At 44.5% G+C, this 72,089-nt stretch overlaps 1 protein-coding gene across 1 annotated transcript; it reads left to right on the forward strand.

Moving 5' to 3' along the window:
- Positions 1-13,892: 13,892 nt before the first annotated feature.
- On the forward strand, positions 13,893-36,543 carry GPR20 (G protein-coupled receptor 20). Its single transcript, XM_042840098.1, has 2 exons — positions 13,893-13,966; positions 35,196-36,543. Exon 2 carries the CDS (start codon positions 35,211-35,213, stop codon positions 36,276-36,278), a length of 1,068 nt encoding a protein of 355 aa, XP_042696032.1. The 5' UTR covers positions 13,893-13,966; positions 35,196-35,210; the 3' UTR covers positions 36,279-36,543.
- The last annotated feature ends 35,546 nt before the right edge of the window (positions 36,544-72,089 follow it).

Here is a 72,089-nt window from a genome sequence, read left to right on the forward strand (position 1 = left end):
CATCCAGCTTAATAACTGTCTTTTTGCAGCCAGGGAAACTGAGAGATAGCAGAGGGAATGGTGTTATTAGGAAGGCAATGCCTAGAAAAATTCATCTGGCTGGTGAAAAGAGCACAGAGAGTAAAATTCTCATGGGACAGAAAAGCATGTGGAAGAGAGAAGAGGTGTTGCAGAGCTTCAGACACACTCCAGTTCTGCCCAAGCAACCGATTCTCCTGAATATAAAGACTTAAATAAAGGAACACAAAGTGATAAACAAGTGTGGGGTAGGACAGAGCTGGACAGAAATTCAGGAGGAGCAAAAAAGGAAAACAGATAGGAGATGAGAAGAGCATCCAAGCAAGCATGAACAGAAGCCCAGCAGGATGATAGTCAGTTGAACAGTTGCCCTTTAGCTCCCTGTGCAAGGCTAAGCACCCCCTTCCCTTCCCTTCCCTTCCCTTCCCTTCCCTTCCCTTCCCTTCCCTCAGAACTACAGGATCACAGAATGGCTGAGGTTTGGCAGGGGTCCATCTGGTCCAACCCCTGCTCAAGCAGGGACACGCAGAGCATGGTGCTCAGTACCACATCCAGGAAGCTCCTCTCCAAGGAGGAGATTTGTGGGCAAAAAAGTGTCGGGGAGTCATTGTAAATATTGCAAAGGGAAGAAAAGACTGAGCAAAGTTAAAATGGATCCTGCAACTTTCTGATCCAAAGGGTGAAATAAGCTGTTTGTTATTATTTATTCTTCATCCCTTTCTGTTTTACTGTCTCCAGCATTTTCCTCTGCTTTGTCTAAGTGTAGCTTTGGGTTGTTCTCAGCCCAACCGCTATCCCTTGGATGAGCCTTCCTCCCTCTCTATACAAAGCCAGCTTGTCCAGACCTCTGGGGACTGCCAAGGGCTGGAAGAGGCTGCAGAAATCCCCATGGTCCTTGTTGCAGAGTTGAGTTCCTGGAAGGAAGGGGCAGGGGTTAATAGGGGTGATTCAGAGATTTATCTGTGAAACCCTAGCTGTCATTTCAGATCCAACATTCCATGCTGCCACCCTGCATTGCTTCTCCTTTTCCATGTCCCTGGCTGGTGAACAGAGAGAAGGTAATACATACTCTCCAGGGGCTTGGGTGATCATTCCTTTTGCTGCTTACATTTAACAGCCACATGTTCCCATTGATGACTTCTGTTCCTTCCCAGTATGATCGCATCTCTCTGCATAGGAAGTTCAGCTGCTCTAAGTAACAAGCTATGCTGCTTCTTCCATATGGGAAGGATCGGAAGCAGCTTAAGTGGAGGTTTCAAAATGCAGTTTGAAAGAATGGGCTGAAACTAGATCTCAGTTTGGAACCACCATGAAAACATCAGCTCTGGTTCCGACAAGCTGAAAGTTTTTGAATTGAGTTGCCTTCCAGGATTTTTCAGGCTGTAAAAAAAAAAAAAAAAAAAGATGAGCAATAGGAGAGATGACAAGAGATTTATATAACCACAAAAAGCAGAGAAATGGTAAGCACAGTCTGACTTTTCATGGCCTATTTAATGCAGGAACAAGGCCTTTAATCAAACCAACACAAGGAAGCTGCAAAGCAAACACAAGACTGTTCCTCATGTAATGTGTGGTCAAACTGTAAAATTCCTTGCCACAGGATTCTGTGGGTGCTAAAAGCTGCAGAAGCCAACAGGACAGCAGGTCATGGAGAGAAATCCACTGGGATTCACTAAATATGTGAAACACATTTAGCTCCAAAAAACCTTCAGTGCACAAGTATTGGAGGCAGGGAGAGTACCTGAACAAAAAGCATCATGAGTATATGGCATGTATATGTAGAGACTATAAAGCTTTAACTCCTCTCTCAATTCCCAGTTCAGACAGACCCTATCCTGTAATACAAATGTAAGTGAAGGGAAAATCCCCATTCACCACCACCACTGTTTCCCTGAAATGGTCAAGTCCTAATTTCTAGTCATACATGATCTATAGAATTATGGAATCATTAAGGTTGTATAAGACCTCTAAGATCATCTAGCCCAACTATTGACCCAGCATCACCATGTCCACTAAACCATGTCCCTCAGTACCACATTTTCCAGGGACAGTGATTCCACCTCTTCCCTTGGCACATGAAGATCCTACATGTGATAAGACATCTTTTTGGTGTTTCACCACCAGACTCCCAGCACCTTTGGCTGTCCTTAATGTTGCCTTGATCATGGCAAATGGTCTGCAAAGGGACTGCAAAGTTCCCTTCTGACCTGAATTATCTAATCACCCTGTGATCCTTGGTGTTTATTTGTAGCCATTGTTGGATCCCTCCATCACTTCCTTGGCTGTAGATTGGTCTAGCCCCACAGGGCTGAACACACAACAGTGCAACACAAGTGTTTTCGTGTAATCAAATTACAACCATGATCTGTAAGTCTGTCCTTACATCAGCTGTATAGACCACATTCATAGAATTATAAAATTGTTGGAATTGGAAAGGACCTTTAAAGGTTGTCTAGTCCCACTGCCCTGTAACAAATAGGGACATCTACAGCTAGGTCACTGAGCCCCATTCAGCCTGATTCAGCCTGATCTGAACGTCTCCAGGACGGGGTATCCACCATATCTTTGGGCAATCTGTCCGTCCCCTTCTTTTTATAGACTCCCTTTAGATATTGAAAGGCTGCTGTCAGGTCTCCCCAGAGCCTTCCTTCTTCAGACTGAAGAGCCACAGATCTCTTAGCCTGTCCTCGGAGGGGAGATGTTCCATTTCTTGGATCATTTCTGTGGCCCTCTTCTGGACGTGCTCTAACAGGTCTCCTGTACTGAGGACTCCACATCTGGACACAGTACTCCAGTTGAGATTTCATCAGAATAGAGGGGCAGGGTCACCTCCCCTGATATGCTGGCTTCTTTTGATGCAGCCCAAGATACACCTGGCTTTCTGGGCTACAAGGGCACATTCATGTCCCTGAGATGCCACTCTTTAAAGTAAATAAATAAAATATGATCAAAACAGGCTCAAGACATTGGTGACATCAGGGTCCTCTGCAAGGTGTGTTGAAATGGTGACTTAAGGAACTCCCCACTTTTCGTCATTGCCCATAGCTGTCTGGACACACAGGAAAACAATAACATTTTCCAACTGATCCAACCCAGCTGCTGATGCTCCCAAGCCTCACAATCATTCAACTTCAATAAAATACTCCATTCCCTTGAATGTGTCTTGCAAGCTCAGTCTTGCCTTGAGGGAATTGCAGCACAACTCAGCTTTAACCAAAATAAACTGTTCTGGCACGAGTTCCTGTTTTTCAAGATACGGCTTTAAAATATACTCAGGAGCAATTTTTCCCCTTCCTTGCTCTTACAGACAGCATGGGCTCAGCTGTATAAGATTCAAAGATTGTCACCTCCAACACCATAGTGTCCCCAGAGCACCCATCTATTTATTTTCTCATGAGAGACACTTCCGTAGCCAATGGAGATTTATAAGTTGAAAACAGACAAGATTTTCCATGGCCTGTAAACTTGTGGAAAAATCAGAGGAACGAAGACAGCTCGGGGCTTCGGAGCTGTAAAACAACACTCAGCTCATGTGATTTTAAATGCTTCGGACTTTATATCAATATTGTTCTTCCATCAGGGAGTGTAGGAAGAGGGACTCATCAGCAAGAGAAGTCTTTCAGAAACAACAGAACCACAGGCCTGGGTAATCTCTGTGAATACAAACAAAGCTGGATCATAGGCTGTATGTACCAAATGAAATGGGGCAAACTTTGTTCCCAAGGGGATATCAGAGTGGTCACAGATGTATTTTGGAAATTCCCCAAGTGCATCCTTTCATCGTCTTCTCTTTTCTCTTTCTCGGAGGAACAGAGCTCTGAGTACTACAACCCAAATTGCACCTCCCACTCCACTCCTCCTGTTATTTTAACTTTAGGCACAGCAATCCTTTGAAAAAGTGCCCTGTTCCCACTGCCTGGGAGCTATGGGAAAAAGCTATCTTGGTCCTATCAGGAATGTGCCTCGCCTCTGCCCTGTGGTTGTGCTGCCTTCAGAGAAATTGGTGTCACAAAGCAGCACAGAAGGACAGGCCACGACTTTCCCTCGGAAAAGGTGGGAATGACTGGGGATAAGTGGATCATGTTGTTCTGTCCCTTTGCTTTTCAGAGCTGGAGAACAGTTTGAGAGGGCTGGGTGTTATTTTTTTTCCTGTTTCTATGGTATGGGAATGTTTTACAGATGCAGAAAATTTAGAACAACGGGACACAGGACTTCAGAAAACCCATGACGTGTGGAGCAGATGGAGATCAGCTGAGATGCTGGACAGCTGGAAACCTTCATCACCAACTGAATCAAGACCTCTCTTACTTGTCTCTTCTGCCTTGCTCTCCAGAGGCTACAAGGGAGCTCAGACACCTGGTACACAAGGAGATGTGGATATGGAGACTTCTTCATGCCTGGGTTTCCATCCATCATCAAATCCCATTCTGGAGCCAGTGAGATGAATTCCCACCAACACAGACAAAGGTTTTGAAGAGAATCAGGACTATGGGTATTACACAGTAAGACCTGAGTGAGGATTAGCAGGTTTTGTAACTTAAGTTTGCTGTGGAACCTAGCTGACACAGCTTCTGTAAAGTTCATCTCTATATCCACAGACCCTTCAAAAGTGAAAGAACTTAAGCCAAAAAAGAGGAATCCAGTGAGCAAATATTGACCCCATGATGTGACATCTAGTACTTGCCTTTCAGGCAGGAGGGATTTTAAACTAGAGGATATTACATATTGAAAGAATATATCTGGCATGTTCAAAATAGGTCCCCTACCCACGGAAAATGAGAATATCCTGCACTAAACAGAGCTACAGGGAGTGACCAGGAAGGATGTGGTGAGTCATCAGGACATCAGTTCTCAGAGGAAGATTCTTCACAAAATGGACCCAAATTTAATTTCAGTTTCTAAGCCACTGTTTTGCTCTACCTGTGCTAATGCTGTCTGTCCTACAGCATCTACCATCTCCAGCCATTTAACTATTCAGTAGGTCTCATGCCATTCGATTTAATCCAGTGTAACTAACTGGGGATGGCAGATTTAATATCCCCTGTCAGAAGCTACAGGAGATCTATGGGATTAAGAATCAGTCAGCCAAGCAATATTCCCGAAGGCATCTCAAATGCTACTAAATGCATATTTAGCACCCTGACAGTGCTTGACCAGCCAAACCGTGTCTGACTGGCTTCTCATAGCCTCAAATACAACTACTCCATTTGATCTGGAGTCCACAGCAAAATTTTCATTGATCTCAAAGGAGAGGGCAATAAGTCATCGACTTTGGTGGTAGAGAAGGCACAGTCAGGTGATGAGGAGGGGAATCACAAAAAACAATTTACCCAAAATTCTCCTGAGCCATCGCCATGACCTGCTTCACATCAGCCTCCTCCTCAAGCATATGGGCTCCTATCTGTGAGTGAAACTGCCATGGTCATTGCTTTTGGCACCTAGCGTACAACCCCCAAATACCACCAGCTGTGCAAAACACATTTGGCTCCAGTCCAGTAACATGAGGCCCCATAAGAAGAGTTCTTTCTTTTTGTTCACTTTAGTACTCTGGAAAATGTTATCAGTCTTCTTGCTTCAGGCCAGAGCAAACTGATGGATAGGGAAAGAAGGCAGCATGCTCTGCTCTGGGCAGAGAAGATGAATTTATCATTGTAAGGCAGAAGAGATGTGTGATTCAGGACTGGATAGTCACTTGCCCTCTGCAGAAATCCACTTTCTATGTGTGATATGAAAGGTTTCACACTTTTCTACAGTGTCTGGCCACTCTGGGAGATGCCTTCAGGCTTCCATCAGCCCAACTCCACAACACAAGGACACCATAGAAAGCAAAGCAAGCAGTGAGTCAGGCACGTGGTATGCTGCAGTAAATACACTGGCCACAGCTCAAAACCTGGCCAAAAAATGGTCTCAGTTCCTCCCACCTTTTGCCCGTTTGAGGGACAATCCCACTTCTGCACAGGTTCTGTGCATCCACCACATGGCTTTTCACACCTGGTTTCAGGATGAAGATTTCCAGGGATCTTCCTTTTTCTGAGAATCTCCAGCTTTGTGCTGCCGTGTCCACATCCTCCTGCCTAGGGCAAGCAGAAAATTCTTCATAATTCCCATTGGTTCTGTTACCTGTTGCGTGCTAGCTGACTCTTTGGAAACACAAAAGAAACTGCACAAAGGATGGTCTCTTGGTCTCCTATGGTCTCTGCCTTTCCAAAGGGAAGATGCATTTAGGTACAGCCCAAATTGATATGATTTTACCTACTTATGATTCTACCAACCACATCCCCCATAGATGCTCATCTCTTGGGCAGTAGATTCATCTCTTCACATGGTCATGCCTCCAGGAGTTGCCAAGGAGTAACTTGTTGATTCACCTAACAGATTCACTTATTAAACTGCCATAGGCAAGGATCGTGGGTGTGGTCATAGCACTTTTAAGATCAAGAATATCTTAGAAGGAGATTTAGGAGTTCTGAATGGGTAATTAACTGAAACTAAGAACAAAACTGAGCTGAATGTCTCTTCAAATAACCTTTTCCAAATACTGTGGTGTCAGAGGAGCCCTAATTAGAAGAGAGAAGACACAAAACCCAGTTCATGGCAAATATAGTCTAAATGAGAGGACAAGTTTGTCATTTGAACCCACACAAAGTGACCTCAAGTAACCTAGGAAGACCCCAGAACCACATGCCAGTTCTGAGAGCAGCACAGAGCATACACACAACTCACATTTGTTCATCAATACTTGACATGGTTTTGCCTCAGAGCTGTGCTGGCAGCCAAGGATAATTAACAACATAATTTTCCCATTAATCTGTGACCCTCACAGCCCCTGGGTGCATGAAAGCAAAACAATGTGTTGCTGAGATCTACCCATATCCCTCCTTTTTGCAGTCACTTGTTATTTGCCAAAATCTCCAAAAGCCACCAATAAGAACAAATCAATAACAAGCCTGTAGTCACTTCCAGGAATGAAATGTGTGCCAACTCATAGGAAACTCTTAAAGGAAAGATATTGGCCTCATTGCTCAAACACACAGAAAGGCTTTATAGAGTGTGGATTGACATGCTGTAAAGTATATCAATAAACTAGCAGTTCCTTAAACATTTTACTGCTTCATTCTGTGTCAATACATCTTTTTTATGGGCCTGAGGCTGAAGGTAGACTTGATGAGTACCACCAGCTATGTAAGTAGGTGGAGGGGGCTTAGCACTTTCTATTTAGAGGACACCAACCAGGCTTACACAACACAGCCTTATAATAAGCCAGTACAACAGGGCAGCTGGGGATGTTAGAGGTCATGTACACACCAGAAAATAAACATTTTTCTGAGCTAAGGAGAGTAAATCAAGGGACTACATCCTTACCAACAACTGAGTGTAGTTCTGTGGTCATATTCAGCCATTGTGAGCTCATGTTGCAGCAAGGACCAATTCTGTTTCACTCACTGGGGTGAAATTCCAACATAGGATTAAGAAATGAAACATGGGATTAAGAAATTTGTCAAAGACCCTTGCATATCACTTCTTTGAGTCATTTCCCAGGCAGCCATTCCAGTTTTTGTGCACTGTAAACACGGTAGGAGAAATATGCAGCTGGTCAAGAGGGCAGGATGCATTTACTATAGAACTGTGACCAACACAGATGAAAACAACTGGACCTCCTTCACAGGTGAACCGCTCATCCAGAGACAGCAGAAGCTATTTCAGAGAGGCCACAGCCCTCTGTTCCCACCCAGCTCTTGTAGCTCAGCTCAAAAGCCAGTGAAAATGGGTTCTGCCAAATTTTCTCTGGGGTATGTGGCCTCCAGTCTGGAGAATGGTCAGCTGGAATAGATGACTTACAAAATCATAGAATCATAGAATAACCAAGGTTAGAAAAGACCTCCAAGATCATCCAGTCCAACTGTTCATCTATCACCAATATTTTCTCACTAAACCCTGTTCCTCAGTACAACATATAAGTGTTTCTTGAACAGCTCCAGGGATGGTGACTCAACCACCTCCCTGGGCAGCCCATTCCAGTGTTTTTGATACTACCATCAGAACTTCTTGAGCTTCTCTGTTCATATCTTTATTTGCCCCATGCCAGAGCAGACATGAACAAAAAGCACATTTGCATCCACTTTTAGGCTGTTCTGCATCTTCAGAGGAAACTTTGTGTAATTCAGTATCAGGTTTAAAAGTAAATTTATCTCTACAAGCTCATCACTTGCACCTGAATCATAGCACATGAATAGTTTGGCCTATTTACACAAAAGCTTGACAGACCATTTTAAATTGTATTCAGAGCTAGACTAGAAAGATTATTTTGCAAGGCAGATTTCTGGAACCCTTATCTGGATATAGACAAGGTCTCTCTTTAGACAGACCTCGAGTTGGACTTGATCATTCTTTTGGGTCTCTTCCTACTTGATATATTCTTTCATTTAGGCCTTGACTTTTTTTTTAACAAATAGTTTGGGGAAATTTTTTTATTCAAAATTCTTCAGGAGGCAAAGAAAAGCTACTAAAAGTCATGTAAATACACATAAAGTTTCATAACAGCTCATATATTCATGTCACAGTACATGATACATAGACTGTAGATCCATATTATCTGGATATCTGGTCCTACATAAAAGTTGAGGTACAGAAGTGCAGAACTTCCATCAGTCTCATCAGGAGTAGAATTATCCCCAAAAGATTAACTCCTTTGATTGCATCAGTAAAGTTCAAATTGTTTACATTTTTATTCCTCAAAAAGTTGAGATTTACACTGCCTGGGAGTCTACCTAATACTAACAGGCTGACTTAGAACCAATAACATCCAAACTTTTCTTACATTAGCTCCACTACTTTACATAAAACAACTGTTATTTTCTTTCCAAACATCCCAGCTCATTCCAGCCACAAATCTTTTAGTTCACTTCACCCATAGAGCACGCTTGCCAAGGGACAGCAAGGACCCTTTCAGTGAGGGCAGGACTGGTAGGGCTTGAGTCAGTGATGCTGGAAATTAAAAGCAATAGCTATTTTTTCCCTTTTTTCTGTTCTGGGATAAACAAATACCCCTAATGTCAAAGGTCAGCATTTATTACATAGCTATATAGTAAATGCTTTTCACTTGTCAAACTCGCTCTAACTAGCCAAGATGCAAGTGCATAAATAGCCAGCTTTGCAAGAAAGTGGCATTCCCATAGTGGACAGCTTATGCTCACTCTTCATCTGAACACCCGACCAGCTGATGCTGGCATTGCTGCTTTGCTGCAGGGCACCTATTCCATGGCATTGCAAGGGTGGGAGCCTGTAGTTCCCTCAAGAACCCAACATTCTCAGTTAAAGATTAAACCATGGAAAATTCCAAAGAACCAGATCATCTGCTGTTTGCAAATCAGGCTGTTAGTTATAAGTTTACTTCTCTGTCCACTTGAACTAGGACCTATATGAGTTGTCCTGTTGACTAATGGAAAGTTATATGTCTTAAGGGCTCTGAAGGTTGACCACTGAGCCTTAAAACTGTTGTGCTGTGCCAGTTTATGTGAAACACTTTGGGCAGTACAGAATGTTGTTGTTGTTGTTTTATTTTTAATCTTAACTTTAACAAGAATAGAAGAGCAAGATGATGGAAGAAATGTAGCAATGATATTTGAAATGAGCATGGAATTATACACAGGACAGAGCTACCAGAAATAGCTCTGCTTAAATATATATATATTAAATAACAGATTTTATTGGTGTTGGAAGGGTGATTTCTCAGAGCACTGTTTACAGAGACAAGCAAAGCTACAGAGGAAACATGTATTCCTACATGGGAGACCAGGCTGTCCATGATATATGTGTTTAGAAAGTGGCACTCATATGTTCAATTATCAAAAATCTTTTGTAGATCTAAATGAAAAACTCCTGAAGATCTGCTCAGATTGCATGCACAGTACGTGACTTTTGTTATTTTGGGTCATGGAAGGTAAATATGCAGATCAGATGCAATCTGATACTTCATTTGGGCACTGAGAAAGAGAAAAAATCCAGGTACAAACTGCTGCGTGTTCATTTTGTAAGTACAATCCTTGATATGGTTTCACCTTTTTCCTAGGTCCAGGATGCCATCTAAATTTCCACAAAATGTGAAAGGAGGGAAAGAAAAAGCACGTAGGGTAGTGAGCACGGCCTGAGTTCCCTCCATGGTTGCATTAAACTTCCTTTCACAGAGATCTGATAAATGTAAAGCAAAGTAAGCGGAGCCTCTGAGCACAACCTTCAGATCTGGTGAAAATGCACTGAGACAAATAATCACAAACCAGCCATTATGTCTTTATGAGCCACTGTTTTCCTTACTGATACACATCAGCTCTGATACACCAAAAGCTGCTTTTGCAAAGCAAGAGGAAAAAGAATACCTCTGGAAATCACAGTGAGGCATGGCGTAGGTTAGAGTACCATGGGTGCACTGTGAGAGCTCAAGTGTCATTTGAGCAGCTTTACGGACAGCATCCAAACGTTTTTACATACAAGTTTGTTCACTGTCTGATTCAGCTCACCCAGCTTGGGAGAGGGCTGAGATCCTTCTCATCCAGCACCAGGACTCAGTTCAGTTGCTCACTCAAGACACTGAGTTGGTAACTTGAGACATTGAAGTAGCTTAAAGCCCAACTACACTGGCTAGATCTGAAGTGACTGGAGCCAGTCTTTTTCTTTGATAACCTGAAGACAACTGGTTATGCCTTGAATCTACTGTGTTCTCACATCCAGTCTGTTCATCAGATCTACCTCAAAAAGCCTATCAAAAGCCTATGGGTGAGAGTCAGATATCAGGGCAACAAAGGGAGCTCAGGTGTTACCATTACCCAATTATCTAGGACTGGCTTGGCTTTTCATTTAATTTCAGAGTTGAATATATATGGCTTTTAAGTCCCTTCAGCCAGGCATACTCTGTGTACTGGCTGATAGACCATACTCACCAGATATCTCTGAGAGCTCTGGCCAGGATGACACAATTCTCTTTCAACTCAACACCTTCAGGATTAGAAGGTCTTCCTGAAGAACCCTTCACAGCCTTCAAAAGCTGTAGAAGACTGAAAAACTATAAAAATCCCTGCCAGGTAGGTAAATGGAGGGTTAATATTCTATCCATCTTGGAGGTTATCACCAAATTGGGACTCCTGCCCAGGAGTGATGGTTTATGGGCATAGCTCCACTATGGGGATCTCTTCAGAGTTAGTTTGTCTACCTTCTTTTGTTCAGGAAGTCCATGTGTAGTAAAAATCTATAAATAAGCTGATAGGTCTGGAGACAGAATGGAAAACAGCCACTGCAGGATTATTTAATGTATAGACAAACACATGTTCACTTGATCTGCCACGTAAACCTCAACTGTTCAAGTTTATCATTCACTGCCAAAAATGCCATTACAGCAGCTTGAGATTTCAAAGACAGTTTTATTCCTGTTTCTGACTGACCTTTGGATGGATTTTTTAACTCGGGAAAAAAAAAGAAAAAAAATTTATGTGCTCTGAAATGGAGCTTAGAAGGTTTAACACATTTCTAAGTATAGACATGGTGATTTATGAGGACCACTTTTTCTGGTTTTTATAAGACTCTGTCTTTCTTCAGCAATGAACAATGTATTGGTTGTGACAAGAACACCGGGATTCTTTAAGACTTTAATATTATTTATGCTGTACAGTGTGTGATCCAATGGCCAAGAAACAGGACATATTATTCAACTCTGCCATAGATGTGCTGAACAACTCACAAGCTTTCCCTTTATATGTCTCTTATTCTCTGTAGTCATGATACACCGTGGCACAAATTTATTTTCTCACTGTTTTCAAAGAGACCTGTACAACTTAGTCATTCTGGTGGTACCAGCTGATACTTACTTTTCAAAAATTCTCTGCAAGGTTTGACTACTACAGTTTCCAAGGGTTGACCAGTCCAATTGCAGTGATATAACCATATGGTTGAAGCTGTTATGATTGCTGATGCTTGCATTCATTCAGACTAATCCCAACACCCGTTCCTGAGAGATTACAAGGAATGGTTTGCATCAAGGTATTGTATAGATGGCCAAAAAAAGGACGACAGACCAGTTGTGTTAAGAGCTGGACAAGTGCATCATAGAAAGGTAATCCAAAAACCAGGAAGACTACAGGGTTAAGTGTGGTTGTGCAATGGCACAGAGCCAAGCTTCACCCTTACATGTGTCTCTAACATCCAAGTGCTCGAGCATTTGCATCACACCACCCAAGTGAATAAGTATTCATGAATTTAACAAAAAACTATCAGCATTAAAGGCAAGAAAGCTTTATGTTGGAATTCCTGGAATTTGCTTGGCCACACACAAAAAATCTGGCTCCACTCCCAGGCAGAAAGTCCTGAACATAGGTATGTTTAATTTGCTGTGAATAATCCAATAGTAGAGATCCTGTTCTTAGAACCCAATTTCTGCTGGTATTCTCCAGATCTCTCACAAGCACTTGTGCCATGCACGCCCCACACGCACGTCCATGCACATGTCCACTGCACAGCGTGGGAGGAAGGATGTGCTCACCATACATCAAAAATCACAAGGTAAGTCTGAGCAGGATCTCCACAGAAGATGAGTGCTCTCCAAACTTATGAGGATCAGGTGCTTGAATCTGAATACAACAAAAAAGACGTACAGTGTAAAATGCTGTTTTGCATGCACATATAGATACATTCAAGTGTACAATCATCTGCGACTTAATGACTCATGAAGCCTACATCTTTAGGGCTATCCTTTGTGATGGTCAAAGAGATTCAAACCTGTACCTCTTCTTCCCTTCCCTTGGAGATAAGCACAGACTTTGCCTGAGCACACAAAGATGGCTGCTGTGTTCATGTGGTATTGTGCAAGGGCCCAGAGCTCTCTCACTCCTTCTGACATCCTTCCTTCCCTCTCCCTTGAACCCAGCACAAACAGTTACTGAAGCTGGGAGAAGGCAGGACTCGTACTCCCTGGTGCAAGTAATAAACAAGTCTTTGTACAGATGCAGGATTCATGCCTCCAGCATCCCCTTATCCAGATTATCTATACGTAGGTTCAACTTTCTTCTGTCATTCTATCTTAAACATCCCAAACAGGCTCAAGCAGTGGGCCCAGGAAAACCCATGAATTACAACAAAACCAAAGTACAAGGTCTTGCACCTGGGTCATGGCAAATTCCACTATCAGTACAAGCTGGGGGATGTAAAGGTGTATCCTGGGCTGCATCAAAAGAAGCACAGCCAGCAGGCCAAAGGAGGTGAACCTCTCTACTCTGAGCTAGCAAGGCCTCACCTGGAGTACTGTCCAGATGTGTACTGAGTCCAGATGTGGAGGGCTCAGTACAGGAGAGATGTGGACTTTCTCTCTGAGGATAAGCTGAGAGAGCTGGGACTGTTCAGCCTTTCAATCTCTGAAAGGGTCTATAAGAAGGAAGAAGAACAACTCTTCAGCAAGGTCTGCTGTGACAGGATATGGGGAAATTATTTCAATCTAAAGGAGGGAAGATTTAGATTGGATGCCAGGAAAAAGATTTTTACAATTAGGGTGATGATGCCCTGGTACTGGTTGCCCATAGAGGTGGTGGAAGCTCCACCCCTGGAGACATGATCCAACTGTAGGTGTCCCTATTCATTGCAGGGGAGTTGGACTAGATGGCCTTTAATGGTGCCCTGCAACTCAAATGATTCTATGATTCTATGCCTTCATCACAAAAACTCACCTCCAGTTCATCTTCACTCCTCTCCCTTCCGCACTCCTCCCCTTCACTCTGAAGACATCCTTTGACCAAAACAAGCTGCGGAGGCTAGGAAAGACACTGACGTCAATGTAAAAGTAAACCCAAGAGGTCTGGTTCCTGTATTGCTGTGCTGGGCTGAGTGCTGGAGAGCAAGTGCGCTCTCGCTTGGTCAAGGAATCCAGGAGCAGGCTCTGGGATCAGCAGCTGAGCTTTCTCATCCAAGCTATGTAAGTACCAGCGGGAATGTGCAGAAAGGGGGAGAGGGAGGGAGATTTACCAGCTGCAGCTCAGGAAGGCAGCGTGCTGCAATCCTGGCTGGACTGAGAGTTTGGAGGCATGAAGATTGGGATGGGAGCTCTGGAAAGCTGGGTTGAGAGCAAAGCACATGGGTTTGGGTGCAAGTGGGAACTGGATGAGGAGCATCTCCTGGGGAGCATCTCTTGCACTGGGTGCTGCATCTCATCAAGGGAAATGGTGCTTCTCGTTATTGAACTCATCCATTTGGATGCCAGATTCGTACTGTTGTGAGAATGCACACTTGATATGCATAAAGCAGGCTGCAGACAAAACTGTCTGAATGATTCCATATGAAAAATTGAGTATTTCTGGTGTATCTCCATATCCTGACTACCTCTATCAAGCCCAGCAACATACGCATATACATGTTTCAGGTGTCCCTGCATAGAGACACAGAGCTAGAAACAAAGCCCTTATACTCAGGACATGAAAAAGTGCTCTGAAAGGGCTCAAAATTATTTATGACTGAGAGCTAGGAAGCAGAAAACTTTCACCATGGAAATGGTATAGAAAGCACCCTTACTTTGGCTTCTCTTGAATGGGGAAAGCGATTGGTGCGTGAGATGGATGAATGGTCAGCAAGCACAGCTGGCCGAGATGTGTCTGCCTGCAGTATATCATAAAGAGAGCATCTCCTGTCATTTACACAAATTATAGTCAGTGGCAGTGTGATGAATTAGAAATGCAGCTCTTTGGACTCGTTTCAGCTATGTTTTGGTAACACGAGGTGCTTTCTTTTCTAACATTTCTCACGTGCCAGAACCAATTTCTCTTCTTCAGCAAAAAGCCATTCCTTTTCCTGAAATGGCAGCTCCTTCAGCACAGCTGAAACTTCCCCATTCAGAAGCAAAAGGCAGCAGGCTTGCAAGTTCAATCCCTATTAATTATGCCTGACAGTCCCAATTGAAAACCACTGGTGCAAATGCCTCCATCACCCATGATTAGATGCAAAGGCTGCATCTCAGCTCATGATGCAATCCCTTTCCTGAGACAGCAGAAAGCTGGGTAGCCATGGAACAGAGGAGGCAGCAATGCCCACCATCTATATGGCACAGCATCCACAGGCACAAGGGAGGGATTGCCTTGGGTGGGAGCCTCTTTACTATGAAATATGCTCTTCTATCTCCTTTGCATGTAGAGATGTCTGTCAACACACAAATAGGAAAGTAAATCCTATTCTTCCCCCTCTCTTCCTACAAGGATATGTGGCCAGTTAAAGTATTAATTAATTAATAATTTCAGCACATTTTGCTTAGCTCCATTTAAGCCTCCTTTGCATTCTCCACAGTGTGTTGAGATAAAAGAAAACAGAGAGAGTCATCTCTTCCCTCTCTTGCGTGCACCCTACAAGTTTTCCTTCCCTTGTTTTGAAAAAGGAGGTAAAGGCCAAGGAAGGAATTGTACATGAAACACCTCTCATGGCATGATCTCCCACAAGCAGCTCAAGCAGAATGGGGGAGGCTGCCGAGCAGAGCAATAAATCCCACCCTGCGCACATACAGTGCTTTTGTGCTTCTACTCCCTGCTATGCACATGAGGATGTGCCCTGGAGATGATGCAATTCATGCAGGGCTCTCCTCCCACTATATGCCCCTTCATGGGGAAAGATCCGATCCTGCGCTCCAGCTTGTCAGAAGGGACTCTGGCTATCTGTGTTTTAATGAGCTGGAGACACGTAAACAGGGATTTTTATCAGGCAGGTACTCAGCACATCAGGAGAAACCTCACCCTTTAAAGGAGATGTGAGTCCTTGCATCTAAAAATGAAGACAGCCGAATTCCTGAACCCTTGTTAAATCAGGAGGCAGAACTCCCTGATGGGAGCATCGCAAACGCACAAAGTGCATATTGCTTGGACTTTCCTTTACACCAGGTACTGTCATAGGAGGTTCCTATGCATGCCCAGTTGTTAGGTTTAAAACAGGTTTTATCACCTCAATGTGTATCTCAGTAAATATCCTTTAACATCTAGGGCAAAATCTACAGACCCCCCCTGAGGAACACCTGCTGTTTCTTAGCAAGCCCTCCTGTAAATACTGTAAACATTCTAAGGATCTTGCCACCTCTTCGTGCTTTCTCATTCAACTTCCCTCCATTTTTCACACCTGTGTTTTAATTTATATCACTTAACTCAAAACAACCAAGGATTCCCGTGAGAAAATACTATTCATTGGTTAGTAGAGAAACTCTTCCCTTCCAGGAGGTCACAGCAGAGTCCAGCCAAGATTGATCAAACTCAGAGGTGGAAGAAAATGGGCTGACATGAAAGGTGAATCGTGGAAACTGAGAGACGAAGCTGTGGGTGAGCTGATCTGCGACACCCAAAGAAAAGATGTCAGCTGTTAGGATGACATTAACCAGGGAAACTGCCGTTAAATCTCATCATGATATTTACTAAGATCAACATGCCATTTATATCTAGACACAGAGGAACTGGATTTTTTATTACTTCTTACACATAATCCATAAAAGATGTGCAACTCATCTATCAGTCTCAAAAGTGCCATCAGAGCCATTATCATACAACAGAAAGGGTGATGACGTCTGCACCCATACAAAAAGATTTGCTATCAAATGTCCCCTTTTCTTCACAGCTCCAGCTGCCTGCTGTATAAATATCTGCCAGAAAAAAAAAAAAAAAATGGGGCTCTATGAAATGCCCCTGAAGCTAACAAGCTGGAATATGGCTCTTGTTGACAGCACACCATCAACTGTACGTGCTGAGGTTGTCAGCTCTGTGATGGGGACGGTGGGAAACCATCACAGATCTCAGAGGTCTTTTTCAACATTTATGATTCTATGATTCTCTCTGGGATGCCCACAGAGATGGATTAGGGTCTCTTTCGGGGGCTGCCCCATAGAGAAGCTGTCACAAGTAGGTTTTGGGCTTGGGGATGGAGATGGGGATGCTATGAGGGTTTGCTGAAGTTCTCTGATTCATTCAGAGCATCTACAAATACCTCTGAGTACCTTGTTCATAGAACCCTAGAATCATAGAATCATTAAGCCTGGAAAAGAACTGTAAGATCACATTGCCCAACCGTCAGTTCAGCACCACCATGACACAGCTAGGCATTAGCAAGGTTAAACAACACAGAGCTCTGAGCATGCAGATCCCATACAGAGACCACAGCAAGTATTTGGAGCCCATCAGGGTCCTCTTGGAGCAATGATCCCAGAAGGACAGAGCAAAATGGGCACCTGGGCACAGCAGAAGGGGACACTAAGGTCCTCATCAGGCAGGATGCAGAGGGAAATCTGGGTGGTCACACAGAGATGCAATCCCTCAGCTAGCAGGCTGTCTCTTTTTGCCTTGGTTGAATATGCCAAGCAATATATCTCCAGGAAAAATCCAGGCTGTCAAGGCATGTTACACTGTCTTCAGCAACCAGTTATGTGGATAAATTGATTGTCATTAGAGTGATGAAGCAGCACAGCAAACAAGCTATCAGGAACAAGGCAGGCCATTCTTCACACAGCAGGCTCAAGGTTTCCCGCAGCTTTGCTAAAATATACAGAAAATCATCTCCAGGCTGCACTGGTGTTAGAGACAGACTTGTGAGAGCTGAAAGAAGTTGGCAAAGGATAGAGATTTCTAATAGGCTGATAACTCCACATCTGTGCAGGGTAAGCTGAACAGACGCTTGCAAGGCTGGGTCATAAGACCCTCATTATAAAATGTATTAGGTTGGAAGGGACCTAAAAGATCATCTAGTTGTCATCCACAACTTTTCTTGGTCGTGGTGGAAGGTTGAACAGGGCCGGTTTGCATGAAACAAGATTGCATAAAGAAGCATGCTGTTCCCAAGATACTCCTCCTGCCACTCACAGATAAGTTCAGCATTGCTGGAAGAGAATCACAGAATCATAGAAACGTAGAATATCCCAAGTTGGAAGGGACTCCATCATCCAACTCAAAGAAGTGAGTATGCTTTGCATATCTCAGCCACAAGGATTGAGGTCACTCAATTGTCATATCCTGCTGCAAGGAAATGCAGAGCTCACTCTGACCAGCAGCCACCCCAGAGGATGCCCAGGACTGAAATAGCAAGGAGCAGACGTCAGGAGCCACTCACTGTTGGGACAGGGAGAGGAAGGGGAGCAGTGCTGCCTCTGGCCCCTGCTAGATTAGGGCTGTCTCATACCAGGGCTGCTCACCTCCCACTCACTGCAGTACTAAATTCACCCAAAGAATCAGAGCTACTAGGACACCAGCAGCAATAAATCCCAACTGTGTGATTACTTGTGAGCTGCTTACCTAGGAAAGTGCATGATTATTTTACACGTGCTGATTTATTAATACACTCAGGATGGCTCGAGCCACTTGTTCTTGCCCAAGGAAGCTCTGCTCTGGAGCTCAGCATCTTGACTCACAGTGTTGGGACTGATATATGGCTGGCTGCGATCAGATGGCATATCTAAAAATACAGAGCCTGCAGTCTATTTTTCTTGGAAAATGGAAAGACACCCAAAGAAGCAGAGCCCAGTTTAGCAACCAAAGTAGGCTGGATTTTTTGTTTTAAAGAAGCCAGTGGAATTTGCCCAAAGGAAGGTGGATTGTATTACAGCCGTGGGATTAAAGTCTGCCTCCAGCACTGTGAAGTGATCCTACAGCTACCTAGACTTCTGCTGTCCTCTAAGGAAAGCTGCCCTAGGAGACACAAGCAGAAGTTGTCATAGATTCATGGAATCATAGAATCATAAAATGGTTGAGGATGCACTCGATCCCATCACCTATGTCACTGATATAGATGTCAAAGAGTACTGATCCCAAGACAGACATCTGAGGGATCACTCATGACTGACCTCCATCTGGGCATAGACTCATTGACCACAGCCCTCCGGCTGAAGCAATCCAACCAATTCCTTATTCACCAAGTAGTCCACTCTTCAAATCCATCTGTCTCCGATTTAGAGATAAGGATGTGGTGTCGGATCAGGTCAAAGGCCTTGCACAAGCCCAGGTAGATGACATCAGTTTGACCCTGACCAAAGGAGATCTCTAGTTTTGGACCATCAGGATCTGGAACAGTCACTGAGTACATACCCATATTAATGAACTAAGCCTAATCCCTAGGAGCAGTACTTGCCTGCAGCAATGGAACCTCTGATTCCAAACTGCTGAAAACACAAAGAAAAATGCCCCCTGCAAAATAACAAAAACGAGAAAATGTACCAGCTCCTTCTAGAGGCAGCAATTTTAAGTATTACTTGTAACCAGGCAGCAGAAACAGGGCTGCTTTTTGTTGGCTTTTTTTTTTTCTCTTGTTTTTTGTTTGTTGGTTGGTTTTTCATTTTTTCAAATGGGGCTCTTTCCTTTCTCTGTGTTTCTATAGAGTTTTTCATCACTGTGGAATTTCCTATGATAATCTGCCAGATTTATGCGGCCCTGTTCCAGATCAGAACATCGCTGAGCTCTGTGTACATCTAACAAAAGCCAGCCCTGCGGTGAGCCTTCACAATCTCTACAAACCAGGCAAACAAAAGAGATGGGAGAGAAGGATTAGCATGCTCAGTTTGCAGAGAGAGAGCAGAGGCTATGTGATTTTCTCTAAAGCCATTTGAGGAGCATGGAGCCAAAAAGCAGATTTTCTGAGTTGGCGTCCTTCCTTGTGGTTGCTGTGACTCTGTATGGCATCAGGGTGTGTGTAAGGCTACATCTTGCTTGTATGGCGAAGAACCCCAGTGTTGAACAGATGGTCCTGGAAGCATCTCGCTGCTCTTTGCCAGGTCTGCTAAATCAGAGCAGGTGGAGGTAGCAGATTGGTCCCCTAAGGTCCCTGCTGCTTGCTTGCAGTGTCTGTGAACGTCCTTTCTGTCCACAGTACCCCACATCTACAGCCTCATCTTGTGCTCACAAAATCACAGAAACACAGTATGGTTGAAACTGGAAGGGAACTCTAAGTCCATGTGGTCCAACCCCTGCTCAAGCAGGAGCACCTTCAGAAGAGAGCCCAGGACCACATCCAGGTAGCTTTTGGAAATCTCCAAGGATGCAAACCCCACAACCTGTCTGGATAACCCATTCCTTTGCTCAATTTGAGGTTTTCTGGTTCAGCCCTATCACACTGTGCTTCTCACCACTCCAAACACAAGAGTTGAGCACTGAGAGATACTCAGGGGCAGCCCTCAAGCTATTTCCCAGTGCAGGTATCCCTAATTTCCTACCGATTCCTGCTAGGAAAAAGCAACTCCATAGGGCCCAACCTCCTCAAGCACGTGTGCCCGAGAAATGCCAAAGCCCTGGCTGCCTGTGTAGCATTCCCCTCCAAGCACCAACATGCCTGTGTACCCAGTGACAAACAAATCCAGCAGGAATTACTTTGCTGGGAATGGGGTGAGGTTGTGATGCTGGACATCGTGTTCTTGGCAATTAGGCTTTGAAAAAAAATAGCTGGAAGAAAAAAAATTCAAAAAGCAAGAAGTGGCTGCTGGCCAGAGGTGGGCTGGGGGGGACACAAAGGTAGGAGTGGGACACTGTAAGGAATCCCAACTGGGTTGGATAGCAAGGGTTTGTTGAGACATGACATGCTTTGCTGGGCTGCCAAAGGGTCTCTCCAGCTCATTTTGTTGATTAATTGATTAAGGATCCATGCTGGAAACATCACTGGTGTGAACAAGGGAGAGAAATGCAGGGGGAGGCAATGGTCAGAAAAGTCAATTCCTAAAAATGCAGCAGGCAGGCAGGAAACTGGCTCTTGCACTCTTTCTCTCCCATGCCTGACTCACCCAACAAGTGGCTCCTCTGAGAACCACTTGTCCTTCCCTGTTCCTCATCAAACAGACAAATCACAGCTGGATCCCATCAGCAGGAGCCCCCCATATGGCAACTGTCTGATCTCCCTCCCTGCCTAAAGACGCAGATGGGAGCCTGTTCAGTGGCAGGGCCATGGATAATGGTCCCTCTGACCTTTGCAATTCTCTGCAGATGGTAAGTGGGTTCTGGGAAGTGGCTGGGATCTTGGAGTAGTGCCTTGGCATGGGAAACTGACTGCTCTTTGCTGAGCCTCTTGTGTCAGGTAGGTACAGCTGCCCCTACAAACTGTGATTATAGGGCCAGCTGGGTTGTTTTTATAGCTCAACACAATCTCTGTTTCTCATGCTGAGAGTCATGCTATCAGCCCTGGGATGCTGAGCATGGCCAGGGGAAGCAGTTGGATGCTTTCTTTCTCTGGGCAGAGAAGGGCAGATGGTTGTGTTTTTCTGCTCCTTTTGTACTTTTGTCCCCAGGCATTGCAGGAGAGGTACAAGTGCTGGGAGACAAAGGTTGTCTCTTCCCTATGGGTTTTGTCTAGAGTTCAGTGCAAAGAGCTCTTATCTTTCCCTACAGCCCTTCCAGCTACCACTTTAGGCTTAACTATCATGAACATTTCAGAGCTCAGATTCCAAGGGGATCTCTGATCTTCCAAACAGCCCTACACAGCACGCCTCAATTGCTATATTCAAGAATAGCAAAGAACGGCCTCTCAACAGCCCAGAAGCTAAAGGCACATCTCCCTCTGCTAGGCTTCAAAGAAAAAAATGCCATGAGCCCAAAGCTGGCTACCAGCAATTTTGAATCCAGCTGTCATTAAGGTTGCAAAGGACCTCTAAGATCATTCTAGTCCAATCATTAACCTGTCATCACCACGCCTACTAACCGTGAGACTCAGTGCCAAATCTGCCCTTTTCTTTAATGCTTCCAGGGATGATGACTCCACCACTTCCCTGGGCAGCCTGTTCCAATGCATTACTGCTCTCGAGAATAACTTTTTCCTAATATCAAACCTGAACCTCTGCTAACATGTTTCCTAATGAAAGGGAAAGATTCTTGAGTGTTTCAAGTGGGCTCCCCATGGACTCTGCTAAAGTGTGCACGGAAAACCCAGATCCACACACTTGCCACAACTCCTTTTACTAAGCACCAGTTTGTGAGTTTTGAAGAGGAGGGATTTTTCTCTTTCTGCATTGGTGATGGAGCAAGAATGAGGGAAGGGCACAGACTCCACCTGATCCCCTGTGCAATTCCATTTACCTTCTGATCCTGCTGTGTTTCCAACCCTTGTGCACAGAGTCAGAGCTGGGAATAGGATGAAGAGTCAGGTGTTCCTCCTGGTCCCTCTCACCCCCACCAAGTCTGTGTAGCTACAAGTTGTTCCCACCAAATAGCTGCTTCTCTCCCCCATTCTCATGTTAGTAAATGTTAGGGCAGGTGCTGTCATCCATCTGGCAGGAGCTTGGCACCTGTTAGACCCTGTTCTGCTCCATTATACTCTGCAGCAGGGCTGGGACAGAAGCCAGTGTTTTGTTCCTTGTCCTTTGACAATGTTCCCACACTGCTGTCCAAGGCTTTTCTTCCAGGGGAAAGGAACACACGTCTCACTCGTTAATGGTAAGGAAGCATGATGGGGTTAGCTGGGCCCCTTTGAAATGGAGGACATTCCTACACATTTTTTAGGAGTTTCAGTGTCTGCAGATTTTACCTAACCCAAATGCTATGTGGAGCTTTCTTGGCAATTGCCCTCTGTGAAAGGTGACTCCTTTCTACCCTAGGACCATCTGTGGGAATCAAACCAGTTCTCTGAGTCTTCAGTTCTGCATCTGATTCATAGCATCTCACAACAGCCATTTAGGCTGTAGTGAATTAAGAATCTTGTGTTCAGAGCTTGTGTTCAGCACATACCATAGGGATATACATGAGTGTTTTCCAGAGATTATTAAGGGCTCCGGATATTCTGGGACAGATTAATTAGAGGGAAGAGCTGTTGTGGAGGGTAAAAGGAATGTTGACTCTCTTCCATGCAATTGACTTTTCCTGCTGTGATAACGGATTCACTCACGTGGCAGGGAGCAGACCACATCTACTGTTGCCTCTTCATCAACCCTGCATCTACATGAGCTGGGCAACCTTTCCTGCAAGCAGACTTGTGAAGATATGCTAAAGTTTGTGACCTTGGCCACTTCCTTGGCCACTTTCCTTTCTGATTCTTCTGCTGCCTGATAGAAGAGCAAGACAGTGGACAAACATTTCAGGAACATTTGTGTTGGTGGGAAAATCAGAAAATGTTCAATGGAGGTTGTGTATGTGCATGTGAGTTCATGTTCTTTGAAGTAGCTAATTAAAAAAGGATTCCCAGGTAGATTAGATCCCATACTTCTTGGGCTCTCTGTATAATGAGGATCCTATACTTCACTGTCCTCCATGACCACAGGTGAGGGCTCCTCAACTTTTGGAGTTCTGATTCTGCCAGGTCTGGGTCCAGGACCTTCTCGGGTAGAAGGTTCTCCTTCACCACTTGAGAATGAATTTCTAAGGATCTATTCAGTAAAATAGAGAGTAAATTCAACTTGACAAAAATAGGCATGTTCAGATATAAGTCTTGTTTGGGTCCTTACAGAGTTGGTCAACAGAAATATCTTGAGAGCTGATCCTGTCCATCTTGGGAGTTCAAAAATTCATTATACTGAGCCCAGTCTCAATCTTGAAGGGTAACTTGACTCTGCTTTTTGAATATGACTGGAAAAGAATCCTTCTCCTGATAAAAACAGAGAAGATACCTCCCAGGGTGATGAATGGTATCAACCTCGTGATCCCCTCTTCCAGAGCTGCCTAGCCTCCTGCTTTGATATTCTGTGCTTTTAAATGGAGCCCCCCCCATCTCATCTCTATTTTATATGCTAATGTTAATGGATTAGGAGGAATTATTATGGGCCAGCAGCAGCTTTCCTGTCCTGACCATTATTCCTTCTCCAACACGTTCATTTTAGCTGGTAAGTGCCGTCTTCCACTTACAACCACAAGACAGCCACTGCAATATTTAATATTGTTGCATATTCAGCCAGCAAGCTTGAAAATTTTCCACTTATTAAAGCTTTCCTTTTTTTTTTTCCTACCTTCCTTCTCCCCTTGGGAGCATCATAAAATCTGAAAAGAGAGACGATAGAAACTTCATCGGCTACAATTGCAACTCCTCCTGAAGTCAAGTGTGGGAACAGTGTCTGGGACAAAGTGTGGCCCAGAACCCGGATGTGCCTTCTCCACCTTAACAGCAGCATTTGCTTCCCAATATGGCATGTTCTGCTCTATCTCAGGCACAACTTGAAACTTTGCAGCTGTTGCCACTGTAAGTCTAGCTCTAAATTCGGCAAGGAGAGAGAGGCTGAGATAGTGGGGGAGTGCAGGCCACTCATTATCCCATGCACAAGGGATGGGAATAAAGCTCACGTGCATTACACAGGAGAACAAATACAAACTAGTCCTCGTATAAGAATGACCAGGCACATGGACAGAGTATAGGTATCAATAACTCATTCTGGAGAAAGGTCTCCTTTCTTTTTACAGTCTTGCATTTGTACATCCAGAGAGCTCATCCTTAAACATAACAGTTTTGTTAGCAGATTGGGGAAAACATAAATGTTTGTCACCACAGACAATAAGAACAATAGGGTCAAACAAACAAGTGGGTTCTTTTTCATTCTTCCCCATGATAAATCCCCAAGAATGAAGGAAGTGAAAGCAAGTTTATTATCTAGAGATGACTCATGGAGGCCTTACAATCACACTCCCTTTCCAAATCATAAGAAAGTGAAAAGCAGATGAGATCCAAGGCACGTGGCTGAGCTGGAGGATAGTTGTGAAAGGCTGGATGTCTGGATCAGTGTGCACAGATGATCAAGCAGGATGTTCCTGAAACTGGAGGAAGAATCTGCTGCTCGTTGTGAGGAAACTCAAAATAGGAAATCAATAAAATATCCTGACAAAAAAGATCAGCTCAGCTTTTCTGGGAAAGATTCAAGGGTGAAAAACTAATTCCAGAAAATGAGGTCAACTTTCTCTAATATCCATAGCTACTGTTTGTGCTCTAGCGAGACACATGTGTGGAGTCTACCTCTCCTCTATTTATGGATTTGGCCTCTTGACCTGGAATTCGATGCCTCTCAGTTGATCCTGTTGTGTTGTTATGGGCCATATCCTGCATGTTTATTGTGTTGGCATCAGTGTTGTCTTTATCTAAATTAGCAAGGAAAAAAAACAGTTCAGAGCTGACACTAAAATCCTATCCATTCTCCCTGTCCTCTTAAATAACTAAATTTGCAATAATGTCTCTATTTTTTTCTGTCCTTTTTCCCAGGAGGGATCTCCAAATCTACTGCAAAGCTTCCTGGAAATAACATCTGTGTAGGCCCCCTTAGATCCCTACCCCACCGAATATGGCTTTTTTGGTATCCTATTTAGACAGAAAAGCATCATCTCATGAGAGGGACTTTGGGGGCTTTAAGAGATCCGAGTCCTTACAGTACTGGTCAACAGGGACATCTTTAAAGAAGGTCCTTTACCTCGAGCCCATCTCAGCATAGTGATACTTTGCTATACTGTGCCTGGTTTCATACAATCACAGAGTGTCTGAAGTGAAAGGGATCCATAAGGATCATTGAGTCCAACTCCTGTCTCCATACTGCAGCCAGGGGTGTAAAAACACACAACTCTCTGCTATGACAGCTACAATGATTCTGCCAGGGAAGGATGAGGATGGAGGAATGTGTTGGGGGTCTTCGTGGCGGAACCTCAACTCATCTACACTCAGCAGCTTCAATGTAGTCCATGGGCAGAGATGATAAACATCTCTTTGTAATGACTGGAGCCAGTAGTCATCAAAATATGTAAGGTCACACTTCATCTCCCCCTGCCAGGTCCTTTGTCATTGTCTGGACAGCTTGGTCCAAAGTGGCATTTGATTCTTTCTGAAATACTGGGGACTTCTGTCCAATCCCAGATCATATAGAGAAGATGAAAGGAGAAGTATTTTTCTCCTGTGACATTGCTGTGGCCTTGAGCTGATAGTGTTCTCAGTAAGGAGATTTAATTCCCACAGAGACATAGGAAAATAGACCTGGGGAAGGGGCAGGTGGTGCAGCAACACCAGTATTAGTTCAGTAGAGATGTTCACTGTGAGCAAGGCTGGAGCTCCCTTTAGTGTTTCCAACACTTCATAAATTTCAGAGAGATTTCAGGGCAAGGAGCCAGATGTTTCAGGAGAAATTCTGAACGCTAAAGACAAGTGGAAATTTTTTTTTTTTTTTTTTTTTTTTTTGAGTGTGTATTTTTTCCCATTAGCTGCAAAGCTATATTTAGAAGAGAAGGGGGGAGAGAGAGAGAGAGAGAGAGAGAGATAAGGCATTTCTTCATATTCTGTAGTCACTCCAGTTCTGCTTGTAGGAACAGATGTCTCTTTCCTGGGGCGATAGCATTCAGGTCCACAAGGAAACTTTCTTACCAGCAGCTCTTCAAACATAGAAGGGAGATCCGGCCAGAGGTAAGTCAGTCCTGGTGGAGGAATATATCAGAAGGATTGCAGCAGCAGATGCTTTGGGACAGTGGTCAAAGTGGTACAGGGGAGCATGATGTGGAAGAGGTAACAGTAAGGGGACAGGAGGGAGTCACTGAAGACCTGAGCCCAAACTTAGAATGGAAAGCATGGCTATCATGGAGCCCTGGAAGGTGGAATGGCACCTTGTCGAACACATGGAAGATGTCCATGGTTCAGTACTTGCTGCAGGTGTGGAAGTTCACCAGGAGGTGCCCATTGGGACAGCGGGGCTGCAAGGAGGTTTCTGCATTTTTCTGTTCTGGGGTTTGAGGGCAGTGCAATGCTATTTGTTTGTTCCCCAAGGAGATGGGGGTGATGAAAGATGTGTGAAGATGCTGACTTTCCCCCGGTGAAAAATACTACGCCAGCTCTTGTGAGGAGTGGGGTGATTTATTGTTTGAGTATGTATTCTTTGACATGGTTTAGTGGACATAGTGGTGATGAGTTGACAGTTGGACTAGATGATCTTAGTGGTCTTTTTCAACCTCAGTGATTCTGATTCTATGATTCTATAATGACCTGTATGCAGGCTTCTGAAGCCAGAAAAGGAGACAGTGTATTGCTGGGAACAAGGTTGCCAGGGCTGGGGTTGTTTTATCTCTGGCTGTGCTGATTCTCATCCTAAGGAAAAGCAGATTCTCTCCAAGATCCTTAACAACACCTCTTAAGAAATGCTTTAATAGTAATACACCTGCTAACACCTCAACTTTTTCCAGGTTAATCTGTTTAATCCAAAACTCGCAAATCCCCAAAGGTACAGGGGGTTTCTATCTGCACAGTGCAGTGACTAAAGTGCCTAACATGGGAAACCATAGCAACCAGCCTCCAAAAGGGTTAAGATCTGGTAATCTACCCCGGGATGCCTCCCTGCTCAATCCCCCTGGTTCCCACCTGCATTTGTATCGCCTCCATTACCAGTGCTCTCTGGGGATTGAGCCTGGCTTTCTTGTGTTCTGGACAATACAGAGTCCCAGGTACTGCCTGACAGCAAAACTTCACCGCTGCTCTTCCCACATTGTCCTGCTCAGGCTTCTTGGCAAGGGATGGAGCCAGCAGACAGCTAAAAGCAGAAAGAGGGAAACGTGCTCACAGACAACTAAATTTGCAATTAAGAATTTCCTTTTCAAAAAGCAAGCAGCAACACACAGGCCTGATGTTGCTCGGTTTTAACTCCTGCAATGCTTTTGCACTTGTCTGTGAAGTTTTTCTCTGTGCCAATGTAGTAATTCTCACTGCAGGGTTCTCCTCGTGCACAGCCACAATCATTTTTATTCCAAACTGACATTTCTAGCACTGCGCCCCAGGCACCCTTGAAAGGCTAGATGGATTACTGTAATCCCCAAAAACTCAAATACATTTCTCTTGTAATGTTACAACCTCCCAAGAAGACAGGCACAATTCCATTTCCACTGGCTAGCCCTACGAAACTCCAATTCCACGAGTTTCTTTCCACATTTAGCTTTGAACCACTAAAAACCACTAGTAATTTTTTTTTTTCCAAAAAGAATGTACTTTCCCTTCATATTACACCGATCCACAAAGGAGAGAGAGGGATACAAGAAGAAAGTCATGCTCTGATTTCTCTTAGAGTCTAATGTGGAGATGTAGATGACAGATGGCACTTGGTACTAGTCCTGGCAGGCTATGAGATCACAGAATTATAGAATGGCCTGGGTTGAAAAGGACCACGATGATCATCTAGTTCAAACACCCTAGCTATGTGCAAGGTTGCCAACCACCAGACCAGGCTGCCCAGAGCCTTGAAATGCTAACATGATTTGTAGAGAATTCATCAGTACATTTAGGAATTCCATCACTCCAAGGCCAGGATCTGGTAGAGTAGAAAAGCAAGACACGGAAAATGCTACAGAATCTATAAGTCATTGTAGACATCTAAATGTTTCAGGAGGGACTTTATAACACAGTGAGACAGAAACAAGCAAGTGGAGGTGTAAATCCTCTATTAGCATTCCTACGGTGATCCATACAAGCAAGCTTCATCTAAATGTGCTGAAGGACCTCTGGGTGCCCACTGTGAATGGTGCACATTAGTGGGTACAGAGAGGCAGACATATGACCTGCAACCTGTGCATACAATCCCACGTCTTTGTTCACTTTATACATACATCTAGGCTCCTTCTTTCAAAGACTGTGGCTTTACTGTGCAAAGGGGCATAGAGGAGTTTTAAGCTCTGAAGAAATCTGCCAGCACATTAATTGCTTGCTCTGTGTACCTTTGGGAGCTTCCTCCCATATTTTTCATGCATGCTCAGGACAGGGTTGAAAGACGACCATGCAGCAGTTTTTGGATTTAAAATAGATTGTCTCTGGGGTGTCATGGACTGGTGATCCATCAGCTGGTGTTAAACAGCCAACTTAAGCCCAAATGCAGAGAGCAGACAGTTCAAGCCAGGCAACATCCCTCCCGGTCATTTTGCTCCATGAAGAAGAGGAATGCAGTTTGGAGGGTTACATTCCCCTTCTTCTAAGTGGAAGGGATCTTTCATGGACTTGGATGACCTGTTGGACTAACTTGTTGCATAGCCACCCACAGGCTATTACTCATCCCCAGCCAAACCTGGAAGTTGGATTCTTTGTGCACAGAGGACCTGATTTTGACATTGGGTTTCCTAGAGAGCATGGAGTACACCTGTGTGCACACAGCATTCAACTATGAACAAGGTGGGGTAGAAATCAAATTACAACTCATGGCAACACCCAAAGCAGTGTCTTGGGATGGAGAACCACATGTAGCCTCGCTGGCACCATCAGGCAGGAGGAAAATGGTTTAAAAGCAACATCAACCCCCAAACCAACATTGCATTTATCCCCCCAGTACACATCCTTAGGCTGTGATTGCTTCCATGGCCTGAAGGACAGCATCCGGCCATTCCTTGGGACTGGACGTTTAAGTTTTTCCTTTGCCCAGATGGGATATCTGATTCTCAAACAAAACTAGAAAAATGTAAAAGTTTGGGTTGGTGGGGTGTTAATCCCTCTTGCTGGCATGAGAAGTGTATTTACACTTTCCTCTAGGCTCCAGGCAAAGGCAGGAATTTAGCTCATGGCTCTTCTAACCATGGGACAAGGTGGGACATGCTGACCATCATGGTCTTTAGGCAATCAGTTACCATCTATCCCCAGCTAGGCTGGTTCTGCCAGAAGTAACATATTATTTGGTACAAATCTGAAATTATTTAATGTTAGGCAAATAATGAAGTGAGCCAAGTTCTTTCTTTGAAAAGAAGACATCCAACATGTTTGCAGTGTTGCAATGCATTGGGACTGTGTAGGGAAGATCTAAATAAAAAAATGCGTTGAGGAAAGTTTTAGTAAACTTTTTGCAGGTTCATAATAGAGGAAACAAGGATAATCTGGGCTTGTTCAGTACTTATCTGTGTGTTTGTCAGCTCTGGCTTCCTGTGGCTTCCCAATGTTTTCCGATTTCTTGGCTAATTTATACCAAAAATTGGCAGAAGGAAAAGATCACCTTAATTTTCAGGAAATTAGGCAGAAATGAAGGATAAATCCAAACAAGTTCTGGAGCCAAGGAAAGAGTTGGAACGTAAGTCCTCATTAATACAACCAGATGTCCACGTGGGGATAAGCTATTAATAACCATCTAAACCAGGGTAAAACATTGATCCAATGTTTTGATCAAGACACTGAATCGTAAAAAGCCAGGTGTCATTTTGTCTGGCACCCACCATGTCAGATCTGTGTTTTGAGTATCCAAAACACCTGTTTGTTCCACTGCACTGCAGGAGAAGGAATAATCCTACCCTGGACTAAATCTGACAGTTTTCAACTGCAGTTCCCCCCCGTCAGGTGTTTCACACACTTTGTCTAGCCACCCTTAGTCCTGGAAGCTTCTAGCAGACATCATGTCCTGGAATCAAATGAGAGCATGAAGGTGTTCCAAGTAGTAGAGGTGGAGCATCTCTACTATGAAGATAGGCTGAAGGAACTGGGCTTGTTCAGCCTGTAATAGAGAAGTCTGCAGGGAGACCTCATCTAGCCTTCCAATATTTAAAGGGAATTTACAAACTTGAGATAAATCAACTTCTTACACAGCTTGACAGTGATAGGACAAGGAGGAATGGTTTTAAAGTAAAGGAGTGGAGATGTGGATTAGATGTTAGGGGGAAGTTTTTACTGAGACGGTGGTGAGGTGCTGGTACAGTTTGCCCAGAGGGGCTGTGGATGCTCTGTCCCTGGAGGTGTTTAAGGCCAGGTTGGATGGGGCCCTGCACAACCTGATATAGTACTTGATCTAGTGATTGGGAAACCTGCCTTCGACAGAGGGGTTGGAACCTGATGACCCTTGAGGTCCCTTCCAACCCAAGCCATTCTACAATTCTGTGTTGCCCTCAAATATAGGGTCCTCCCTACCCTGGGAATAGCCCCATTTCTGCTTCGCAGTGGCATAATTCTCCACCCATACATAGCTCCCTTCTTACAGATGGGGGCTAGATGGGAACCTATCCCCTCTATCAGCTGGATTTGTTCCCTTTCTCTCCCTTTCTCTTTCTCCCTCAGTTCCCACGATCAGCAAACCCACCCTCCCCAGGCTGACAGAATGAGCTCTACTACATATAGGGCCAGTCCTCAACATGTAGAAAAACACCATATTTGGCCAGTTTGAGCCAGAGTTAAGTGAGAGCTTGCCAGGAGAATCATACAATTTAAACCGAAAGAGAGTGAGTTTAACCCTTCATTTATAAACAGGATGATAAATCACCTATGGAACTTTAAACACGGAGAGACTGCAAAACTAAACACAAGCTGCCTCCATGCCAGGCAGCAGAGCAAGGTTAGCAGACAGGACAGGGTGAGGGGGACAGGGAGATGAGAGAGGAGCCAGTTTGTCAGGTCAGATGTTCAGATTCAGGACAGGGAGATGAGAAAAGTTGAAGCTGTTTACACTAAATAACACTTATGAATGTCCTTTTCATCTTCCCCATCCCAGTGCATGTCTCTTTTGTTCTCCTTCTGTGTGCAGAGATCCTATCAGTACGCACAATAAATAAACCTTTTGGAGAGTGCTCAGGACAAAGCTCAGTTGCCTGATCTGGCTTTTCTTTTCTATCCCATTACTCGAATTGCTGAGCTCAACCCAAAAGTACCATGGGTCAAGGAAGAAACTCCATCTGACTTCAGCAAGCAGAGGGTGAAGCATAAGGCTAATACAGAGCTAAAAGTTGGGTGGAATGAAATACGAGATGGCCAAGGATATCCTCTAGGGGCAAGACGTAGCACTGAGTTGCCCATGCTAAAAGAACAAGCGGGATTCCAAGCATCAAAAGAAGAGATCGCAGGCCCTGGTTTCAGTACAGTGACCATCTGTTTCCTATTTGGCCCAAGAGCGATGGAATTGGTTGTGTCATGCAATGATAAGAAAGCATTTCAGAGCAAGTCCCTGTCTCCCAGTGCTGAGCAGGAACCTTTATCAAAACGAGGGAAACCAGCTCAACCTCCAGTCTCCCTCCCTCCTTATATCCCACTTCTACCCAGATGCCTGCTGTACTTTTAAGGAAATGCTACCCGCAGCCTCTGAGCCAGATAGACAAAACCCAGCCTGAGAGGTATAGTATAACAGCATAGGTCAACTGGAGCATTCATACGACGCTCAGAAGGGTGCATGTTTACCAATCACAGATTTTGCACACTACCAGCTCCATAAAACAGCATTTCCATTGAAATCTGGGGAAATGAGGAGTGAATTAGGCATGAAGAAAGCCCAGCTCCAATTCCCCTAGAGATTTTAGTCAGAGGGGTAGCACAAGGGCTGTTAATTCTGCAAGAAAAGGTGACTAGTTCATGAGCTCATGCTACAGCTGCAAGCCATAAATAGTGAGACCATAGCAAAACAGAGGTTTTCAGAGGCTGCAAAGCTTCTCACGACCTTCACTGACTGCTCCATGGTTATGCATAGCTGAACTGACTCACTTTAACACCTGCATTAGTATTTCTGATAACAGAGAGAGACCTAGTTGGAGTAATTTTTGGACTCAGAAATGAGGGGAGGGAGGCAAAATTGGAAGGCTTTGGGAATGTTTGTCTCTCCTCACACACGAGGTCAGCGTGCCTTTCTGTGCCTTGTTTAGCCTGCTGCAAAATGGGGCCATGTACCTTTGTCAAGTGCTTGGAGACCCATAATGGAAAAATACTTAGTAGCTGTTAACCAAGGGTTTGGTCTAGCTCCATCTCATTAAAAGCACTCAGAGGAATGTTGTTGCTTTGCCAGTCCAGCTCTCCATGCTTTCTGCTTGTGAGCCATGTAATAGGAGCAGTCCCACAAACTAAAGGGCCATTTACCCAACCATTCATCAGAAACAATCTGATGAGAGGAAGACTTTTCCCCCTTCAGCCCCAGAACAGTTTTACCATAGCTTGTATGAAAATCTTCAGAATTACTTAAATTTGTCAGCATTTCTTTCATGTTGTTGCTTGTATTGTGAGCCCAAACAGGGCAGCAGTAGAGTAGGAAGAGACACCAGCTCTAACATAGATCCTCCATTACAATGATAAAGTGCTGCCCGTTATTTGTTGGGTGATTGTAGTATTTGGAGTTTATTTCATTGCACATGGGATTCGGGGGAAGAGGGAACTTTTAAACCAGCACACTGTATATGACAATGATTGGACAGCGATCACAGGTGATACTTTCCTACTAGTCTAAAATGCTCTGCATACCTCACAAGTATTATGAAGATGAGACGCATTTGAATGCAGTTCAAGTTACTTGGAATAGCAAAGATAAATATCAGGTGTTCCTGATAACAGATCTGAGAGTGAAGAAATACTTTCTGTAAGAGGCAAGCTACCAAGAAGACATAAAATCAGAGAAAAAAGCCAATGCCTTACTATTACAATGGGATGAAGTGCCCTATAGACCACACGAGTTAAAAACCTCAAGGGTCTGCTAAGGGATGAGACAGCGATTTTTAATTCTCCCCTTGCTCACCTCTGTCTGTATGAACACAGATATACAAGCTCATGCCACATTCAAGAAGCAAAAATGTCTGTATTTCCTGGTTTGCACAGTCCAGTGCCTTCCACGGTGCTCCCCTTGACATCATCTGCAAATGGAAACTTGGGAGCAGATCCAGGCATCTGCTCATTTCAGTTTGTTTTTGTAATTAAAGAGCCGCACAAACAAACAGAGTAGATCAAATAGTGAGAATATTAGAAAATCATTTTAAAGTGATGCTAGCATTCTGCATCTTTCCCATGGGTGTTCCGCAGATGCCACACTTTGCAACTCCACTACCTTCAGTCAGCCTTGGGTCCTATTTTTCCTATTATTCCCTAACAGCATCCTTGGCACAAAATGTGAGACTTTCCCTGAGGAGTAGGCAGGGAAATACCATACAGATAAACCACAGTTGGGCTATGGCATCCCGTGAGGACTCTTGATCTTAAGGGTTGACAATTTATCAAACTTTAAAACCTTCTCCAAGCTGAGAAGGAGCAGAAGAGCACCTATTGTTTGGCAACTCAGTCCTGTACAGAAGCCTGTTTAGCAATATACTATGACCCTATCGCCAGCACAGGCTCAGAACTGCTCTGCTGGAAAAGACCTGGGCATCCTTGGCTGTGAGAAAAGCTATCAAGCATTGTGTTTTTATTGCAAACAAAGGGAAGCAAGGACAGGCTGAGAGACCTGGGACTGTTCAGCCTGAAGAAAAGAAAACTGAGTAGGGATCTCATCAATGAAATATATTCAAAGGGCAGGATGGATGCAGCCAGATTCTTTTCAGTGGTGCCCAGTAACAGAAAACAGGGCACAAACTGGAACATAAGAAGTTCCACATGAAAATGAGGAAAAAACTTTGTGCAAGTGCTGGAAGATGTGTTTGCAGCTCCTTGTCTACCAGCCCTTTTGCACTTGGCTCTTTGGTAGCAAGGATTTCAAACCCTCATAACTCAAATCTTTCAGCATTAGTCTCTGCTGATTCAAGCTGATTTTTTTAACCTCACAGTCCTGTTCAGCTTCTTTTGAGATATTCCAGACATTTTTCAACCATTTATTTTTATTGAAACCAGCCAAGTCTCTGTATATATTGAGCTTTTTTTTTTTTCTTTTTTTTTTATCTTCTAATATACAAATCAGTTTAAAATAGTGTGTAGGTCAGGAATGATTTGCAAATTAAACTGTCAAATCCTGGCAGGAGTAGTGGCTGACACCCTTAGTTGAAATCTCCCAGCTGCTGTTGCTGTGAGTACAGATACCTAGAAAATGCCACACAATTTGCATGTGTTTTCCTGGAAAAAGCCATCCTTTGATTTTAGGAAAGCTTCACAATTCCTGAAAATGCTGCTGTGCACAGCTCTCTATGGGATCACCTGGCCAAGGGAAGGGATGCAATATTCTAGGAGTGAGATGATGGGGCTGTGGTTCTACCAATGACCATTTCCCATGTGGCTGACCCAAGCATGACCCACACACCTCGATTTTCCCTTCTCCTCTCTGCTCCCTTTGGCATAGCTTACTTCTTTGTCCTTGCACAGTTCTTAAAATCACTTTTAAACAGGAGCAACTTGAGGTGCAGATTGTACATTACCTCCAAAACTCCCATCTGGAACCACCGAACTAGAATTGTTATAAAAGCAGATATTTTCCTACCAATGAGGGACAATCCCAGCCTGCCAACTTCATATATTGACAATTAAGATGCCTATCAAGTACAGCAGTACATATAACTACTGAGGCTGTGCAAATACATTGGTTAAAATGTTCTTATATGACAATATTCTGAGCTCTGCAGTGTGACATACACATCAGTATATCCCTGTATCTTTTCTTCCAGATTGCTGGAAAGCCAATGACCATGCCGACATCCTCCACCCAAGTGTCAGATCTTGACCATACCAACTCTACCCAGCAACCCAACTCCAGCATCTACATGTTCTCCAAGTTCATCCACCCTGACAGAGAATTGTACAAACAATTTTACAGCCTATGGATTGCCCTGATAGTTGTCAATGCTATTATCTTCTTGGTGGGTGTTGTGCTGAACAGCTTGGCATTATATGTGTTCTGCTTCCGTACTAAGACAAAAACCACCTCTGTTATTTACACCATCAACTTGATTGTTACCGATCTCTTGGTAGGCTTCTCCTTACCCATACGGATCATCATGTTCTATACTGCAGAGGACTGCCTGAATTGCTCCTTTGTTCATATCTTTGGCTACTTTGTCAACATGTACTGTAGCATCCTCTTCTTGACATGCATCTGTGTTGACCGCTACCTGGCTATCGTACAGGTGCAAGCCTCACGAAAATGGAGGAATCCCACCTGTGCCAAGGGGATCTGTGTCTTCATTTGGATCTTTGCAACTGTAGTGACTTTCTCCATCCTCATCATGGCAATACAGTTTGCCCAGTGCTGCATCTCTGAGATTCTGGTCCTGATGGTCTGCGAGTACTTCTTCCCCCTCATCATAATCATCTTCTTCACCACCAGGATTATGTGTGCTCTGTCCAAGCCCAGCCTCATGCACCAGAGTCGGGAGAGGAGAATGAAGGCTGTGCAGCTCCTTGTCACCGTCCTCATCATCTTCATGATCTGCTTCACTCCTTTCCACGTGCAACAGGTAGCGATCTCCATCAATCCAGACATGTCCCACAATGTCAACGTTCTTGTCTACCATGTGACAGTGACTCTGAGTAGTCTCAACAGCTGCATGGACCCTATTGTCTACTGCTTTGTCACCAACAACTTCCAGTCAACCATGAAAAATATCTTCAGGAAAACCGAACCAGAGCAAACTACTGTGGACATCCTGGGTATGAACAAGAACACCAAGGGTTCCAATGCAATCATCACCTTCTCAAACACAATAGGAGGCCCTGTGAGCTTGCCGTCTCCAAGCAGTGTCCAGATCTAACCCACTTCTGATGGGACGTGCTGCAGTAAACCAGTGTGATGATGCTGGAACCTTGGTAGGGTGCATGGTACCATTGTCTGACATCTTTGTTCTTTAGGGAGACTTTCAGAATGACAGTGGTGGAATTTATTCCTCAAAAACATTGTGTTTGGAAAATTGAACTTACAGTGCTTTTATTACCAATACAAAAGAAGGTTTATTAATTACTGTTGCCCACAGGAATGTTTTCTTTGTATTTTAATACAGACATTTTGCTAACAACAAATTCCATATTGTGGTTTTCTTTTCCTCTTTGACATTGTAATGCAACACTACTATGATGACTTAGAAAGCAGTAAATCCCTCTGTTTTCTATGGAAGCTTTCAGGCCTTGGATGTGTACTTAAGAGTAAAGGATAAGAGTCATGTTTCCAGGGATACCCACGACTTAAGATGCCAAAGGGATGAGACAGAAAGTATTGTAACACACGTATCACCAGCATCCACTCTGTTGTTTCTGAAAAGGTTGGAGCTTTTACAGGGTAGAGATTGTGAAGTCAAGCAGTACTATCTCCTCTCTCTATTTAAGCATAAGAGAAAAAATATTTGTGGGTATGTATGTTTTCATACACATTGTCTGGGTTTGGGGAAAGATTAAAGATATGTTCCACCATAATTTGGATCACTAAATCCCCTGAACTGCAGATGAGCTTACAAAGAGCTGTGAAAATGAATGTGCTTTCCAGCAAACTCTGCTGTTCAGCTCTCTCTCCCTGAAAAACAGCCAAGATGAAAAGCAGAACCAGACTATAATGCTATACTATCCTTGTCTGAGTTTTCTTCCTGTCACATTGCGAAATCAGGGCTTTCAGTCCTAATTCCCACCATCAGTTCATCCACTCAGTCATTCAAATGCTGATGTTTCCAGGGATAGAAAAACAATCTATCTCAAGCACCTAAGTCAAAATTCACCCCAGTACAAAGTCCCTAAAATGATTTAAGAACTATGTTTGGAAGATATGTAAGGATAATGATGCCAGGAGAGTCTGTCCACAACAGTGGGTACATGTCCTAGTTTGGACTGCAACAATTAAGCAATGCAAAAATAAAAAAATCATTGAAGAAAAAGTGCATAACATGCAGCACAAATGGCAGTAACAATTGTTACTGCTCCATTTCTCCTCATCCATTATCATTCAGGACAGTAGGCTTTGTTGGTCTAAGCTGGGCTAGAATATTCTACTTCTCCCAGGTCCAACCATGGGACAGCCACCTTCACTTCACCAAGTGAACCAAAATACAACCAATGCTTAAAAATATTTCCTGTGACTACATCTATGTTTCCCTTACTCTGTTTCCTTGACCAACACAAAGGTAATAAACAGTCAACACGACTGCAATACAGGGATCTGTCCAGAGATGAGCATAGGTGGTCTGCAGGACCTCTGTGTGTCCCAGGCAGCTGGAATTCATGGACAGTGATCTAGGTCATATAATCAGAGACCTCCTCATTGCCTATATCTCCAGGGATACAAGAGGAGCCCAGACACTGCCTACATGAAACACTTCCACACGTGTGGCTTAATTGTCTATCAGAGTCCCTGGGGAAGGATTTAGCTGCCGCTAGACCAGCGCCTAGTGCCATGGTAGGCATGATAGCATGTCCTCACTATAGACCCTGCTACACTAGGCTGTGGTTCTCCCGCAAGTCCTGCACTGTGCCAATAGCCTCAGTATCCCAGAGTATTCCCAGCCACAGACTCTTCTGCTTGGATAGCTGAGTCCTGTGTCCGAAATAAAAGTATGCATCTATACCCTCCAAATGGGCAGTGTTCAGTCAGCTGCAGGGCTCCCCTCGAAGACCAGCATAACACTGACAGCTGCACCTGGACCGTTAACTCAGGCTCTTATGGATCACGGAGCACAGAAGAGTGCTGTGGATGTGATTTATCTGGATTTCTCCTCAGTAATACCACAGACTCAATGCCATTACTTTGAATATACATTTTTTTCATTCCTAGAAGTTGGGATGACAGCCACCAACACTGTGGAACTACCTTTTGGGAATGTAAGACTTATCTTCATTATTGCTTCCCTTTCATGGCTATTAACCTAGCCCTAATCCTAACCCTAGACATGACCATGGTGAGCATTTGCAGAGTCTAGTTCTACTGTTTTCCTTTCACCTAATCTATTTCCTTACTCATTTGCCAATTATTAACTCTGATAAGGTGCCTAGCAGCCAAGGCCAGCCTCTTGGCAAATCTCTGTCAAATTATGCATCAGCACCCAGAACAGTCTCCCTTCTTGGTCAGAATACCAAATTCACATTTTTGCCACTGTTTTTCACCAGCCCCTCATTTGGAGAAAATATACTGTGCCTCAAAGCTCTGCACTTCCATGTAGATCCCAAAAGTCATGCCCACCAACACACAACATGCTCACAGACATTTACAGCTAGCTCATTTGTAATGAAAATGTGTCTCTTGTATAAAGAGTTGTTAACAGTACTGTCTTTTGCCTTGACTGTTTCAGAGAGAAAGGAGCTAAAGTGCAGGCTCAGTGCGTAGCTTATTTTAGTTTCTTTGTTCCAACAAGCTGCAGTTTTACACCTCCATTTAATTTGCTATCTACAGTGTTCTTGCCATATACAGAAATGCTTTAATATCTTTCTTGGTGCAGTTATTCATTTGAGGCCAGTATAAAACCTCTAAGATCATTTGCTTAGATTTTTAAGTCCCTAAATAGTGTCTCAACTGAATCTCTCTGCTGTATACTTAACTGGTAGTTGTCTATATTCCCTTTACTGTCAGTATATTATTCACTCTTCATACAACCAATCTGAGATTGAACCGTTCTCTTTACTTGGCAATGTTTACTGCATTATCCAGATTTCAATGCTCCTTTTTCCATTTTCTCCCAACTCCAAAGAAGGATCAGGTCCTTTATCAAGAATATAGTCTCCAAAAACTGGCAAGCTGCTAAATTGTTCACAAACTTGCCTATTTTTTTTCAGTGACATTTTGTGCTATCTTTTTTTATCCATATTGTTTACAAGTGACATTTTTTTCTCAGGGTGCTTAACTTCTAATTGTTTAACTTCTGCCCTATTTAAAGTCATCCATTTCTGCTCAGGGTGTAATGTTGAAAATCAGTACCAAAAAAGTCGGTCATCATCAGAAATAAACTTCCAATGGAAGTTTTGTTGGGCATTTTCACCTGCCAATTCCCATTGCTGCTGAAGATTCCCATTGCTGCCAAAGACTCTCTCAGTTCTCCTCATTTCTGGAGACAGGGGCCAAGTCTCTTGCCCTTTACCTGCTCCACCTCTGCGCTCAGGTATCATCTTGGGTTGCCTCCTACTGATGAAGTTGCCCAGAGAGGTTGTGGAGTCTCCTCCATGAGACCTTCAAAATCCATCTGGATGGGATCCTGCGCACCCTGCCGTAGGTGTTCCTGCTTGATCAGGGCTTGGACCAGATGGATCCAGAGTTTCCTTCTAACCTCAACACATTCTGTGATCACAGACAGTGATTGCATTAGTCCTGTTCATACCCCAACCTGACCTTTCTCTGATGTGAACAGCACAATTAAAGCTGCATGCAATACAGTAGGGAAGCCTCCATGGGCAACGAGTAACTCCACAGACCATTAAATTGACACTGAGGATGCTAAGGAAGAGTACCTACAAAGCAGCTTTGCAGGGCAGGCTTATGTGCTGATTTAAAGATTTAGATGCCAAATTCCCAAGGAGTTTGAATAAAATCAGGGACTTATCTGCCTTTGAGGATCCCAGTCATTAGCCAAAGGCTGAAATATTAATAGGAATGAATGAGTATCACATAGCACACCATCACTGCCAAGTTCCTGGTAGACAGAATACAGTGTTCCCTAAAGAGCTTAACTGCAACAAAAGAGCTCTAGTAAGAAGCCCTGCCCTTTCAGGAGAATTAGAGCATTCATTGCCCTTTGATGTACTTTGGTGCTCTTTCACATCTAAAATTCTGTAACGTGAATTAGAATATCCTCTTCTACCAGCAGCCAGAGGGTAGCAAAGAAATATCATGCAAAATCTCACATGTATTTCTTGGGATGTCTGTAAAGAGGAAGAGATATAGAATAGCCAGCCCTCTGTCATACTGCAAATACGGCTGAACCCAGCAAAGACTAAAAATTTCTATTTTGTGTCACTCCACACATGGGGTTATTGGCCAGACTGTCTTCCTCCTGGGCTCTGAGCAAGCTCTGTCTGCAATCCACTACCATGTTGATAGCTGCAAAGTGGAAACAGCACAATGATGCTCTTCCTTCCTCCTCATCCCTTTGGGTTTTGCTTCCCCTCAGATGTGCTTAGGGCAGGGGAAGATAATGAAAACTTTACAGAGGAACCACAACCCAGATAAAGCAATAACAGAGGAAGGGAAGGAGAGGGAGCCAGTGGGTTAAAAAAGAAGAGCTCAGTGGTAGGAAAGGCTGGTGAGAACGGGGATGAAGAAGCTAATGGAGGAGAAAGCTGTCAGGGAATACAGAGATCTGATATCCAGTGAAGATGACACGGAAAATCTAGGTAGGGCATGGCTTTCTTTTCCTGATCTGGGCATCACTAGTCCTGAAACAGGAGCTCTGGGGAGGATTCCAGTGCTTGGGTCAGATCTGAAAGGCACCCATTTAAGGAAGAAAAAGCTGAAAAGCAGAGCACTGTATTCCCTTCCCTAGGTGAGGCCCAGAAAAGGAAAAAGAGTGATCTCCCCACTGCAGTCTGAACTGTTGCGTTCTTGGGGCAGAAGACAAGAAGGTTTCTTGTGTGCTGGAAAAGTGGAAGAGGGCCTTTGACCCCCAAACATGCGATGGGACATTGGACCAGTAAAGTCCTCTACCCTGGGAGAAGAACTGGCTTTGCTCACACCCAGCTGTTGTATACCCAGCAGATACTGCAAAAAGCGCCCAAACTTACCCAGCAGGGACAAGAGATCTCCTAAGTGTTTTTACAATCTGCCAATGCTGGCAGGATATCAAGGTCTTAATTCATGAAACTATTCTTCAGGATGTTTGACTGTAGCATCATAGCTCAAATTAACTTAAGTATGTGTTTGACTTCATTGCAAGTGATTTTCCTTCACAGCTGTGTGTAGTAGAGCTAGCAGCGCAACACAGGACTGTCCTTTCCAGCTGCTCATGTACCAAGAAAGAGCATCTTAGATGAAATAAAGCTGAGTTTACGGGTAGCAGAAAGTCTTTCTTGGCCTCATGGCAATCTCAGCAAAAGTTCAGAGAGGAGCTTCAATCCCACCAACCCTTGTATTTGTTTTGTATTTGTCTTAATAAACCCAAATCTTTGCATTAGGAAGGGAAGAGTGCTCTCCATCACCTGTCAACACCAGGCCACAGAAATGCAAAGGTGCAGGATGGACTGCTGTGCCATGCCTTGAAGGGCAAATGTGAACCAGAGTTTGGTTTCCTTACTGATCACAGAGAGATATGTACTCAAACGCCAGCTGACTCTCAGACATATGACGCCCCTTGAAGTTCTAGATCTGTTAGAACAGGTTTTATTTTGTGGGGGGGAAAAAAAATCAAGAATTCTGATCCAAATACATCTCCTTCTCCAGCCATGGAGATTCCATGAAGAAAAGAAGGAAATGTACAGGCAGTGGACGCAGAGGTAGGTGGCCTGGAACAAATACAGGCATGCCATCCGTATGTGCAAAGATGTGATCAGGAAAGCCAAGGCATGGACGGAACTGAACCTGGCAAGGGATGTTAAAAACAAGAAGAGGTTTTATAGATGCACTGATCAGAAGACACAGGACAAAGAGAGTATACTTGCTCTGATAAACAAGAAAGAAGAGGCCACAGCAGACGTGGAGACAGCTGAGGTACTCAACAAGTTATTTGCCTCAATCTTCACTGGCAGTCAGGCTTCCCATTTTTCTCACATCCCTGAAAAGGGCACTCCCATTTTCAAGAAAAGGAAAAACATGAAGCAGATCAGTGAGCCTCACATCTATGGCTGAGAAGATCGTGGGTGGTGGATCCTTTTGGAAGTTGTGTTAAGGCACATGTGAGAATGCCTCAACACATTAAGGCTTCACCAAGGGCAGATCATGCCTGACTTATCTGGAGGCCTTCTAGAATGGAGTGATGGCATTGTGAACATAGGAAGAGCAACTGACGTCATCTACATGGACTTTAATGTGGTCCAGCGCCACATCCTTATCTCTGAATTGGAGAGATGTGGATTTGAAGAGTGGACTATTCAGTGGATGAAGAATTGCCTGGGTGGCTGCTGTTGTAGGGTTGTGGTCAATAGCTTTATGCCAACCTCTCCATCTCCCACAGTTGCCAGTCACAAGTTGCATCTCCCAGGAGTCTGTCTTAGGACCAGTGCTCTTTAACATCTTTATCAATGACATAGAAAGTGGGATCAAGTGCATCCTCAGCAAGTTTGCTGGTGACACCAAGCTGAGTAGTTCAGTTGATGTAATGGAAGGAAGGATGCCATTCAGAGGGTGCTCGTAAACCTCATGAGATTCAGCAAGACCAAGTACAGAGTGTTACCCTTGGGTCAGGACATCGCAGATAAGAATACAGACCAGCAGAATGACTCAAAGAACAGGAAATTATTTACTCAGAGAGTGATGAGGCACAGGAACAGACTGCCCAAGGAAGTTGTGGATGCCCTATCCCTGGAAGTGTTCAAGGCCAGGTTGGATGGGGCCCTGAGCAGCCTGACCTGGTGGGTGGCAACTCTGTCCATGTCAGGGGAGTTGGAACTAGATAGGCTTCAAGGTCTCTTCTAACCCAAGCCATTCTGTGATTCTATGGTTCTATGATTCTGTAAAAAGGAGCACCTCCTTTGCTCTTTTCAGTAGGAAGAGTCAAAGAGCAAGCAGTAGTCTGAGCTCCATACCCAGAAGAAGCATTTTTGGGAATGCCTTGAAGGCCTCTGCTGTCTCCCTTGCAGCAGACCCCTAGTACTCTCTTTGGTCCCTCAGAGAACACTCTGTTGACATGAACTTAAAGCAAGAAAATAAAACTCCCTCTACCAGAAATATTTGTCTCTACAAGAAAGTGGAGAAAAATTGAGATTGTTGCAAGACAGTTAAACAGATTCCCCCAAGAGATTTGCCTAGAGGAAGTCCATACTAGAGTACAAAATGACATAAAAGACTTGAGTGAAAGCCCAGTAGTTGGCTTATCCTTCCTCTGATCCCATCGCCTGTGAAGGACTCCTATAAATTCATTCAAGAAGCTCACCAGACAGCAACCTAAACCGAAGCCCTGTATCCAAACCCTTGACGTTTTGGATAGCTCAGAGACTGCCCGAACCCTAGCTTTCCAGGGCAGGCCTCGCTTGATTGATATTATTTAGAGTTGGAAATGCCGTTCTGCCAGCACCACTTAGAAAACATGGCAGTGTTGAAGACACCAGTCCAGACGTAGTTCTCTATACAGCTGCCCATTTGCAGCACATGCAGTGGGAATCTGTTGATAGCTTCTTGACAGAAATTATGGTTTGTTTATCTGGTAGCTTTACTTTGTGCCTTCCAACCAACCCGGAAACTCTTCCTCTTCTAACCTCTTGGCCTTGTATTATACACAGACTAGTCTACGTGATAATTTTGGTAACCATGCTTCATCCTACGACAAACACTGCATAAAGCAAACAAATCAGTATTGTCATAATTAAAGCAAATTATTGGATGGTTTATCTATGCAATCAAAACAGTTGTACCACTGCTAACACTTTACCTGGCTGAGTTTTATTAAGTACTGTAGGGTATATTAACTCATGCAACATCAAAATCAGGCACAGTAACCCTTCAGCCTCCCACCCCCTGCCTTCCCAGCAGGCAGGACTGGGAAACCTGCAGGACTTCGTCCTATGGTTACTGCGTGCCTAACAGAGAAGAGAAAGCTTCACACAGTCAACTCATCATCATTTAAACTGGAGTCCATTTTTCAGGAATTCTTCCCATTTTATGACAGTGTTTCTTTGAGGATTACAGAAGATAAAGCACCTTCTTTGTCTCTTCAGTATCACATTCCAAGCCACAGATATTTGCTCTGTCTTTGTCTAACAGATTACTACACTCTGCAATGCCAGATATATATATATATATATATTTTCTTCCAGCAAAGGTATTTGTAAACAGCAATCTATTCCTGCACTCTGAAAAATTAAATGACCTTGTCTCTTCCTATGAGGTATATTTCCATGCTGAGACTTTCTGGTGACTATTTTCTGAGCCTCTTTGGAAGTTTCAGCTGCCTTTTTCAGGTTGGAGCATCAGAGAAAGATGGGAATAGAGAACAGAGATATTTTAATCCATAGAATGATGGAATCATAGAATTGTTTGTGTTGGAAGGGACCCTCAAAGGTTGTCTAGTCCAAATCCCTTGGCAATGACTATGGAAATCTAAAGCTATATCAGGTTGCTCAGAGCCCCATCCAGCCTGATGTTCAATGTCACCAGGAATGGGGCATCCACCAGCTCTCTGGGCAACCTGTGTCAGTGCTTCACTACCCTTATCGTAAAAAAAACTTCTTCCTCATATCCAGTATAAATCTCCCCTCTTGTAGTTTGAAACCATTTCCCCTTGTCTTATCACCACAGACCCTGCTAGAGAGTCTGTCCCCTTCTTTCTCATACCCCCCCATTAGACACTGAAAGGTCACTCTTAGGTCACCTTGGAGCCTTCTCTTCTCCAGGCTGAACAGCCCCAGCTCTCTCAGCCTGTCCTCGCAGGGAAGGTGTTCCATTCATTGGGTCATTTTTGTGGCCCTCCTCTGGATACACTCTATCAGGACAATTTCTCTCCTGTGCTGAGAAAATCAAATGATTTACTGTAGGTTAAAACCTTTTTTTTATATTGGGGTGATACAAATGCACTGAGGGACAAAGATGACACTCAAGGACCATGGTAGCCTGGTGCCTCTCCATCCACCACCAAGAGCTCCTTGTCTCCCAGTACCAGTGTATATCCCTAACATTGTCAGTGTCCATTCAGCCTCTGCACTATCCAGACTGTCCTGCTCAGCAAAGCCCACATACCCTGCATTTGGCCATTAGTGCAGCTCTTCCAAGCCCATGAGGATGGCAAGGGGCTGTTCTCTGCACATCGTCTCTGCAGCTGCCATGTTTGATATCAGCAGGAGCAGCTGCCAGTACAGAGGAGGTGGGTGTGCTCTTTGCAACATAGAGTTTGTTATCAATGGAGCAGCTGTTTGTCCTGCAAGCTCCTGGGAGCACGAGAAATCAATTTGTTCCACCAAAAGTATCCTGAAGGGTCATTTGACAGCAATGTTGAATGCGGGAGTGACAGATGCCAAAAGGAGAGCCACACAGAGCAGGGCAGGATGTCCCCAGAGAGGCATAGGTGTGCACGGCCAGGCAGAACAAGTCTGGGTGGCAGTGTATCACGTGTGTGAGCAGTTATAATGGTGTGATGGGAAGAAAAAAAAAGGGCAAGGAGCCTGGCAGAGACAGCTGCAGGGAACTCCTCTGTGTCAAGCTGAAATAAGCCTGTGGGCTGTCAAACACACCAGCAAATTCCTGATATGTGATGCAAGTCAGACATCACCCAAACCTAAATCCAGCATCCACCAGCCACCATTTCAGTGGAGGCTTTTTGTTCTGTCCTCTGTTATTCCACCTGCAGCTCCAGCTGCATGCTATGGTGGGTGCCTTCACAAGAAAAAAAGCACTCCTGGTCCACTGCCCTTGGGTCTGAGAGATGAGCACCTGATTGAATACCTGAGGATGCCAGCACCATGAGAAGCACTGAAAACAAATGCGATGTAAATCTAAAATGGACAAATCTGGGCAACGCTGTATGTGAAGAGAGAGAAAGAAGTGCTTGAACATGGACAGGGAGAGGACTTATAGTCCCTACTTTGAGAGCACAAATCCCTACTTTGAGAGCATAAACCCTAAGAGACCACAGGTCTCCACATAGGGAGGTGCGGGGTGAAAGCCACAGGGTAACTGAGGCACAGTCTCAGCATACATTCTCCAGTGAGAGGAGTTTATCCATATCACACCTGAGGATCACCCCAAGGGGTACCAAGGGGAACTCCATTCCCTGTGCCACCAGGGTGGTGGGACAGCAGCCAGCAGTTCAGGCACCACCAGATCAAAAACAAGATTTCTGGCGGAGACTTTTTAATGCAAGTCTAAAGGGGAAGGGGTTCCCTTTATGTTCTCTCCAGTCCCCTCGAGGGCACAGTTTCCTTTCCTTTAATGGCAAGGTGATTCTTTTTCCCCTCACAATAAGCAAAACACCTTCATGGATGAAATATGTTTTCATAGCTCTCCAGAGGAGTCTCTTTGACCAGCTGGCGGTGCCTAAAATCACAGGAAACAGCCTGCCTGAGGCCTTTGCAGCAACAGGAGAGAAGAAAAAGCTGCCCAGACACAGCCATAAATACCCTATTGGCTCTTTTTAGACTTGGTCGGATCTTAGGAAGTGGCTCACCCCTTCTGCCTACAGCAGGAACAGAGGGCACTCAGCACCATTCAGGATCTGGCCCTGGCTATTACATCAGAATGGGCCTCTCATGCATCAGCAGCCCCTCTATCTTTAAGGGTTCTCACAGCTCTCCCCAGTTAATTTCTCCTGAGCCATTCATCATTACATGCCAAATAAATACATAGAAAAAATCACATTTATTTCAGCAAATGTGGGGAAGGGCATAGAAACAGCACACGGTAAGCAGAAGGGCCAGCATTAGGCAGGCTTAGCATGGCTAAGTGCTTGGTTTCATTTCTGAATCTCTTCACTCCTCCCAGACTGCCCAGTTTCCCACAAGCTTTGTTCTGCCTTGAAGATGGTGTCACAACCATTCTCCCATCTCCTCTCTTCCATTCCTACTCACAACAGTGCATCCTGTGTCAGTAAACTGGAACCCAGCCCTCCTCACACAAAAGGTGGGATCCTAAAGCTAGGCTGCTCTGGCAACCCCAAGGCTGCTCTGCACGAACAGTTTTGATATCATGTCAGCTGTCATCAGCCCTATACAGAGCAACTGGCTCTGGGAATCCCCAGCCTTGGCCATCTTCCCACAGCAGCATCTCACATGCCAGCAGCCACAGGGGGATGTCACAGGAGTTGTCCCCCAGTTCCCTTCCCAGGCTTTTTGAAACAGCTCAGAGCAGCTCCACACACTTTATTTAGGTTTAAGTAACTTTCCCAAACCCACTTAGGAGTCACTTGATCAGTCCAGGTGGTTGATATCCTTGTTTTGCAGAAATGTTTCCATTTTCTTGCGTTTCTTCCCACAGGAACAGGATGCCCAGACGACAGGATGCTACGTGGTACTCTTCGCTCACATGAGCAGTACTTATTACATATACTGTTTAGGGAAAAATTATAAACACAGGCAGCAGGTCTATGGTTTTTTTTAAATTTCAATTAAACACTTGTGGATAATAAAATGCCATACCTCTTGAAAAGCATCAGTAAATCAGTAGATTTAAGCCAGGCCAAGGCATATTTTTTTCATTGGAAATTCTTTTCTAGCTCTGTAGACTTAAACAGGGTGGGAAGGGTGGGAAGAGGGAGGTTTGCTAAATTTCCACAAGAGATTTCTCTGACCCACCAGCACCTCTGTTGCACCGCACTGCTGCAAGGCAGGGAGGACCTGCTGCCAACATCCCCTTTGGATACTCTGCAGCAAAGACGTCAGCAAACAGCAAAGTCTCACAGAGAAACCAGCACCCCTAAGGCTCCCTAAAGCAGGGATTTAAGAGGTCTGATGCTGCCAGCCAATTTGTGACAAACCAACCACTGCCCTCTGCTGAACGCAGTCCGAATACCCACAGAGATCCCAACGATCTAGCTAGCCGAAAAATTATGTCTGAAATCCTATTTTGCTGGGAGGATAGAGAAAACCAAACTCCTCTTATCTTAGATCATGGATATCTCCTTCAGATCAGCTGCAAAGACCTACATTTTGTGTCTTGCACATCGCTGCTACAGGGTTGTATCTCTACACTACGTTTAAGCGTACATTGCTACATAAGGCTGCGATTTTGTACTCACAATCAAACACGTTTTTAATTCACATCTTTCCACCAGCCAACTTGGTTAAGGTTACTGGCAAATGCCTAAGAAAGAGAAGTTTCTGATGAGAATCATCACAGGAGTGCATCCAAATAGGCAAAGATATAGTGGACATATTACATCTGAAGGGAATCACAGAGTTGCAGAACTATAGAATGCACTGAGTTGGAAGGAGCCCACAAAGATCATCCAGTTCAGCTCTTGGCTCCACATAGGACCACCCAAAGAATCACCCGCTGGAAGTGATTTCTAAGGGACCTTGGAAATCTCCATCACAAGACCCTCCTCAGAAGCACACTAACATTTAACTACGGGCAGGGGGTGAAGCCTCTGGCCTCATTCAGATAAAGGCTACAGTCACCTCCTTCAACTTCAGAATGCTGTTCACTCACCAACATGCTTTGGGCTCAGTTTCCCTCACTGGAGAGTCTGAGAAGCCTTGAGGGTGGCTCATGCACACCACACCTTGGTGTTGTGGACCACACAGAAACCTCCTGGTGGATTCTTCCACGCACGGCCCAGAGAAGGATTTCTTGTTTCCACCAGAGCTTTTTGTATCAGGTGCTGAGACCACCTGTCCCCAGATCTCTGAGGGTGAGGAGCTAGCCACCAGTGCCCCCAGAATGGATGGGTGTTTGCCCCATGCATTGTAATTTACTGTAGGGCAGCCAAGCCCCAGGGCAGAGCACACTCATAGATTCCTAGGGTTCTATTTATTAAGGTTGCCAGCTAGAGCTACCTTTGGCACCATCACTTGATTTATAACACACTTCTCAAAACATCCCAGCCAGCCTGGAGCCAGGAAAGGAGCAGAGACCCAACAGCACAGCTTCATGCCCTTCTTCTGGAACTGTTTCTTTCCTGCTGCTGAAAGCATGGATCTTCCCATCCAGCTATCAGACTAGTCCTGCTCCCGCTTTACCCTTGGTGTCCTGTGCCATGGGCTGTGACTCTCTACTGCTGTTTTAGCCATCACCATGTTCCCAGCTGAGCTAGTCTCATATCTCAGCATCCTTATGGCCTCTCCTTTGGACACAGTGTAAGGGGTTCCTGAGATCTCACAGCCCAGAAAGCCAACTGTATCATGGGCTGCATCAAAAGAAGCGTGGCCAGCAGGACAAAAGAGGTGATCCTGTCCCTCTATTCTGTGCTGAGGGGACCTCACCTGGAGAACTGCATCCACATGTAGAGTCCTCATTACAGGAGAAACATGGACCTGTTGGTGTGCATCCATAGAAAGGCCACAGAAATGATCCAACAAATGGAACACTTTCCCTGTAAGGACAGGCTGAGAGAGCTGGGGCATTTCAGCCTAGAGAAGGGTGCAGGGAGACTTGAGAGCAGCCTTTCAGTATCTAAAGGGGGGCTATAAGGAGGAAAGGGACAGATTTCAGCAGTCTGTGGTGATAGGACAAGAGGAAATGGTCTCCAGCTAAAAGAGGGGAGATTTACATTGGACATAAGGAAAAGTTTTTTACAGTGAGAGTGGTGAGGCACTGGCACAGGTTGCCCAGAGAGCTGATTGATGCCCTATTCCTGGAGACATTCCATATCAGGCTGGACGGAGCTCTGAGCATCTGATGTAGCTGTAGGCGTCCCTGTTATTGCAGGAGAGTTGGACCACATGGCCTTTCAGACACTCCATGCCCATCACCTCAGCCACGGATTGGACCGTTCCCCCTCCTAAATTTCCTCTGCCAAAACTCACTCCACTCTCCACACCACGTTCCTGGCGAAGTTGTAATAGTGATTCAGAGGGAGGGACCTCTCCGCAGACGGGAAGGCTGAGGGGTGACGGGAGAGCGAAGCGAGACGGGAGAGGCGCCGCGCCGCCGCCGCAAGATGGCGCTGCGGGAAAACCGAGGGCCGCCATGCCGGCGGGGGGGGTGAAAGGGGCGGGGGGTGTCAGCCTCTTCTCCCAGGTACCAGTGACAGGAGAAGAGGAAATGGTGTAAAGCTGCACTAGGGGAGGTTCAGTTTGGATATTAGGAAAAATATCTGCTCAGGGTGGTGAGGTATTGGAACAGGCTGCCCAGGGAGATGGTGTTGTCACCAGACCTGGAGGTGTTCAAGGAAAGGATAGATTCTGCACTGAGACCTGTGGTTTAGTGAGCACGGTGGTGGAGGTGGGCTGATGGTTGAACCAGAAGATCTTTTTGTTCTTTTCCAATCTTACTGATTCTATGATCCTACAGTTAATATCTGTCCTGGATGCACAATGGATCCAGGACTTGGAAATGCACTGGGTTATTTCTATCCCAAACAGCATGTATGGGAACCCTTCACATCCAGAGAAAACCTGCATATATTGTTTAGACTCTAGCATGTTCCTGTCTGAAGCTGTGGTTTGTTTGTCATCTTCTGGGATTGTGTTGTGGTTTAACCCAGGAGGCGGCTCAGCACCACACAGCCATTCACTCACTTCCCCCTTCCCAATGGGATGAAGGAGGGAAAGGAGAAAAGGGGAGGAGAGGAGAGGAGAGGAGAGGAGAGGAGAGGAGAGGAGAGGAGAGGGGAAGTATAACTCTACTTCCTTCCTGAAAAGGAAAGGGAAGTAGAACTCATGGGTTGATAAAACTATTTGCTAATATAAATAAAAGGAAAATAATAATAATAATGACATATATATATATATAAAAGTATTTAAAAATTGATGCACAAGCAATTTCTCATCCCCCTCCTCCTTCCAAGTCAGTGCCCAGCTAGCCTCCTAAGCAACAGAAGAGAGAGTGATGAACCCCCACCCCCTTCAAAACTCCTTCCCCATGGTGCCATATGGTATGAAATACTCCTTCGGCCAGTTTAAGTCAGCCATCCTAATTTTGTTCCCTCCAAGGTCCTTGGGCCCTTTGCTGGGAATGGCCTTGGCTCAGTGCAACACTGCTCAGCAGCAACTATAAACATTGGTTTGTTATCTGCATTGTTTTTTCTTGTAGAAACAAAACATAGCATCATACCAGACACTCTGAAGATTTTCCTTTGGATTACCAAGCCACTAAAGAAGGAAACAGTTCTGATGAAAATAAGTCACCACAAATCAATTCTGTAAACCACTTACTTTGGAGTGCATCTTCACACCAGCCACCTAGGTCACCTTGTGCATTTTCCCTAGGCATTGGCTGTATGACTAAAAGCTCCCCCAGGAATCTTTCAAAGAATTCAAAGCCTTTTTCCACCACAGCTCTCCATATGCAATGCGAAATACAATTCAGCATCCCAAGCAGTTCACAGTCAAGAAGACACTTCAGTGAGAAAGGGCTAAAAGCTTCCAATATGCCACCATCACAGAAAGGCAGGAGATAGCAAGTATGTTGCCAAGGTCCCTGTCAGATGATGTCACCCTTGGCATTACATAGAAGGAAGGACCCATCCCAGTTCCTCTCTGACATTAGATATGACTCTGAGATACATTTTGGGTGTGTAGACCATTCAGAACATTTCTCTTTCCTAAAAGCACAAGTGGAGTGCTTGCCCTGCCCCTAGCATGCTGTTTTAACTCAGGCTGACCCAGAGAGAGAGAGAAGAGCCCCCAAATTAAATAAAATGCAAAGCCAGGTTCTGCATTGAGCAGGAAAGGTTTCCTTCCTCCTAGCAGAAACCCTGAAACATGGAAATAATTCCATGCCATAAAAACAGTACATAAGTGAGAACAGTGGCAATCATCCCCTTCTAATGTTCTCCTGTGGATATCAGCAAATCTCACACCCTCTTTCAATCACTTTTCACCTCTGCCTGTAGGTTGGCACCTCTCCTGTGCCATCTCTTCCTTAGTTTCACCTGTTTGCATAGTGAAGCAGGTTTGGTGTCTGTCTTTGGAAACCTTTCATAAGGTGTTTTTGAAGCTTGTGAGTATTATTGTTCCTCCTCAGCCAAATATGTTTATGTCCAGTATATTCCCATTTATCCTCCATTAGTACTCTTCTAACATAAATACCTCCCATGTACCACTGTGCTTACAAAGAGGATCTTTCAGCCTTGCTTGACTAAATGATCCAATGTTCTTCTCCCAAAACAGATCTCTAGTTTTCCTTTTCAAAGGGACATCCAAACTCTCTGAGACTGTGTGCAAGACTCTGGGAACCAGCAGGTAACCCCTAGTGCTTAATTCCTCCTTGGTTTCTCTTAGGTATAGAAACCTTCATGGCTTAGAATGCAGCAAGGGAGCAAATATTCCTATTATATCCTCTCTACCCCTGGTTGCACATGCCTCTCCCCATGACACACAGCCTGCTGCAAGGCCACGAGGCATCCCTATGCTGGGAACATTTTATGACGTTCCTTTCCTAATCCCTTTGAAGCCTAACAATTTGACAGGTCAGGCAGACCTAACAGGTTTTGCTACCAGCTGTTGGAGCAGAACAGAGTAGCTCATCCCTCTTTAAGTAGGACCAAAAGGATGAGGAGGCCATCCCAGCCTTCAGCCCCATGAAATGCAGAATTCAGTGGGCTGCTCAGAGAGACAATCATCAGTAATACTGGTGCCTTCCCTTCGCACTCACACAGACAGGGCATGGAACTTGCCTGTGATTCATCTTGTGGCAAATTGCCACACAGGAAGAACATTGAAAATGGCCCATAGTGACTCTCCACTGCTCTGTTCCAAACAAAACAAGAGAAGAAGCGGCAGCTGTCTATTTCAAAACACGGAGCCACGGTGAAATGGTGACACAGCAATTCACAGAAGCCTAAAGCAGTGTAAAGCTCTGACATAAGCAGCCTGTTCTACAACTCAACCTACAGAGGCTAGGAACTCACCTGGCTGGAGATTTGACCTGAGTGACCAGTCAGTGCAGAAAAAAGGGGTGATGCATCACAGTCAGAAACAGTTGCACACAAAAGCCAGGCAACTCCAGAAATTGCCCCCTTTTCCCTTTAAGCAAATTTTTGCATCCTGAAGATTGCTGCTTTAGTTTAGATTGGTTTTGGAAGAGTAAAGTCTGAAAGCTCCATCAGGAAGGATTAATATGGATAGTATTTGTAGGGTGCTGTCTACAGCCTAGCTAGAGATGATTTCAATATAAGTATTGACTATATCTTTCTTCCTCTGCATTTGCTATAATGGGATCCACCTAATCCTCTTCTTAATCACACCCATCTGAGTGTAACCTTTTAGATCTGTGTTGATACCAAAGCAATAGTACAGGAGAGATGAGAGACATAAGTAGGGCAAATACAGCTCCACCCATCCAGGGAAAGGAGCTGATACAGGCCAACAGGAGCAGAATGAATGGGGCAGAGTTGATACATAGATAGGGTGTCCCCAGAGGTGTGGGTTTTGATGGCAAATCTCAAGCCACAGCAGCTGAAAAATGATGGAGAATGCTAGCAGCTCAGACACTCATGGAGTAGGACATCTTAGATCAGCCTTCATTTGCACCTCTTTGCCTGTCATTTGTACAGACAGAAATGAGGTAGGAATTGATAAAAAATATCAGCTCCTTCACTCCCAGAGGATTCAAGATCCAACTCAGCCTCAACAGCTGAAGTCAGGAAGAGGAAAAGGCACAAGTGGCTTTTGTGTGGAAGACTGGCTGCATTCCCAAATGATTTTGCCTGCTGGCCATGCAGGACCCAACAATGCATAGCTTTATATGTAGGAAGCATGGTGGATGCCTGCAGGAGGACTATCAAGTATGTGAAAGGAAGCTCACAGTAAGGTAGAAGGAGATACTGTTGTTTTCTTTTTAATTGTAAATTATGCCTTTGCTTGTATGTACAGAAGAGATTTTCCATGGGCTGAAAACTTTGAATTCTCAGGAACTTCCAGGCTGATCTGTATCTCCATAAAAGTCCAGTTTTCATTAAACCAAGCATACGCTTTGTCTGAAGGAAGCCGTAGTGCATTCATCTCAAGGCACCCACTTCTCCACGGTCCTCCCAGTCAAAGTAGTTTGCTTGGAGAGTTCTCCCTTCTGCTGCAGTACAGACAGCCAGTGTGTTTCAGCTGACATCTACTTCTGGGAGAAGGTTCAAGTCCGCCCAAGGTTATAACCAATCAGTAAAATTAGCAGTGGCTTCATCACAGTTAACCTCAAATTGCTTGTGTCTACACAGACGCGCCTTGAAGCAATTGCACTCAAGCTTTTCTTTGGCACTAGACCAAGCACCATAAATTTGCGTTTGAGTTTTTAGCTCATACTGCACATAAATTTTATCCAGACAACGGACATATATGAGCATTTATGAGCTGCTTCCCTTCCTTCTTCCTATTTGCACAGAAAATTGCTGAAGTGTGTTTCTGACAGCCTCTTAAAGCACAACTTGACAAGATGTATAGGTATTATATTTATAGACAGCTAAGGCAGTAGAAATAAAAATAAGAGTCTGCTGTGTTGCTGCAAAGCTCAGATTCAGTCTACATTAAGTCATGCTGTTCGCAAGCACAGAACAAGACCCTGTCCTTGCAGAGAGGACATATTCACATGTCAGTTTAAGTATACTTGCAGATTGTCCCCTTCACACCTCATTTTGAGGCACAGAGATCACCGGGATCTGGCTCTGGCCAGTTAGTGCCTACTGCCTTACCCAATGGGAGAAAAAAGCAGATTGAAATAAATCAGCAGTGCTCCAGAGATCCTGGCAGTGTGTCTCATCACAACTAGGCACAGGCAGGAGCTGGTGATGCAGTTTGTTTGTATAAATTCTGCTCTTGGCATTGTCCCATGTTGCATCATGATATTGAGGAGAGTCTAATGGCTCTTGCTAGATCCAAACAGTGAAGTTTTCAAAGACCTTGAGTACTATTTTAAGGTATTTTTATGGTCTTTGGGAGCATAGCATTACAAGATGCAAACTTCTCTCTAACTGATACATCTTGACTCATCTGCAGGTCAATAGAGGCTAGACATACTAGACAAAGTATAGAACATTTCTTCCTCTGTGCTGCAAAGGATGGAAGTCTGCTCAAGAACACTAGATCCCACTCTGTGGACTATCTGCCCTCATTAAAACAGAAAGGTCTCCTCTAAGAGCATGCTTCCAATGTGAAAGACCATGAATTACACCTTTGTCATTGCTGCTACTGTGACTGTTACCACTGAGCATCTCTTCTTGTGGTGGATTGGGAATGGAATGAGAACCCACATGTCAGGTCATCCATCCTTCTACTCATTTCCTGACTTTGATGAGGTTTGATATGTTCCACAGGACATGAACAATCCTGTTATCACAAACCATAAAAGCAATTTGATCCAGCAATACAAACATTGGTGTGCAGGTGTTTCTGGCTCTGGATGCATTAGCGAGAATAGATCATGCAGAGGAATGAATTAATGGTTAACATTCAGGGTTTCTGTGCAAATAGCAATGTCAACAATGCTTTACTCTTGCAAAATATAGTTGTGGTGTTTATTGTGGTCAAATGTCTTCTATAGTGTCCTAAAACTGGCAGTGATCTTTTACTGAGATTGTGTGCATGTAAGAAAGTACACATGGAAAATCACAGAGCCTTAATGTAGGCAGATAAATGCATGGCAAGTCCTTCCCCATTGCTTTTTTAGTGGTACTGAGGGATGTGGCTTAGTGGGCCACAGTAGTGATGGGTTGATAATTGGACCAGATGATCTTAGTGGTCTTTTCCAACCTTAATGATTCTATGATTCTGTATTTCCCACATCTCCAAGACTTTGCCTTGTTGTTTTGTGCATTACCATGCTTCACTCTGTGAAGCTCTGTAGGACAGCCTTGCCTTCAACAGTGATGTGCTACAAAACTTCAAAACCTCTGCAAGGCTCCAAGGCCTCCTTAGGATCTGGCTAGAGGAACTCAGACATGAGCCAAAGGTGGAAGTTTGTTTACATAGGACACGTAGGAAACAAGACACCAGCCTTCAGGCTCCTCTTGTGGGGTTAACATCCACTGAGTAAAATTGAGTAGTCCATAAAAGTGAATGATGGCTGGAGGAGGTGGCAGAAACCTGGAATGAAGGAGGGCACAGTTGAGCTGCAGCAGATGCCTGCTCAGACAGCCAGACAAAACCCTCTTTTGTCACTCCTGGAAGAACAGTCGTCCAACCTCCTTAAGGTCTTACAATGTTTGTGAAACACTCTGCAGTCTTGGCAGAAGACATGGTGAGATTTCTAGGACTTGCTGGTCCATACATCTAGTTGAACTGCATTTCTTAGGTTAAAAGGAAAACCTAGATCTTCCAAAGTGCACGAGAGCTAAAATTCACAATTCCCTTCAACATTTCTTTTTCTTTTGCTGAAAAGAGGTACAGAGACAAGAAAAAGCCACCAGCCAGGACAACTCCCTTGACTTGTTATACTGCCCCACAGCCAGTGACAGTCCCTGTTGTGTTAAAGATTATTTCACAGCAGAGAAAAGAAGGAGGATGGAAGAAAAAGACACTCATACAAACTTCCAGAGACTCAATTATTTCCCTAACACCTTCCCAGACTCTTATTGTTGTGATCAGAGCCATGCAGAGGCATCTGGAAAACATCTGTGTCCTCAAGACCTTCAGAAGCTTTCTGCAGTGTCTCTGCCTGGCCAAGCTCTCTTATTATACCTTGGGACAGAAAGAGCTGAACTGATTTCTGGGTCTCTAACAGATGTAAAGCACATGTTGCTTAGTGCCACATCTTTCTCCCTTGGCCTGCTTATAAAAAGGATATGTGTCACTCAGTCCTCAAGTCAGCATAGGGAAGATGCCAGTTTTGTGCCATTACATGTATAGGATGCTTGTTTTTCCCCTGCAAAACGATCCTGATCACATGAGCTGATTTGTAAGGTCTAAACCCCTGGTGGAATTTGCTGGGCTATTTTTTTGAGCTGGTACGAATGGATGTAGCACTGCCTCAAGTGTTCAAGCTGCTGTAAATGAGGAAGGATCTGGACCCTCTGCCTCTGTTGCACTTCTGCATGTGTTGTAACTTAATAAGAAATAGCTAAGAATAACATTAAGTCTGCCAGCCTGAATGCTGTGCAGAATATCAAAGTGTTTCACCAGGAGTGTAGTAACGTGACTTTCCTTGTCCTTCACAATCATAAAAATGTCCTCACCTCCCACATCCAGGGGAACAGTGAAGTCACTTATCCCCTACACTACACTGAAGCCAACAGAAGCTGCAAAGTCCTTGTTTTACCTGCCATTCTGCTTGAAAAGAAGCAACGTGAGAGGCTCTGTCATGGCAACTGGTCGTCCCTAGCAGACGAGCTGTCTCCAGGCCTCTCTGATTACATCTTTACCGTTATAATTCATATCCTGCACCTATTAGTGATAAGGTCGATAGGAGCAAATACAATGGCAGCTGCTGAGAAGTCTGTTGTTGCACATGCTCCCACCAACACTCACTGTACTACAGAGACCAAAAATAACTTCCTGGTCTCCCAGAGCAGCTTGGAAAATATTTCCCTGTATTTTCTGGGTTGTGTGATAACTTCCCTTCTTTAGGTTTATGGTAGCAGTTCCTCCAGGACAGCTGAGCAGAAATATTCCTCAGGGGTATGTGCCATTTTCACAGAATCATAGTATTGTTTGTGTAGGAAGGGACCCTTGGAGATCATCTAGGCCAATTCCCCTGCAATGAACAGAGACACCTACAGATAGATATTGATGACCCTTGCACGTCCTCCTTTACTCTCTCTGTCTCCTGCTAATGCATATGCAGCTTTAACTCATTATTTCTCCCTTTCTTTCTTTTTTCTACAGCATCCTCAGCTTTTTCTTCTTACTACAGATCTCCTAACACTTCTGTAAGAGTGTGAGCTATCAATGCACACTCATAGCACAGAGTATAGCATTGCTCATGCCTTTTTTGTTCCTCTAAATTAAAATATATGCAAATCCTAAACTTCCAGAGGCTCTTTTCTACTAATTTTTAAAACTGGAAAAGGAAAAAGTGCTCCAGCAGCTCTGGTTCTTCTCTAAGAGCAACCACATCTGCAATTTCTAAACAGCACTACAGCAATGGACCATGAAAATCAGAGTTTGCCACGTATTTTAGGTGGGGAGTGGCTCCTTTTCTATATAAGATCTGGCCTCACTGCCTAGACTTTGACGTCTTGTTTCCATCCCCTACAGGAGCTCTCTATCGGCTGTTCTTACTGAGATAAATCACAGTTCACCCAGGCAGGGACCTTCTTCCTGTTTCCTGAGTCCTGAAACCTGGGGCTTGTAGCGACTTCCACCATTCTTTCCAGCACCTGAGAGTCAGAAAAGCATGAGTCCAGCTGTGCCTCCACACCACACAACCCTGGGCCAGCCTCAGGACCAGCCTGTGGGCCACAAGGTCCTCTCTTTCGCCCCAGAGCAAAATGGCCAGGATAGACTGTGTGCAGGCTCAGCTTATCATAGAATCAAAGAATCACCAGGGTTGGAAAAGATCATCCAGTCCAACCATGCACCTATCACTAATATTTCCCACTAAATCATGTCCCTCACTACAACATCTAAACATTTCTTGAACACCTCCAGGGACAATGACTCCACCAAATCCCTGGGCAGCCTGTACAAATACCTGACCATTCTTTTGGAGAAGAAATTTTTCTAACATCCAAACTGAATCATCACTGGCACAGCTTGAGGCCATTCCCTCTCATCCTATCACTGGTTTTGTGGGAGAAGAGACCGACTGCCATCTTGCCACGATCTACTTTCAGGCAGCTGTAGACAGTTATAAGGTCACCCCTGAACCTCCTATTCTCCAAACTAAACACTCCCATTTCCCTCAGATGCTCCTTATAAGACTTGTGCCACAGCTTCAGTGGAAAGACCCTAAAAGGTCGAGGGTGAGCAAAACTGATATCCAGGGTCCTGTAGATAAGCCACCATATCATAAAAGCCATTAGCATTGCTTTTTTTCTAGCATGAATCTCAGTCTCTTTCTGCCTGTGTATTTAAAAGTACAGCATATGCACACAAGGAGTGAACCTAGAACTGCTATTGCAGTCACATCTGGACACTTTAGAAGCCAGGAAGGTCCCATTGAGCTGTCTTACATTAATACACGTGGTAAGTCCTGACTCAACTATGTTAAACAGCAGGAACAGGCAAATTTATAACTGTATTGGCCTTGGAGAGGTACCCATTTGCTGATTGGTCTGGCTGTCCCCAGACTCCCACAAAAGCACATGAACTCTGCTGTTTTCATGCATGATAAAAGCTTTGACTTTCTCCAATCCAGCTGCAAATACACCAGATTTCTTGACACTGTCTTAATGACTGATTGTCAGAGCAAACATCTGTGTCCCATCTAACAAATGGGGAAGCACAAAAAGAGACCAAGTTATTATGTAAAGAAACCAGCAGTGACCTGCAGATCAGGCCAAGAGCAAGCAGGCTTCAAGCTGGTTTGCACCTCTCTGCAGTCTCCAAAGTACCTTTAAAGTATACAGGGGCATAAAGGACATGGAACCAGGATCTCATGCACTTTTCTGACCTCACACACTTTTTTCATCTTAGACATGTTGAACTCCACAACATGTGAGCAGCCAGCTGTGTGAGGAAGCACCTTAGAATCACTAGGAAGCACTGAAACTTGCAGGGTGAGAGTAAAGTCTCCTTTAAAAAGCAAATTTTGCAGCAGTCATATTACTAACCCTGCAAGAAGTCCAAGAGGTTTTGCACATCCAATTCTGTCAGCAAGAAGGGTTTCTAATTTTAACCTACCCTGTGGAAATATCAGTGACGCACATTGGTTGTGTGCAGAGAGGTGTGTTTGCTCTCTCCACTGAAGAAAGCAGAATGAGCAGGCAGTTACCTGCCTACTGAGATTCCACTCTATGTCCTTAAAGCTGAGTGACTCCATAGATCACACTGAGGAGATCTGTCCTCACCAAGCTGCTGGTGGTGGTGGTAGGCAGTCCATCTTCCCTGGAACATGATTTGAACACAACAACCAGTTCAGTGGGACATGAAGTGGAAGACCAAGTGCTTTGCTGCTTCATAGGTGTGTAATAAGCACAGGGTAGAGGACAGTTGAGGCCTCTGTCACTGTGAGCTCAAGCCAAAACTGTGAGGTCATCCATAGAATGCAATTCAGGCAACCCTCCTGGATATGGACCCCAGCCTCCAACGCGATCCTGATCACACCAGCTTTGGGGGTGAGTCTGAACTTGTCTATGGCCCAGCTGACTGCAAAACACCACGCTGGGGAGGGCTAAGCCTAGGTGTCACCTTAACGTGATATTAAGCTTTTTGGTACCACAAGGCCTTGACTCTGCACCAAGCAAGTAGGGCAGTTGGCTTCAGGTCACCAGCATCGATGGGACCTAGAGTCAGTGAATGGCATCTCTTTGGGAAAACTGAGCATCCTACCATATTGTCACCAGTATGCCAGCACCCAGGCCCAACCTCCTTCTCAATGCAAACACTGCTATGGGAGTTAGGCCAGGTTATCAGGGCTTTACTCAGCCTGGTCTTGAAAACCTCAATGGAGACTGCACATTTGTCCTACTGTTTACCTTGTCCTCATAGGGAAAAGTCAGCCTGACATGGGAAGATACACACTTTAAAAATTGGATTTTGAAGTAAACTGTGCTGTGCCACCTGTTCAGGAAAAAAAAATTGATCTGTGAGTCCCCCTGAGCAAACCCCTTACTCCTTCCTCCCATCAGTCCAGAAACTGAAGCCACAGGCCCAGTCTGTTGAACATGGGGGCTACCCAGCCACTAGATTTGAGCCCATAATGCCTACATCCAAGACCAAGGAAGACTGGTCCTGAACATGGGGAAGGCATGACCCTGTATGCAGGGAAAATCTGAAAGCATTCACAAGGCTAAAAGAGTCCGGTGTTCTTTTGCTGCCTCTGCTCATTGCCCTTCCAAGATCTCTAATTCTCCTGCTTGACAGCTTCCTTTTACTGGCAGAAGATCTGACTTCTCGTTGAATCAGTCAGAATCACAACACCATAGGCCAAACAGGAGCTCCCATCCCCAGGATGTGTTCATTTGGTGGCTTGGCCTCGTGATCCAAGCTCTGGAGGAAGGATTTCTGAAAGCCTCATTATCCAGATTCTAAAGAAAAGACAACGCAGGAGCAGAAATTCCAGCTCCAAAAGGTGCCTCCACACTGACAACAAAAGAATCTTGGTGGTAATGAATCTCCAAAGCTTACAGAGTGACATGAAGAGACCATCTCAGCTACTGAGGTTGGAAAAAGCTTGCCCCAGCTAAAGAGGAAACCAGTGCCTGGTTGCAGTGTCAGAATCTTATGAGGCTGAATACTTCTGCTTTCACACACAGACATCACGTGCTTGTTTGCATTGTTCACTTTCGTGTCATTATGGTTCATGTAGGTCCAAGATAGCCAGGAGTCTCCCTCAGGAAATGTGGTGATCACTGATCAGGACAGTAACATCTTTCCAGTTAACTTCAGCTCCAAGGCCCAACTGCAGAGTACTGCAAGTGAACGATCAGAAAGATTGCCAGACTGCTGGAAGCCAAGTCTGCTTTAAGAGGGAGACACATGGCTCAGGAGAACCTAAGGACTTCTGAGAATCCAGCAGAGCATTTAAATCTTGAATCCTAACTGCAGGACTTGCTTTGGAGTCTTTGTGCTGAGTTGTCCCAACACCTGACCACCCCAGAGCCCACGTGAGCTGAGGGCTGTCATGCAGAAATCCCCCTGCCTTCCTCCCAGCCAGCTATGCAATTGCTGCCCAAGTTTTAGGCAGTATTTCTGGGCTCTGCATCAGTCTCTCTCAACACACACCCTCTCACCTGCATCTTCATGACTCACATCCTTCGCTTCCTTAACTCCACACTCCCATCTGCTATCTGGACCACACCTTAATAATGCACATGAATGGCCACTTCTCACTCCCTATGGGCGGACCACCTGTCTCCTCCTGCAGCTTTGTGCTCTGCCCTAGCAGGTCCTCACCAAGCCCGTGGCCTCCTACCTTCTCCCTCTTACTTTCCTCGAATCCGTACCTCAATTCTTAGCTTCTGCTTTCTATCTCCTTATCGGTGTTCTCCATGCTTTCCTGCCTTCCTCAGAGAGATTTTTTCCTACATTCATCCCAGAAATCTTACCAGTCTCCTTTTTCTTTTTCCATGCCTTCTCCCTCTTCCATAACTAAGCTAATGGGTTTTTTAGAGCCAACCCACTCCCCTGTAGGGAACCAACTGGTTTACTCCTCTTATGGGATCAGATGTGACAGCAATGAACACAACAGAAAAGCTGTCACTTGAGGCAATATACAGAGACTGGACTTCAGATCTAATGCCTGAGAATCATTTCATGTGTTAATCATTCTTCTTTGTTGTTCTTTATCCAAGTTGAAGTTAAATCTTAATCTCCTTAATCCCACTATTTCCATGTGAAAGGTCTCCAGGCAATGTGGGAGATAAACTCATTTATTTCCCTTAGAAGTTATGTCAAGGAGCAGGATAGGAAGATCTGCATAGGCAGGATTTTTTAGCAACAGTCCCCCAGGGTGCAAAAGCCATGTTCTTTTTTCAAACCTGATTAATTCTGCATCAGTTGGGCACATTACAGGCACCACTTTCATGAAGTCTACAGTGTATTCCCTGGGCCACAGATGCTGCTTCTGCCACTACTTGCTATTTCTGGAGTGATTGCATCTGACAAATAGCAATGGGAGAGATTTCAGGAATGACTCAGAGGCAAAGACAATTTCAACTCCAATTTTAAATCCAAGGAAAGCTTTTCTCTGGCTACAGAAATGTGAATGAGTGAGGCTTCTTCCTGTCCTTACACCCTCTGGGGATATTGTTGAACATCACATTTCAGGCCATGGGCATTCCAAAGCCCTTCAGCTTTTCTCTGCGCCAGACACAAGGGACAATGACTGCCAAATCTTCATCACATTTCTTGGGTTTCTCCCCATTTGGAGACAATGAGCTGAGTCTGGATGTACCCTTTTGTACCTGGAGGAGCTGTCTGTGCTAGGTGTCACCATAATGTCCCACTTCTATGAGTCACCAGAATTTACTCACTGGCATTAATCTTCAAGTCTGAGTGTCCTGTGACAGTGAACATAATGCTGGGATTTTGTAAATTTGCTCATACAGGGGCCACTTACACCTATCATTTATGCAGCCTTTCCACTATTGGTCCTTCTGGTGCTTCCACACTGATTTTCATCCATTCTTGCCAGTCTCCACATTTCTAACAAATACCAAATGCCTTCTGCTGATAGCATAACCCAACCTTCAAAAGAGGGGAAGACACTGCCAACAGGAATCCACATACATAGATGACAACTAAAACAGCCTGCTTTGAACCTTGTCCCTTGTCCACTTCAGGCCCACAAAGGGCAAATCTGTGACCAACAGACTGTTGTGCCTTCCACCACCCAATTAAAACATGCACAAATAGAGGAAAATGGCATTGCTCAGAAACAGCACTATTCAGACAGACAAAGATTTGCTGACTGCTTGATGGTAGCTTAGAAAAGTAACATATGTGCTCAGCAGCAAAGTGCGTCTGAGACATTTCTAACAGTTCCAGCCTCCTGTGGGAAATACTGCAGGATCAGCAAATTCACGTTATCGATCTTCAGATCCCTTAGCTGGAAACAGCTGTGAGGTTTTAATCGTTATAGTGCATCAGCCAAGCAACACACTGAGCCAGAGTTGTATGGTCAACTGAGCTGTCCCAAGAGAAGTATTTCTCTTAGCTGATAGTGCATTGGTGTAGATTTATCTTGGAGAGCTCTAAGACAGCAACAATTCTCCCTTCCTCCTTCCAGCAGCGTTTAGCAGACCACACACACTTTCTCTCCCATCCTAAAGAGGCCTGTAGGACCTTATCTCCTCTCTTCAGTCCTACAGCAACATCCAGTCTTGTTATACTCAAAACCAACCCATGCTTCCTTCAGAAACAAATTACTATGTGTCATCATTAGAGATGTTGGCCAACCTACCAAGGTCAGCATGCGTGGCAGTGGTGTGAGCATCCTGTGGATGAAGTGATGAATTAGTGACAGCAAGCGGCCAGCCTGGTGAAAATAAGCCCCCAAACACCGTCAGAGTAATCAGAACTGAGGTTGCTCTCCTTCACCTCCAGTCCTTCCCCCAGTGCTAGCCAAGTTCAGGAAGTTCAGCCAACTTCAGGATGCGAAGCAGTACATGGCAGATGTCAGTAGAGTTGCTTGCAAGCTGCAGTGTTACTAGGTTGCAGATACAATTCCAGAGCTGGCATAATCCACAAACAAATATGGATCGGGAGTGCTCGGTTTCCAAAGCACCAGGGTTAAAAATACTGATGACAGAACATCAAGCAGGGTCACATTAGTGGAACAGTCATGACTCCTCTGCTACCTGCAGGATCTATTGCCCTGCTAATGGAGACCTAGAAAACCCTTGCCCTTTGCTGTGGCTAAGGTTGCTTGTTATCCCAAGCCTGATAATTCTCCATCTCTGTTCTTGCTTCTGTAATACAAGGAGCATCATCTATATCATGAAATCACAGAATCATTAAGGTTGAAAAAGATCTCTCAGATCATCAAGTCCAACCATCAAACCATCACATTTATGCCCACTAAACAATATCTCTCACTGCCACATCTACATTCTTGACCACCGTCAAGGACAGAGACTCCACCACTTCCCTGGGCAGCCTGTTCCAATGCTTGACCACTCTTTCTGAGAATAATTTTTTTCCTAATAACCAACCTGAACCCCCTCCTAGTGCAACTTGAGGCCGTTACTTCTCATCCGTAGTATTGCATACTATGGGAACACAGAGATGTGTGCAGAGTGTGCCTGAAATCCTGCCAAACCATGTGGATAAGAGCTGCTGTTGCTGCCAGTTTAATTTTCTCAATCTGACTTTATTCCATGCTGGAACAGTACTCCAAATGTTGTTGGATTTTTTTTCCAAGGAGGAGGTATTTGTGGCAGGTGATATAGAGGAGGGTGAAAGAGAGATTTCTTTTTTCTGCTTGAGGCTCAATTTTGATGGCCTAGTTTTGTACTGAAACACCATTATTTCACAAGTTGCAGTCCTTCAAACAAAGATAACAACAACAACAAAAGTATTTGAGAAATGCTAAAATTCATCTTTATCATCAGAAAGTGGGTGTAATTCCCCTGAGCCCCATGAAACTTCCACCTTGCAGAGCAGATATACTGACCCCCCAGGGGACAATCTTCATATCTGTCCATGTACTGCTGTCTGATCAGGATGCTCTGTGGATGCAGGCAGTGACACACAGAGCTGTAGCACAGAGTTGGAAATTCAGCTGAGAAAACATGGTGAACATGACAAAAGCCACTGAGTACTGTCTCTCTGATGCACTGCCAATTGCCAACCCTTGACCACTACCTCCTTCTCTAATTCTAATGCACTCCAAATATTCCTTACATTCCTGTTATAGCTCCCAAACTTGGAAATTACACATATGTGCATCTCTTCCACTTCTAGAATTTGCCTATTCTATGACTTCTTCTCAGGAATAACCTTGAGCATCTTTGCAGACAGATGTGCAGCAGATCACTCTCACCTGTTTTTCGACAGTCTGACTCAGGCTGAGCCTTTTCTTTGTAGCCTTCTGAATGTAATAGCAGAACCAATAGCAGAAATTATAATCAATATGTTGGAGGATCAAAATTAGCTACCTGTCAATTTGAATAACTACTACTACTGTCATTGTTATGAATGTTAATACTAGTATGATAGTAATTGTTGTGATTCTTCTGGCAATTAAAAGAGTAATTTTATCACTGCTATTATTTTATGTTCTTGTCATTGACCTGCAACCCTGAAGCACCTCTGAGGTGATTCTAGAGGTCTTTACCAAACCTTAATGACTCTATGATTCTCTATGAGATGGGGACACGAGGTGGTGTTGTCAGCACACAGGCATGAGCAAACAGGAGCTGGCCTGCCAGCCCAGGAGTCAGGTGATCCAGAGGCGCTCCCTATCTCCACCACAACATCCCTATGTGACCTCAAAGGAAGCATTTGGAAAGCCATTGGGGAAAGGAGACAGTTGAGGGTTGTGGCTCTTAATTGTGGACATCTCCATGGACACAGGTGACTGATTTCATGTTACAGCCATCAGGGACCAAAACAGCACTGCCCTATGGAGGCTAAGAAGCAATTTAACTGGCTGAATTTTCATCTAAGCACACCACACATTATTTGAGATGCTCAAAGTATCTCCAGCTGAAACATATCCATGCTTTTCATTCCACTGTAACCACCAGTTATGTGGGGATGCTACATCTCCCTTTTCTGCATCTGCATGTTTAGACATGCTGCCCTCTATGATAAGAACAGTCCAGATCTCTGTTCTTTACTGATAGGCATCAACTCAATGAATAATAACAAAGGAGGTTTGCTTGGTGGTGAAGCCATGATGCTCAGCTTCTGATTCAAGTTACAAAGCTGGGCACTGGTATGAATCTAGTTCAGGTTTATCTTGGATGTAAGATCTCAAAATGGATGAATTAAACACTATATATATTGCATGGCTCACGTTCTGCTATCTTTCCTCATTCAGTTCCAAAGGTAAAATAACTTGCTGTGTAACCTCTCTCCCCAGAATTTCAAAACACAGCAAAAAAGATATCCACATCAGTTCAGTGATCCAGCATTGCCAAGAAGCAGTCTTACTGTCACCAGGGAGGAGAAACTCAAACTTTAATGTAGGCTCAAAAGGAAAGGAACAAAGATGGAAATTTCTTAAGCCAGTTTCACCACAAAGAAATAACATCTTCTTGCATGGTCCAGTATTGCTTCCTGCCTCTGAAGGCACTGTAAGGAGATCACAGGCCCTGCTTGCGCTAATGTTATCCTAATCCCAACATTAATAGCCTTGGTCAAGTGAAGAACCAGTATGGCAGTATCAGATTCAGAAGTATCTTCTCTTTCATATCATCAGATCAGACAGATCTTCATCTGAATACTGGATATAGGAGTCAGGGCACTGCTGTGGATTTTAGTAACATTAAGGTGAAAGAACTCCAATGTAAACAGCCCCATCAATGCACCCTATCCCTCTCTTGGCCTTGTTTAGCTTGGAGAAGAGAAGGCTCTGGGGACACCACATTGCAGCCCCTCACTGCAGGAAGGGGACTGACAACACGATCTGATAGTGACAGAACAAGGGAGAATGTCTTTAAATGAAAAGAAGGGAAAATTAGGATAGATGTTAGGAAGAAAGTCTTTCCTCTGAGGGTAATGAGGCACTGGAACAGGCTGCCCAGAGAGGCTGTGAATGCACTGGCCCTGGAAGCATCTAAGGCCAGTTAACACAAAGCTCCTCCCTGTCAGTACTGGTGAATACCTGCTAGATGGAGTCTGTGATTTCTGTTTGTAGCCTCCTCCTGGCCAAAGGCCATGGGGAGTGTTCTGCATTGCCCTGTTTAATCATTTACACCAGAGAAAGTCAAGGTGGCATGAATACCATGTTCCAAAGATCTCGGTGCCATGGAAGGTGAAACACTGCCAGGAGCCCCAGCCTGCCCATCCCACCTCTGCAGCCCCAAGTGGACCCAGGGACTCCCACCAGGGCAAAGCCTTCCTAAAGGGCTGGATGATGTGGAAGGGTCCACATCCACCACAGATCTCCCAGATAGCACCATCACTGTGTATACGTGACTCATACCCAGTTCCTCACTCTTGTCACCCCAGGAGAAATTAACTCCTTCCCACCCACACCATCACACCCAGGGAGCCCAGCTGTTACCTGGTGACCTGCTAACAAACATAACCACAAACAAACATGCATCACAATGCTAGCAGGCTGTCTGAGACACAAAGGGTGCCATTGGGCAGGTTGTTCTCTTCTCTGAGTCAGGAGTACCTCTGCATTCACCATCCCCAACTCCATGATTTGGAGGCACACATTTCAGTTAGATGAGTCCCTGGTCTTGTGCTTATAGGACAGTTTTGCAGAAGAAGTGATAGCACCTGGTATAACACAGTGCAATTCTAACACTACCACAGTGTTAATCCATCAGTATTTTGTACACATGCAAGAATCAACAGTGGGGCTTGGTCTGCAATGTAGTTCTCTTGACACAGTTCAAGGAGCTCAGTGTGTCCCATGCACTGAATAGCATGCTCACAGTCCAGAGCCCCGAGCACTGAAAACACAGCCAGAATGAGGGCATCAGTAAGACATAAACAGGAAGAGTAAGAGAAATCGGTGTGTCACCGATGGGAGGGCCTTGTTTCCAAAGAAACTGGGTGGATCCTCAAGCCGCAGAGAACGGGGTTGGGATAGAGGTGAAGAGGTGACCTCCTCCTTCCCTCTACCCCAAGGCAAGAGCAAGTGTGCCTGAACAGGTCCTTGGTTTTCTCAGTTTAATCTGCCCTTAAAACATCCCTGTTCACAACATTGGCTATCCCCTATTAGCACTGCTAAGTCTTTGCCTTCGTTTCCTTACCTGTAAAAGGGGAAACGACCAAAACGTGAGGATCCATTGCTGGGTTATTGGAGAGGAAATGGGGAGAGGAACCTTTGACTAATGAATAGCATACATTAGGTGAAAAGCAAGAACTAAGCAGGGAATATTGTGTACTTAGGGCTGTTCACACTTGCTGATGTTGGTTTGATACAGCTACAGAACATTATCAGCCTTATGCAAGTTGTCTAGGCACGTACACATGAGCATGTTTAGTTCTTCTTGTGCTCCTCCGAGCATAACATGAGTGTTTGCTTTGCAGAGCAGTTCCCAGTGCAGGAACTGCAACCAGATTACCTAGGGACATCATGCACCTCCTTTACACTGCAGGCTGAAAAATATTTTGTGGGCTTTTTATTATTGGGCATGGATAACAGTGCATATCACAGTGCTGGGTTTCCTTAAAAAAATCACTACTTGGTCACCTGAGCCAGCATCCTGCTTCATCATGCATAATGGCACTAAGCTTATTAATTTTGCCATACACTTCATACAGATGATGTTTATGTTAGAAATGGATCACAAATACATTCAAACGTGTTTGAAAAAGGGCTACACTTTCATAGCAGTAATTGTAATACCTTCAAGCTTTGGACTATATTGCTTAGGAAGTCATCATGGGCTTTCAAAGCAGCTGAATTTCAGGTCCAGACCAACATCAACATAACAGTTTGCCTGAATCAGTTTCAATCTGAATCACAAGTTTCAATCTTGTGCAAAATCATGCTATCAACCTGAGCTTGAATATTCATATTGCATCCAAGCTCTGTAGGCAGCAGACATCTCAGAGACCTGCCCAGGAGATCCTAGTTTATAAGTATGATTCTCAACTGTCCCACACTAAACATAATAGCTTACTCCAATGCAAGCAACCTTACTTCCCACAGGTACCCAGAGATAGGAGAGACAGGGAAACAGACTGCCTCTCCAGTAGGATGTTTCAGCCACAGCCAGTTTCTCAATGGCTAAGTTAGATGTAACTGAAAGCAATAAGAAAGCCTGTTTGGAGACAAGAGGTGTTGGAGGCTACAGGCTGTGGGTCTGTGTCCTCTTGGTGCTGTGGCTTTAGAGATACATTATTATTTGACCTATCTATCTGAAACCTCTACCCAGGGTGGCCCATTTCTACTGGAAAATGTGGGAAATGAGAAACAAAGTAAGACAGATAACCGGGTTTTTTAGGGACATGGTTTAGTGAGCATGGTGGTAAAGGGTTGGTTGTTGGGCTGGATGATCTTAGTGATCTTTCCAACCTTAATGATTCAATGTTTTTCAAGCTCACAAACTCTCCTTCACTGTAACAAACATTTAAACTTATATCAGGTAAATCTCCAGTGATTCTAATTTGACCATTGCCAGAGTAGGGGGAAAAGGAAGGATGACAGGGAGCTTTTAATCAAATTTGGAGAATGGTTCTGGTACCTGTAGAACCAGAGCTAAAGGTGGTTTGATATCCCGTATGTTACTGTGTTTAGCTCTGAAGTCACTACTCCAGTCACTACTTAGAACGCTAAAACTGTGTCATTAAATCATCTCACAGCTCACTCGAGGACAGTTAAGACTCAGGATGGCCTCTAGATATTACTGTGCAATTTAGCTGTGTTTAAATCCCCTTAGCTGAGAAATATGATGAAAATGTATCTAGGAAAGCAGGACCAGCAATACAGCTTCTATTCTTGACAGATACTCAAGCCCAACTTTCCATTCATAGCAATTACTGAAAACTTGGACCTCATGATCTATCCAAGGCTCTAAAGAGCTTAATATTTGCTGTTCTTCCAGCATGGAAACTCAAAGTTTAAGTATGAAACCTGCCTTGAAAAGTTCTGTGCTATCCAGTCAGCCAGTAAATTTCGTACAGATGATAGCACACTGATCCTGGCATAATCCAATGTTTCATAAATGTCTTAAAAGATTAAGGCAGCATTTTCTGCCCAAGTGACAGAAGAGATTCGCATCTCTGCAGAGTAAACACTGGCAACAATATTGCATAAGAGCCAGCAATTTTGCTAAAATTCTCCTCTATGCTTCCTTACAAGGGCAATCACATAATCAGAAACCTTCATCTATCAAAAGCAACCCTACTCATTAAACAAGATGCTTCACTAAATGCACAAGCACACACCGAATAGGAAGAAAGGGAAGGTAGCTGAGCCGCATCGCCTGACTGACTTTGAAAGAGAATTTAACTTGTTAATGACTCAGCCTTGCTTTTTTTTTCCCTTTTGTTCAATATCCAGCTGCAGTGCTGGGAGCATGAGTCTGGTAGTAACAACATCCCTTGCGCCTGTAACTTGCAAGGCTCTGTGCTGACACAGTTCATAGAATGACAGAATCATAGAACCATTAAGGTTGGAACAGATCACTAAAATCATCCATCCCTACCCATCCCCGCTGTGACCACTAACCATGGCCCTCAGTGCCACATCTCCATGTTTTTTAAACTCCTCCAGGGACACTGACTCCATCACCTCCCTGGACAGCCTGTTCCAGTGCTTTATCTCTCTTTAGGAAAAGAAATTTTTCCTTATCTCCAAGCAGAACCTCACCTGGCACAACTTGAAGCCATTTTCTCTCATCCTATCACTAGTTACCTGAGAGGTGTCCAACCCCCACCTCGCATGCCCCATCCTTCGTAAAAGAGAAGAATTATACATGCAAAGGAGGAAGGGCAGAGAAAGACTCAGCGACTGAAAGACCTGTGGTGCAGAACTATCAACATAAGCTCACTTTGCTGAACCTTTGAAGAACTAAAGAATAGCTACACACTGTCCTGCTTAGCCACACTCCTTTAGGGACACAGAATTGTTTGAGTTGGAAGGGACCCTCAAAAGCTATCTAGTTCAACTCCCCTGCAATGAACAGGGACACCTACAGCTCAGTCAGGGTGCTCAGAGCCCTGTCCTGTCTGACCTTGAATGTCTACAGCGACTAGGCTTCTACCACTTCTCTGAACAGCCTGTGTCTCTGCCTCACCATCCTTATTGTAAAAACATCCCTTATATCCAATGTAAATCTCCCCTCTTGTAGTTCGAAACCATTTCCCCGTGTTCTATCATGACAGACCCTGCTGAAGAGTGTCTCTTTCTTGTAGCCCCCCTTTAGATACTGGAAATCTGCTATCAGGACTCCCTGTAGCCTTGTGCTGCTCCTTCTTCCAGAGGGTCCCGTCTTTTCTAGCTTCTTGCAAGTCTCAACAGCAGCCAACAGTAACTACAGATGAAAGTCAGTGCAGACAGTGGTGGGTCTGCATGTGAAATTATCATCTACACTCTGTGCCATCCCTGGAGAGACATCAACTAGGATAAGATCTCCCAGGCATCTCTCTGCCTCAGGGACGCTAAGGATTCCCATCTGGGTTTGGGATGGACTGTACAACTCAATTCTTCTTACTGCCTTGTCATAGTGCATCTGGATAGGGAAATTAAGGGACCGGATTTA

Source organism: Centrocercus urophasianus, unplaced genomic scaffold, assembly GCF_019232065.1.
Source record: "Centrocercus urophasianus isolate 14NV4802_14NV808 unplaced genomic scaffold, USGS_Curo_1.0 seq_11, whole genome shotgun sequence".
NCBI classification, from domain to species: domain Eukaryota; kingdom Metazoa; phylum Chordata; class Aves; order Galliformes; family Phasianidae; genus Centrocercus; species Centrocercus urophasianus.

What these genes read in the sequence shown, in the direction of transcription:
- GPR20 (XM_042840098.1), top strand. Translation starts at nt 35,211, where the DNA reads ATGACCATGCCGACATCCTCCACCCAAGTGTCAGATCTTGACCATACC.